Here is a 70,094-nt window from a genome sequence, read left to right on the forward strand (position 1 = left end):
TCATCACCTGGCTCCAGCAGCTGGTACCTGAAGAAAAACCACCAAATACCATGAGACACACAGCAAAATGGGAGTGTTGGCAACACCATAGACGCGTGAAGACTCCCCGAAACAGGAGACCCTCCACCCTTACCCAAGTACAGTCGGGTTTGGGACACTATGCTAAGAATGAGCAGCAGCTGTTTCTCATGGGGGGCAGGGGGAGGCCATGCTCCCTACCAGGTGCTGCCAGGTCTGGAGATGAGCTGAGTCTGTCATCTGGGCTCTGGATGGGTCACTGCAGGGGGCCTGAGGCCATGGAGATCCAGGGCACTTGGTACTTTCCCTGATTCAGTGATTGCTCGGCTTTAAAACCCCTTTCCTTCTGCCACTGCCCCTCATTTCCTGTGTCCCCTCATTCAGGGCATCCTCTAGCACCAACCCACCCCCACCATGGCATCCTAGCACCAGCCAATCTCCCCCAGGGCTGAGCCCTCCTACCCCTTGTCCTTTGCGCCGGGTACCATTTAAGCTGGTCGTGTCTCCTCCGTCCCGCTGGCGCCATCGTTGCCGTGTTTTCCATCTTCCTCCCGCTGGATAATTTCTGCAGCCGCGGCTCAGGGAGTATTAATGATCTATATATCCCAGGTCAGCCATTGTGCTTAAGACTCGGATTGTAACACTCCATTACTATTGGTTATACAAGGGCAAACCCTCCATCTGCGCCACTGTAAATCAGGCCCTTGTTGGGCTATTACTCAGCCCCCAGGCCGCTGCTGACCCCCCCACCCCCGGCTGCTGCTGCTCTCTCCCCCCTACCCGGGTCCCGCCTCACCTGCCCGCCGGGCCTTTGTATTTTTCATTTCTAATTAAATAAAATTACACACACACATACACACACAGCTAAAAAAAAAAAAGAGCGAAGAAAAGAAAAGCAGGGGCTGAGGGAAGGTTGTGCGTGGGGCTAATGAATTCCTCAATGATTTGCTGTTATATTTTAAAGGGACCATAAAAACCAAGGGGTGATAAAAATGGATTTTGTCGTTATCCGCACCAGCGCTGGGAGAGCCGAGCCCAGCGGCAGACGCTCGCCGGCCCTAAACCCGCTGAATCCCCTTTCGGTATTTGTGGGGGTGGGGAGGGGTCCAAGGAACTGCTGGGTTCAAACTTAAGGGATGAATCGGCAGAAGGAGCAAACCAGAGTTGCCCCCTAAGCCCCGAGGAAGGTTCTGGGCAGGATTGGGGCTCCCCGCCAAGGAGGCACCCCTGGGGATGAAGCAGCTTTGGGCTTTTTCCCATGCTGCCCCTCATCGTATCCCTCCTCTATCTGTAGTACTTGTTTGGCCACCATCTCCCTAGTATGAAAGCATCTCACAAGCTTGGGTGTATTCATTCTCCTGAGGCAGCCTCATTGTACAGATGGGAAACTGAGGCCTGGAGAGGCTAAGGCCCAGGTGCAAGGTCTTTGGGCTCCTAAGTTCCATTGAATTCAAGGTCACAGGGGAAATCCGTGGCAGAGCATGGCCTCGGCCTCAGTGCTCCTCAGACCCCAGACAAGCACCCTAGCCAACTTTCCCCTACCCACCTGCAAAGCCCCCTGCGCCCCTTCCTTCAAGCCCTCCTTGCAACTCTGCCTCCGAAAGGCTTGCAGATGCGTGGGCAGTGGGGGGGCTGAAACCACTGCCCGTTGCCCCACCCAGCATGGTCCCATCAGCTCATGCTCCCCAATCCATCAACACCTTGAGTTTCTTGGCTCATTTCGACTGGAAGCTCTTTGGGGCAGGGACTGTCCCTTTTGTTGGGTGCTTGTACAGGGCCTAGCACAGAGGGGTCCTTGGCCAGGATTGGGGCTGCTAGGTGCTACCGTAATACACCTAATGAACAATGTACAGTGCCTAGCACAATTGGGTCCTGGGGCTCTGAGGAGCCACCGTAGTGAAAATAATACTGAATATGAAGACTCAGTAATCATGGGAGCCTGGGGAAAGCAGCATGAGATGGGAAGCAGAGCCTGGGCATTATCGAATGGGCATGATCCCGGCCCAGCTCAAGTGCTGAAGCATGGCCCCTCTCCAAGTGTTGATATTTTCCTGTGCCATGGGATGGGTAGAATTGGGCACGGTGCCTCCTGCAACCTCCGCTCTCTCCAGCTCCCTTGGAGGGTCCCCATCTGCGTCCTGACCCATGGGCAACCCATGGAGCTCCCCCAGCTGCTTGGGGCACCTGCAACAGCAGCTTCCTAGTAATGGCCAGCTCAGCTCAGCTCTCAAAGGGGCCAGTCTTACCTCCAGCTTCACTAGCCCAGTGTATGAGTTCATGCGGAGCCTGGAGGCCACACACTGACTGGGTTGCAAAGGGTCTATATCAGACACTCACCCCTTCTCCCACGGGAGCCATATTCCCTTTGTTGTCCATCCAGTCCTAAGGGGAATTCACACTAGGGGCTGGCAGCCCCTGGAGACCCATCCTGCCATTCACCCATCCAAGAACAACGGCACATTTAATGAAAGCGAATGGTGGGGATTTCAAAGGGGATACGAGGCAACACTTTCTCAGATAAAAGGCAATTGGCCTGTGGAACTCCCTGCCACAGGAAGTCTCTGAGGACAAGGATTCCCAAAGAGGGACATTTCTGTGAATAACAGGACTAGCCAGAGTTAGAAGAGTGAATGCTGACCTGGGCAGAGATATTAAACCTTGGGCTTTGGGGTTAAAGCCTAAGTCGATCAGTGACCAAGATCAGATGTAACGTGTAATGTGTGTGTGGGGCAGATTATCCCACATCTGCTACTGTAGCCTGCTTATATCTTCCTCTGCAGCACCTGGCACTGGCCGCAGTCAGAGGCAGGATGCTCGACTAGATGGAACCTGGGTCTGGCAATTCTGCATGGAGCCGGGATGATGCCGACCAGCCCTGCCCTGGAGACACCTGCTGCTGGGGAGAAGGGCTAGAGCTGTCTCCATGGCCCATTCTGCTCTCAGGGATGGGGGGGCACTTAGTACCAGCTCATTGCAGACACTTACTCAATGACAACAAACCCTAACCGCACCAGCTCAGGCTGCCAGCCTGCCCAGATGTGCACAAGTGGCACTTGGTACCAAGTGGGCCCAGGCACGCCAGGCAGAAGGTCCCAGCTGTCAGCCCTGCAGCCCCAGTGATATTTCAGGCCAGAAGAGGACATTACGAGCAGCTCTCCTGTATAATATGGCCGGTAGGCTTGCCTGCAGACATTGACTCATCCACCACTAGGATGCGGCCACCCCTGGGGTGGGATGCAACGGCTTTTAAACAGCAGCTTAGGGCCTGGAGTGGAGAAGCCTGCTGGGGAAGTGGCTCAGAGGCAGACTGGAATCCCCCATTGGACTCGGGCTCAGGATTAACTTTCCTGCTCCTGGGGGATTTTCTGGGACCCCATCACTAAGTGTCAAGACCTCAGCTTTATGTTTCACCCCGGAGAGGACACCTCCAGGCAGCAGAGCGCCCCCTAGGCCTGTGCTGGCTCTGCCCACCCTCTGAATTACCAGCGTGTCTTCCTGCAGCACCGGTGTAGACCAGGAAGATCTAGCCACCCACTGAGATTTTAAAGTCCATTTTAACCTTGTCCACAAACCCACAAGGAGGCAGCTTGGCCCAGGCCTCTCAGGACTTTTGGGTTCTACTCCTAGCTCTGCCACTAACTGGCTGGATGACCTGGACAAGTCACTTCCCCACTGTGTGCCTCAGTTTCCCCAGCCACCCACCCACATCTGTTTAGATTGCACGCTCTCTGGGTCAGGGACTGTCTCTTGCTCTGTGTCTATGCTGGGTTAGCACAATGGGATCCTGATCTTAGCTGGGACCTCTACATGTTTCCATAATAGTAATAAATCCATGCTAGGCAGGCTGGGATCTATGAGGCTGGGAGTCACGACGCCTGGCCTTCAGACCCGTCTCCTGAGGATCAGTCCTTGCAGCTTCCTCTCATGCATCTGGTCCTGGCCGCTCACTGAGACACAAGCATGGAATCACTGGTTAGAGCTGGCGCCAACAAGAAATGCTTGGGGTCATGCAGCTGCAGACCCCAGACATCCCGAGTCTCTGCCCCAAGTTCACTCCACAAAAGAGTCTGTAGCAGCTGGGCAGAGCGTCCAAATCCAGTTGGCACCATCTGAGTATTGATTCCCTCCCTGTGGTCAGCAGAACTGCGTTCTTACACTGCAGTGTGCAGATTGGCAATCTACTGCAGGCAACAATTCTGCCCAGTTGCCTACAGACTGGCCTCCCCATGGGAGCCAGGGGGGATATGGAAGGAGAGCTCCAGAGGCAAAGCCTGCACCAGCCAAGAGAGGGGGACAGATCTTTGTTTCTAATACTCGCCGTTGCGTTTATCCCGTCCTGCTCGGCTCCACCACGGCACCCAGCAGCATCCACCGTCGCGGCAAGAGGAACGTTGCCAATCCCAGGTGCTTCGGCTGCCTATCCGGTCTCGATCTCTGCCCAGGCATCGGCCTTACCCCGCTGCAGTTCTGCTGGCTTTTACTCCCAAGAGTAAAAATCAGCCTGACTATCCTGGCAGAGCGTGGGAGGGCAGTGATCTCCCTGAGCCCGGCGGAGCGGCGCGAGGTTTTACAGTGCCCAAGAAACCATAAATCAGGCAAAGCTTTGAAGAGACCGGATTTTATTAGAATAGCCAAGACATGTAATATAAATATATATACACACTTTACATGGGCCTTGTGTGTGTGTGTGTATGTGTGTGTGCACGCACTGGTTTTTATTGCTCTGACGTTTGGGGACCTTAGCTGTCTTTTTTTTGGGGGGGGGGGGACATTTAAAAAAAACAAAACCAAAACAGGCCAGGGATGAGATTGGGGAGAAGCAGGGACCAGCTGGACACATCAGAATCACCAACCACAGTTAGTTACAAAATCAAGAGCGTCTATACACCAGTGATCAGAGCAGCAGCCTCATCTCCTGCATTCAAAAGGCACAATCATGAACTCTCATCCCACCCAGCTGACTGACCGAGAATTCGGGGGCCAGCCAAACGCCTGGCTTCTTTCTCCCTCCCCCTCAAGCGGAGGAAGGGGCAAAGGGACAGTCACAACAGTATTAGATTTAAAAAAAATTAAAATAAAAGGAAATGCAACCGTGAATACGAAAAGCAAGTGCATGAGAATAATCCGGGGGGGGACGGCTTATGTACAAGGGGATTCGGGGGGTTGAACTGCCCCCCTCCCCCTGAAATCAAGCAAACCAACTGCAAATCAACACTAATTACTGAGCATGCTACAGCGAGCGGCTATGAGATGCAGAGACCCGGCAGAGGGGCATCCTGAATCATGAGAATTATAACAGTAATAATGGACAAGTCAGTTTAAAAAAACCAAAGTGAAAATAAAACCATTTCAGGGGTAGTGTCAGGGCTCTGCCCTGCCTGCTGCCCCATCCAGGGGTCATGCCAGGGCTGGTGACCCTCCCCGCGTTGTCTCCCCAGTCAGGCTAGTGTCCCCCCCCTGCTGCTCCTAGGGGTCATGTGAGGTCTGTGCATCTCCCCCTCCCCGCACTGTCATGTCAGGGCTGGTGCACCCCCCATGCCCCAGGGACCCTGTCAGCTCTCAAGTTGGCCAGGTGGGTCTTTGGACCTCTCCTCCCCATCCTGTCACACTGCATCAGGTGCCCAGAGGTTATGGGGGGGAGGGAGGGGCAGATTGCAACAGAGAGCCAGGCCCTGGTTCTGCCCCGGGAAATGCTGGCACAGAGGTTGGAGGATGCAATGGCAGTCATTCCTGATTGACACCCACACGGCTGGGATCCCTGGGGCGCCACACAGGGCAGATGAGTTTAGGATCAGGCCCGGGGCTGGGAGCGGCGCAGTTCCAGGCCAAGGGGATGCTGGGGCCAAGAGGCCGCTTAGCAGAAAAGGCAGCTGGGGAAACCCAGCCCCCAACCTGGGCTGGGACAGGACTGATACCCTGGTGTTCACTGCTCACCCCCATGTACACACACCTTTCCCCCCAGGTCATGTGTATCCACACACAGAGAGCTCTGGGCTCAGGCCCCTTTGCACCCCCATACCCTGGGGACTGCCCTGTGCCCTCCATCCAGTGCCCGGCTCAGCCCCACCTGCCCATGACCCTTCCCCATTTCCACCCCCTACCTGAGATCGCCAGGAAGGGAACGGTTTCGGTGATTGGGACTCTGGATCCTGGGGGTTCTCTTGGGCCGTTAACCGGAGTGGGAGGCAGTGGTGGCGGACGGCAGGAGCCAATAGAAGGCCCGTTGTGCCAATTACTTCTGCAGTTGACATTCTAACAAATCAGTGGTTGTTGGCGGCACGCTCCCAGCATTACCGGCTGGCTCTTGGTCCATGCCGGCGTCCTGCAGGGCTGAGCAGCGGCAGGCTCTGCCTGGTGTCCATGGATGGGGAGGCTAGGGTGGGGGCTGGGTCTCCTTGCCTCGCAGTCAGGGAAACTGAGTCCCGTGGGGGAACAGACCCTTATGACAGTGGCAAAATTCCCTAGCCCAGACATGGAATCCAGTAGCCCAGCCAGAGACCCAAAGGTTAGTTGACTGGGCCCAGGGGAGTGGAGCTGGGGGTGGGGCCAGGACCCCGGCACATAGGCAGGGAGCAGCACAGGAAGCTGCCTTTGGGATCGGGAGAGTGGGGAAATCCAGGCCCCTTTTAGCCTGAACTATGGGGAAGCCTAACCCCACTCAGCCCCCTCCCCAGAGCCTGGAGGGACCCAGGAAATCTGCCTACTCTCACCTGAGGAGATGAGAGGAAACCACCTGGCCTCGCCTTCTCTGAACTGCCCCTCCACCCCCTGTACCTTCCAAAATCTGCTGCCCAGCAGTTCCCAATACCATGTGTCTGGAGCCCAAGGGGAAACATTGGGGGGTGGGGGAGGAGACAGTGTGTCCCTACGGCAGCCCCCCAGCTCCAACCTCCCACCCCAGTGAGCCCTCCCCAGCTCTAAGCAATAGTCCCAGGTTCCAGGAGGCAGATGGGAGTTGGGGCACCCCCTCTGGGGATTCCTATTGCCCTGACACAGAGCCCCCTAGCCAAGGGGTGTGTGAGCCTGCCCCCTCTCCAACTGATGAGCGCTCAGCATCTGCACTGGGTGAACCCCATATTTGGAGGGTGGGAGCAACTCGCCCTATTTCACCCTAAGGCAGCAGAGTGGGGGCTGGAGACCTCAGGCCTACAGACTTGCCTGGGAATAGCCACTAGGGGACGCTAGTGCCCAGCCCCCCCATTCACTCCCTGCTCTCAGATGCCATGGAGGGCAGGAGAGGGGGTAAACTGCCCCCCAAGGATTGGGGGAGCTCCTAGAGGGTGTGCTGGGCGGGCAGTGCCTGACAGGATTTCCGGGGAGAGGCAGGGTGGCGTGACCCGAGGCTCAGGGCGAGGTGGGGGTGACAGGGGTGTCACTCGAAGGCGAAGGGGTCGTGGGCGCTGAAGAAGAAGTGGCTGTCGACATGCTCCTCCAGCGCCTCCTTGTCGCACTCCAGGGGGAAGCGCTCCTTGCAGATGGGGCACTCCTTCCACAGGCCGGGGGACGCGGGCAGGTCCAGCGGGGAGGCGCCCATCCTGCAAGGGCCCAGATCTGACGGCTGGCGGCCTGTGATGCCGCTGCACGGGGGCGACAGAGACAGAGAGTCGGCACCGCTAGAGCTCACCCCCCCCATGAGCGGGACCCTGGCACCGTGCCCCCGGCCCTGCACTGAGGGCACGGCTGGGCTGGGGGCCAGCGTTATTATGGGTTCCCCGCCTCCTGCTATTCCAGTTCTCCCCGCTCCTGATTCCCCCGTCTCTCTTTTTGCTCCTTCCCCGTTAGACTCTGCAGAAAACAGAGCAGAGGACCCTGCAAAGGACTGGCCCTCCACCCCCACAGCGCAGCAGCCCCTCTCCCTTCTCAAAGGGGAGCAGTGGCCCCCTCAGCCCAGAATTCCTTTTATTCCTCAGACACCCCCGGCTCATTGCCTCTGCACATGCATCCTGCGCCCACCCTGCCCTTCCCCCGACATCAGCATCCAACCTTGCCCCCCCAACGCGTCATCCCACTGCATCCCCTGCCCTCTCCTGACACCCCCATCCCATCCCCTGCATCCCTTCTGCCCTTCCCGACACCAGCATCCAACCTGCCTCCCCCCAACACGTCATCCCACCACACCCCCTGCCCTCTCCTGACACCCCCATCCCATCCCCTGCATCCCTTCTGCCCTTCCCGACACCAGCATCCAACCTGCCTCCCCCCAACACGTCATCCCACCACACCCCCTGCCCTCTCCTGACACCCCCATCCCATCCCCTGCATCCCTTCTGCCCTTCCCCCGACACCAGCATCCAACCCTGCTTCCCCACAACATGTCATCCCACTGCATCCCCAGCCCTCCACTCATACCCCCATCCCATCCCCCACATCCCTTCTGCCCTTCCCCCGACACCAGCATCCAACCCTGCCCCCCAATACGTCATCCCACCGCACCCCCTGCCTTCTCCTGATACCCCCATCCCATCTCCTGCATCCCTTCTGCCCTTCCCCCGACACCAGCATCCAACCCTGCCTCCTCCCAACATGTCATCCCACCGCAACCACCATGCCCTTCCCTGACGCTGCCATCCCTTCCCTTCTGCATCCTCCTGCCCTCCTCCGACACCCCATCCCATTCTCCCGCTGCACCCACTCTGCCAATCCCCCAATACTGGCTTCCCTCTCCACCCTCCCACCATACCTTGATCCCATTCCCTCTGTATCCACCTGTCCTCCTACAACACGCCGTCCCAGTCCCTCTGCCCTCCCCTGCTGCCACCACCCCATCCCACCCCACCCTTCCCGTGATGTCTCCATCCCATCCCATCCCATCCTTCCGATGTCCCCATCCCATCCCACCTGCAACCACTCTGCCCTCCCCTGCCGCCCCCATCCCACCTCTCTGCACTCAGCACCCTGCACCCTACCTGCCTTTCCTACTCCTGACACCCCCATTGCAGCCCATCTCCCCTGCACGGGGGGCTGGGTGCACAGACCCCACCTTGCCTTGCAGCTGGGTGATTCTATCTATTTCACTTTCAAATAGCCTCCCTCCTCCCCCGCCCGCCTCTGTCTGCAGGAGAAAGGAATCTAATGATGCTGAAAATTGATTCAGAAATGCCCTGACACGGCCATACATCTCCCGGCTCCGCACCTGCCACTTTTATGGCCACTGGCTGTAAAAGTCATCGGCTCCCTGCGCCCACAGGGAAATTTATATATTTTTACTAACTAAGAGGAGGCTTGGAAAGCTGCCTCCATCCCTCACTTCCCCTACTCCCCCGGCCCCCAACCCTGGTCCCCTCCATCCTCCTCCCCAGCCCCCCACTCTGCTCCCCTGCATCCTCCTCCCCATCTCCCCACTCTGCTCCCCTCCATCCTCTTCTCCATCCTCCTCTTTATGGGCAGGGCAAAGGAACAGCCCCTTGCTCTGCTGACTGGCCCCAGTGCAGCCAATCCCCTCCTCACCTGGCCATCTCATAGAAGACACTGCCCAACTCGGGCAGCAGCAGACTGGCCTCTTCCCCTCCGCTCCGCACAGCCGCCATCAGCACGGCCTTCTCGTCCTCCGCCTCCTGCAGCGAAAGTGGGTGTGAGAGCGCCGGGGACCAGAGTCCAGCCTCCACCGCCCAGCACTGGGGTGCCCCCTGCACATAGGCATAGTGATTGTGCCCCCCTCCCCAAGTAACCGGGCTGCCCAGAAGAACAGCCCTGCTATGTGTCATAGGACCTACACTGCTGAGAATGGATGGAGATTCTCCAGTGGCAGTGGGCTGTGCCCTGACAGCCTGGGGGTGTGAGTTTTATTCCTGTTGCTGCAAGATCCCGAGCTGCACCGCTAGGCCGTGGGCTACCCGACGGGTCTCTTCTAGTTTCCTGCCTCCTGGCTGTGTGGAGGAATCATGGAGCCATGCACGTGGCGGGACGGTGGGCATTGGGTCAGCAGCCTGCTCCCCCTTGCAGTAGGTGGTGCTGGGATTGATCCTCGGACCTGCTGGACTGCCTGAGAGATCTCTGAACCGAGCTGTGTCCCGCCCCGAGCGGGGGCAGCATGTTGTGATGTCGCTGCCACCCGGCCTCCCTGCCTGTGATCCCTCATTTCATGGGGCTGCCATGGGCCACGGGGGGAGTTCCTGGAACAGACACCTTGGAAATGGACCGAGTGCAGGGACGTTCTGGTCCCAGCAGCCGGGCAACCTCCCTAACCCCAGCATAGTTCCCCTTCAGGAACCCCAGGGAACCCCAAACGCCTGGTGATCAGCTGACTGTCACATCCAGATCTCACTAGCCCAGAAGCCCCAGCGGGTTGGGAGCTGGAGCTCTGGCTTCGGCCTGCCGGAGGAGCTACTGTGTTGTAACCAGACTCCCCCATCCTGCTGCTCTCGCTGCCTCCCTGGGGATGGAGATGGGGGCTCCCCCAGCACTGACGCCATGAGGCTGGCAGGGAGAAGTCCCCACTCTCCCAGCTGACCCCCACACACACTTTCCCCAGCGGGAGGCGCTGGAGAGACTCCCCGGCATCCCCTTTTCTCCCAGCCGTTAATGTTACTGCATGTTTTATCGTGCCAATTATCAGAGGTTTGTAAAATTTTACAGGGGCGGGTCTAAAAAGCCCCTCCCCCCACTCACGGCTGGAGGGGCGAGGGAGGAAGAAGCTGCCCCGTGAACGAACAGCGACTGCAGTGGGACACGGAGAGATTTCAAACGTGGGCCTGATCCCCAACCTGGCATGGACGCTCCTTCGCCCCTGTCCCGGGGGGGGGCAGGGGGAAGCGGGCAGCCATCCCCGGTCCTGCAGCTCCAGGGACCTTCCAGCTACTTCTGACAGGGATGTGGTAGAGGGGAATGCAGAAGGGTTTAGGGGGCTGGCAGATAACCCCTCCTTCCGGGTGAAGCAGGCTCAGATGCACCCTCAAAGCGGGGTTTTCTGTTCCCCAGGAAGATGGGGGGGCCCAGCACTCTCCTGCAAACCAAAACCCCACCCTATCCGCCTACGGGCTTTAAGGTTCCAGAGATCAGAAGCTTGAAGCCCGTCGGATGAGACAGGGAGCTAGTGTGCACTACCACGCGTGGTGGGTCCCTGGGCACGGCCACAAGAAACGGGATAGACAACAACTGGGCTCAATTCAGGGGCTCAGCATGAGATGCCGCGGGGGCTACTGCTCACAGGAGGGTGAACTGAGTGGGCGGGGGCTGGGGCTGCATCGTTCTGGGGTCCCTGCCTCAATCTAGGGTTGATGTTCTGCGTGGGCCAAGGGGCCACTGTTGGCAAGAAAGAAATGGTCACAAGATGGGGCTGAAAGTCAGGACTCCTGGGTTCGATCCTTAGCTCCGAGAGGGAGTGTGGAATAGCAGGGTAGACGAAGCAGCCAGCAGCCAGGACGCCAGGATTCTATTTCCACCCCGCCCCTGCTCGCTGTGTGACCGAGGGCAAGTCCCTGTGCTTCAGTTTCCCCCTCCACGCTGCACGGTGCCTGGGGGTCCTTGCCCCCCGGGGACTCACTGAGTCGGAGCTGTTGTCCTCGGTGGGCTGCTTGATCTGGGTGGTGATGGGGGCAGGCTGGCTGATCACCACCTTGTGCATGGGCTCCCGCAGGCACGGCGGGGTCTTGGTGCCGGCCCGGTTGTCGCACAGGCTGTAGGGGCTGAGCTGGGTGTGGATCCTCATGTCCTCGGGGGACTCGTCCTCCGAGTCCGAGAGTGGGGAGTCCAGGGAGCCTGGGGGGAGGGGAGGCCACAGGATCACTTGGGCAGCCAGTGCCCCCCGCTGAGCAGGGCAGGGCAAAGGGGGGGAACCCTGCTGGCGGGAGGAGGCTGGGAAGAGCCAGCCCAGGGGTATGTGGAGGTGGGGGGGGGGTTCTTGGGGGAGGAGCCGAGGACAGCTGGCACTGGCAGAGTGTTGGTAACTCCAGGGGGCAGCACTACTCTTCTGGGTGCAGGGGAGCAGCATAGGGCAATGTCGGAGAGGGGGGGCAAGTGGAGAGTGCACACAGCAGTGAGAGAGAGGAGGGGGGGTCCTGGGGCAGAGAGGAGGTAATTGGGGGCAGAGCAGGGGGGGATGAACAGGGGTTACAGTGAAGGGGTAACCATCAGGGGTGCCGGGGAACGGGGTGAGGCAGTGAAGTGGTAGGGAGGTAACGGGGGTGGGAAGATGGGCAGCATGGGGGTGGGGAGGTAACATAGGTGGGGTGGGGAGGTAACAGGTGGGAGAATGGGGGTGGGGGGACGGAGATAACGGGGTGGGGAGGTAACAGAGGTGGGAGGATGGGGTAACAGGGATGCGGGGGATGGTGGTGATGGGGTGGGGGGACTGGGGTAATTGGGGCAGGCACTGTCTGTGGACACCTGCAAGGGGGGAGTTGCATGGAGTGAGGAGGAAGAGTCATTGGAGGGGGATGGGGAGGTAACGGGTGGGGGGACAGAGGCAGGGATCAAAGTAACTTAAAGGACTTACCAGTACACATGGCCTCAACCGGAAGAGGTGGGGCCTTAACCAGAAGGGGCAGGGCTCAACAGGTAGAGGCGGGGCCTCAATAGGAAGGGGCGGGGCCTTACAACATTTAAAGGCCCTGGGGCTCCGGCTGTGGCTGGGAGCCCCAGGGCCTTTAAATCATCCCAGAGCTCCCAGCTGCAGAGGTGGCTGGAAGCCCTGGGGCAAAGGGTCGAATTCAAGGGCCTGAGGCTCTGGCCGCCACGAAACTCCGGGCCCTTTAAATCCTCACCTGAGCCCGGTTGCCAGAGCTCTGTCGGCGCTTTAAAGAGCCCGGGGATCTCTGCAGTGGCAGGAGCACCGGGCCCTTTAAATCACGGCCGCAGAAACCCAGTCCAGTCCGGCACAGCGTACTGGCTCTTACTGGTATGCCGGACCGGACTGGCTTACTTTCACCTCTGGACAGGGGTAATAGGGGCGGCTGGGGAGGTAGCAAGGGTGGGAGGATGGGGTCGGGAGGTAACGGGTGGGATGGGAAGATAACGGGGTGGGAGGACAGGGGGGATGGGGTTGGGGAGGTAACAGGGGTGGGGTGGGAAGGTAACGAGGTGGGAGGACGGGAGGGATGGGGTTGGGGAGGTAATGGTTGTGGTGACAGGGGTGAGGGGACGGGTTGTTACGCACTCAGCACCGTTGCCGCCGCCTCCTCCTCCTCGGCCGCTGTCACCTCGCTCCACTTCTCGTCGGCCACCTTCTCCAGCCGCTCCTCCAGCTTGCGAGCGTACTCCAGCAGCTCCTGGGGAGGGGAAGCCACTGGGGTGAGGATTGGCCCCACCTGTGCCCCGGGCACCAGGCCATGGGGAGATTGGGTGGGGACCTGGGGGGGGGGGCAGGGTCTTTGCCTGCCCCCACCCACTGCCCAGGCTGCAGGGCCCCTGCCTGACCCGAGGGCACCGCACAGCCCCTATGCAAGGAAGGCCCTGATGGGGGCAGGGAATGTGGCTCATGTCGCCCCCTCCTGGCAGTTTCTTGGCCCCTACTGGAGCCTGGGCCAAGAGCTGTTACCTGCCCAGCTCCGGGGTTCAGCCCCCTTTGACCTCTGACCCCAGCTGGCACCAACCTGTTTCTCCTCCTGGAGCTGCTCCTTCTCCTTCTCAGCCACCTTCAGGGCCGCGCGCAGCTCCTTGAGCTCCCGCTTGCTCTCTGATAGCTGCACCTGGGGTGGGGAGGAAGGGGACACGGGACCGTGAGAACTGAGCCCTGCACCAGGCTCGGGAGCAAACCTCCATACCCTAGGCACCTGATCCCCTAGACCCATGAGTGCCACAATCCCTTCTCCTATGGGGCACGGCACCCCCTAACACCCATGTGCAGTTTTCGGGGTAGGGCCTCCCCATCCCAGCTCTGATTCCTTCCCTTTAGGGCACGGACCTCCCCTCCCGCATGGCAGGGCCTCCCCATCACAGCTCTGATCCCACCCCTTATATGGCAGAGAGTGGGGTTCCCCTCTGACCCGGGGCAGTGCTCACCCCCCTACTGGTCTTACCAGGCTGGAGTCCCTCTCGTGGGACAGTTCAGATTTCAGCACCTGCTTCTGGGCTCGCTCCTCCTGCAGGTTCTTCTCCAGCTTCAGCACCTCGGCACTCAACTTCAGGATCTTGTCCTTCTCCGCCTGCAAACGGCATAGGGGGCGCTCATGGGGGCCGACCCTTGCCTGCCGTGGGGAGCCCAGCACATCTCCCTAGCTAGGCTGGGATGGAAGGACTACAAATACCTAGTGCAGTGCTAGGGGGTGCTGCGCTGCAGGGAGCAGGGGAAGAGGCTCAACAGGGGGCGTCCTAACCTCGCAGCTAGGGCTGGCCCCAATGTGGTGCTTGGGGGAGCTGTGCTGCAGGGAACGGGGCAGGGGGCTCAGTAGGGGGCACTCTCCTCTCTGATAAGAGGTTTAGGGGGTTCTGGGCTGCAGGGAGCAGCGGGATTAGTACAGGGTATTCTCCCTCATGCTGTGCTTCAAGTAGCTCAGTAGGGGGCGCTCTCGCCTCAGCCAGTGCCCACCAGGGGGCACTGTGCTCAGACATAAACCAAGTTCTGAGCATTGTGTGGGTCAGGACAGGGGGACTTTTCCCAAGGCCTGGACATGCTCGTCCCTGCTCCCTGTCCACTGGTCACTGAGACAAGCCCAGCTAGGGGATGCGCCTTCATTTCCTATCCTAAACTGTTGAGCATTGCCAGTACCCCACCCTAGAGGCGGCTGCACCCCGGCAGTGGATGCAGCCATTCAAGTGAGAGGCCCAGCGAGGTGGGGGTTGGCACCTCTATGCTCTGCAGCAGGTTGCTCTTCTCCTTCCACCACTGGCCTTTCCCTTCCTTCCATTTCAGGGTCATGTCCGCCAGCTTGATGTTGGTTTCGGCTGACTCCAGCCGGCTCTTGTGCAGGTCCGAGATGGTCCGGTCCCGGATGGAGGAGGTGCTGGCCAACTCCTCCCCAAGCAGCACTACTTTCTGCTGGCTGGCGGCAAGGAGGTCCTGGGTGGAGCGGAGCTGCTCACACAGCGCTTCCAGCTGGGCCTGGGGGGGAAGGTAACGGGGGGGGAGGGAGGGTCAGAAATAATGAATGGGATGGAAGAGGCCAGCTGGGCTCTGCCCCTGCATCCCACGCCCAAACACAGCGACAAGGGAGCAGTTGATGGCATTTAAAAGACTGTTAAAATTCTTTACTATTAGCATGTGGAACTCCCTGCTACAGGATGTTATCAAGGCAAACTGCTCAGTGAGCTCTGTGAGGTGCAGGGTAGCTCTGAGGTCTGTGCGCCAAAGCCAAGCTGGAAATAGCTGGCCTTTCTTTAAGCCAGGGTCAAATCCCATTAGGGCTGATGCAGGCCTTCTGGGCAGCCAGAAGATTTTCCTCCCGGCAGAGATCTTCAAAATCCTGCTCCAGGAGGGTGCCAAAGATCCTGTGGCTCTTTTCATGTGAGTGGGGTTTGGGCTGCTGCTTCTTGGTAAAATACTATCCTGTTATTCTCCATGTCCCAGAAGTGGCTGCCTTTCAGGAGTCAGTGGGAAAAGAACCCAGGAGTCCTGGTTCCCCATCCTCATCCCTAGAATACACACACAGGCACCTGCAGCAGGGAAAGAGAACCCAGGAGTCCTGGCTCCCATCCCCCTGCTCTAGCAGCGACACCGCCCTACTCTCCTCTTTTCCAGGGAAAGGGCTGGTGAACGCACACACCCAAGCAGGGGGAGGGGGGAGCGGAGGCTGCGCCATGGCACCCAGGGCACTCACCGTCCTCTGCTGCGCGGCCGCCAGCTTCTGCTGCAGCTTGCTGATGTCCTCCTGCAGCACCAGGGCCTGCGACACCTTCTCGCTGTGCCGGGTCTTGGCCAGCAGCAGGTCGCAGGCCAGGTTCCGGCTCTCCTGCTCCGAGGCCTGCAGCTTGACCTGGGGGGTGGGGGTGGGGGACATGATCCTCACGTGCCGGGCCAGAGACTCCTGGGGGGTGGGGATGGGACCCACCTCCCTTTCCTCTGGGTGCCCCCTGGGGTGGGGGAATCCTGCTGGTCTCTGTATGTATGGAGTGGGACCCCCACTCCTGTGTGTGTCTGAGGGGGAGGGGAGGGACCCCTGCTCCTCTGCTCACCCCAGCTAGCTCCACCACCAGCAAGTCACCCCTGCAAGCCCCACCCCGGGGCTCCGCAGGGCTCACCTGGTAATGCTCCTTCTCGGCATTCTCCTCCTTGAGCTGGTGGTGGATCTGCTCCTGCTCCCGCACCAGGGACTTCACCGTGTCCTTCATCCTGGGGAGGGGGCGGGGGGGACGACAGACAGGCAAAGTGATCCCCGGCTCGGCTCAGGGCACAGCTACAGTGGTGGGAGGACGGGTAAGGCTCAGCAAGGGGGCCGGGCAGACCCACTGCAGACCGCCAGCTCTTCCGCGACACTGCCGGGCCAGAACCCCAGGGTGAGTCTGTGTCCTGCAGCCTTGCTAACGAGGCCCCTTTAGTCAGCACGGCCTGGGCCTGGCCCTGTCCTAGCACACGGGACACTGCAAACCCACTCCGACTCCAGAGGCTGCACCCCATGGCACATGAGAGTCCATGCTGCCGGGGGCGGGGGGAGACAAAGGACAGAGCATCCAGCACTGAGCCCCCACCCTGCTCCCCAGAGCACAGCACAGCGCCCCCTATGGCATTAGCCCATTCTCACTCAGGACGAGAGCCCCCAGAACCGCTGGCCTCACTCCCTTCCCACAGGATCCTGGGTTCGGCCTCGGTGGCCATCCAACTGAGTGCCGACCAGGTCCAACTCCACTTAGCCGACTGGATGAGATCACAGGCCTGGACCCATCCTGACGAGCCATGGGGGAGGAGGCCACCGTCCTTCCCAAGCCAGAGCCCTGTTATTCACCTGCTGCTGCCTCCCCCACACCCACCAGTCCAGGTGGGTCACAGCACTGACCCTAACTCCCGTCCCGCTCCCCAAGCCTGTTGACCTCCCACCCACTGCTGCTCACCTGTCCAACTCCACCTCCTTCTGCAGCACCTTCTCGCTCAGGGCCTGAACGTCCTCCTCCAGCTCCTGGATGCGGGCCAGCTGTCCCGCCTGCTGCCGGCTCAGCGCGTCCCGCTCCTCCATCATGGCTGCATGGGAGCTCGAGAGATCCTGGGAGAGGCACCGCCAGGCGGGGAGGGGAGGGGTGAGCCAGGATCGTGGACATGGGAAGCCCCGACCCGTCTCCCACCTCGGATCAGCACAGAGTCTGGGTGCTCTGGCAAGGGGCAGGGAAGCCCAGGGGCCCCCCAAATCGGAGAGCCCCTTTGGAATCTGGGGCTAAGACAGTGGGTAGCAGGGAACATAAGGAGGAATATGGGGGTCTCCTCCTAGGTGGGCATCTCCAGGGAGGCAGCCCAGCACAGTGGCCTGAGCAAGGAGCTGGGAGGCCTAATTCACCTGTCCGTGTGCCTCAGTTTGTCCCCAGTGTGACAGGCAACAGCCCAGTCCATGGGGATGGCACTGGATCCTTATCAATCCAGGAAGCAGGGTGGTGGGGAACTCAACCCAGTGGCTGCTGCCCGATAGGGCCCGGTGCCTGCAGAAGGCACCCAACACACCTTGTACTGCTCTGCCAGCTTGGTGTGCTCATCCCGCATGGTGCCCAGAGCCTCCTCCAGCTGCTCGATCCGGGCCTGCAGCTCCTTCACCTCCTCCTCCAGCCGTAGCTTCTCTCGCAGGAGCCTGCTGTGCTCCTGCTGGCTCTCCTCCAGCTGGTTCTGGGGGGGAATGGGACCCACAGGGACCGGCGCCTTTAGTACGGACTGAGGGGGCAGGCACTATACTCACCCAGGTGCCCAGGACATTGCAGGGCGCACAGGCAGGCAAGGGGTTAACTCAGGTGGGCGGAGCAAGAGACAGTTGGTGGGGGCTCTCATCACAATAGGGAGGTGTTCTGAAGGGGCAGAGCTGCTGGAGGGCGGGGCCAGGCCTAAACTCCGCCCCATTTCCCAATGCAGTTGTTACTGCCTGCCCTGCAGGGAGAAAAGCCTGGCAGGAGGGGAGGGGTTTGAGTTGACTGGGACATGGCCAGGTGCCCTCTTGGGCAAAGCAACAGCTGATCCCTCCTGTTGCCCTCCATCTTGTGCATTGGGTGAGCTCACAGCCTAACTGGGGCCAGGGGAAACTGAGGCACAAATCTGTGAAGTGACTTGCCCAAGGCCACTGGCAGAGCTGGGACCAGAAGCCAGGTCTCCAGGCACCCAATCTGGTGCTCTACCCACTAGGCAATACTGACACCTCATTACCTGCAGCAAGGTGGCCTTGGGCACCACCAGCAACATGTCCATGTTGCCCTCGTCATCCTCCTCCAGCGTGACGAGCTCGTCCATGGGCCGGGGCTCGCTGAACTGGAAGGGGCTGCTCTGGCCGCGCACCTCACCATGGCGGTCCACGTAGCGGAACTGGTACTGTTGGGCCCCTGGCTTGGGCAGGTAGCTGGCTGCAGCAGGACAGACAGGGCCCAGCATCAGATGACTCTGCCCCACCACTGCTAGGGCCTTGCCAGCAAGCTGACTGCCTCCAGGTGGAGGCTTGGATGCCCCATATTCTGGGGCTCGATCTGATCCCTGGCTCTCCCGTGACCCATCTTGCCCCCAGCTACCGCCCCGAACTCCTGAGTCCTGGCACCAGCGTGGTTGGTACCATGGCCGAGCGGCTGGCAAGTGCCTTGTCAGTAGATCACGTTGGTCACAGAGGTGCTGCCCCCCAGCCAGTGTGCCGCCCCCTAGCCTTGAGCCTAGTCTGTGTGGCCTGCTCTGGCCTGGCCTCTCTGACAACCAGTGGGTAGCGCCAAAGGCCGACGGTGACCTGGATGCCCGTTCCATCACGGGCTGCTTGGAAACCTGCCATCCCATTCCAGTCCCAGCCTCGCTCCTTCCCCCCAGCTGCCTCCTGCACCCTTTCCTAAGATCCTCTCTGCTTTACCCCCTCCTGTCCCAAGCTGCTGACCCTGGAGTCCCATGGGAAGCCCCTGTCCCAATCCTCAGCCCCACACGAGATGTCAGGGCCAAGCTGTGTGAGCAGTTCCTCCCCACCCACTGCTGCCTCCTCAATGCCCCCTGTGGTAATTGCACCAGGGGGCTCCAGGGAGCATTTGGCTTGCTGCTGCTGTGGCATGAGGTCATGGCCACACCTGGAGGCTGGACCCCACGCGAGATGGGCCCAGGGACCTCATCTGGTGCAGAGTGTGGGGATACTAGACTGGATCGGCCTCTGGGTCTGATCCAGAAATGCAAGGCGATATTGGGCTAGATGGGCCCTCTGGCATGACCACATCTATCAGGGAGGCCGGGATACTTGGCTAGATGGGCCCTTGGTCCGACAAGCCACGGCAAAGCCTCTGTAACCCAAACCCTTACCCAGGGCTGCCATCCCTTCAGACCGTTGCTCCGGCTGCTCACTGACGGACCCCCCCCCTCTGATCTCACCCTCCTGCAACCCCCACGCATGTAATCTACACACCGCACACTCCCCTCCCCGGAGTTCCCCCCTCAGCCCCAGAGCTCCCCTACCTACCATGGAACTGGACACTGGAATGGACGGGCGCCCCTTCCGCACCTCCGTCGGGCACCACGCACCACACGAAGGTGTAGTAATCCCGCACAGACGAGGCCTCCACCTGGACAGACAGACGCAGGCAAGAAGGTGTCTGAGGAACCCCTGGCATTAGCTGAGCGTTTCTCTAGCGCTCATCAAGTGCCAGTGTCACTGTCCTCATTGGAGGTGGGTTGGGACGGGCTATCAGCAACACTAAGCTACCCACTAAGCCCGGGCTCTGACCCAGGTTTGAGCCCAAGCCCTGCTTCCGTCCACACACAGATCTGTCTGACCTGGGTCCTATGACCCTGCTGGGGGTGGGGATGGGTCAGAGCCAAGGCTTGTCATTTTGCAGTGGGGAGGCAGCAGAAAGCAGCAGACCCGAGTCAAAGGTCCACAGCGAGACCCAGATCTGGCAATTGTAAGCCCAGGTTTACCCTGCAGCATGGATGCTCAAGCGTGGGCTCGGAACTGCTGAAGCCTCAAGCCTGGGTCTGCAGCACAACTCAGCCTAAGATGATAATACTTCCTGGCTGTTACACAGCACAGGAGGGCAGTATCATTCCCCTGCCCACCCGTTTTACAGATGGGGAAACTGAGGCACACGGCGGGGAAGTGACTTGCCCAAGGCTGGCCATCAGGAATAGAACCCTGGTTTCATAAGTCCCAGGCCAGCGCACTAGCCATTCAGCCACACTGCCTCATTTTGCTTTTGCACGCAGGGAAAAGCAGGAGGCTTGGTCGACTTGTGGGTGAATTTCAAAGTGGCCTGTAGAAGTGGGCCCCTCCTCTCATGTGCACGCTGTGGGCTCAGCGCAATGGAACAGCAGTGAACGCAATAGGAGGGGAAGCCTCTACCCCAGGTGATGAGGCCAGTCAGACACCCTGCGCCTCTCCATCTCAGCCTAATTCACTGCCTGATCAGAACACTTGCCATGCTGCCCCCCATCCCCCCGGGGCAAAGCTACAGGGGAGATCCCAGCTAACGCATCCAGCTCCCACCCGCCTCTCTCTTCCCAGTACCTTGAATATCCCGATCCAGTCGCGGGCTGACGGCTTCATGCTGGGAGGCAGGGTGTAGTGGCATTCGACCTTGGTGTTGGGCACGTAGGTGTGGGCTACGTTGAGAAAGGCCATGGTAGAGTGGGGCTGTGCCTGCGACTTGCTAGGAGACACCTCCTCCATCCTCTTCATCAGGGTGGAAGGTGAAGAAGGAAGAAGGACAGTGTGATAGTCTGTAACCCAATGTTCACCCTTTCTACAAGACTATGATAAATTCTGTACAAAGTATGCCTTGTGCGGTATCACTCAGAAACTCGTAATTTGCTGACCATTATTGTCCTGGTAAAAAGCGTGTGACAACACTGTATGTAAAGTTATACAATTCTACTGTATGACATTGCAGAGACATGTTCCAAGTTTAAAAAGTCAGCCACAGACCAGTTCCAGAAAGACAACAGGCAAACTGACGCCTCAGCTAGGTGTCAACAAAATCAGATGGACCATCACCTGCTTAAGTGGCCATTCTTTGGCAGGAAAAAGGGTGCAAGTGAGAAAGTTACATTTTGGCAAAGAAAGCGCTGGAGGTTCCCATCTCCTGCTGTCTCCTGAACCTCAGCTGGAGATGATTCTCAAAGAAAATGAGAACTGTCAGAAAGGGGAAGAAACTCCCCACAAGATTTCTCCTTTCGTCTCTACTCATAGCATCGACAACACCTGAAGGACAAAGGAAAGGATCCTAGCAGAAAGGAATTCAGCCAGTGAGGCTGCTAGAACATGTAGGGACAGAGATTTTTGCTTTGAAATCACTTAGTTTGTTAGGTTAGACATTCTGACTTTTATGCCTTATTACTTGTAATCACTTAAAATCTATCCTTCTGTAGTTAATAAATTTATTTTATTGTTTTATCTAGATCAGGGAGCTTGGATTGAAGTATTTGGGAAACTCCATTTGAGATACCAGGGTTTGTGCATACCATTTTCTATTAATAAAATGATAGACTTTATATGAGTTCGTGGTGCCCAGGAGAGAGCTGGGCACTACAAGACGCACATTTCTGGGGGAAAGTCTAGGACTGGGAGTTTGTTGGTGTTGCTCTGCAATGTAATTCACGGGTGGGTGGCTGTACCCTTGCAATGTAGCTGTGAGCGATTTACATGTGTGTGAGCAGACGAGGAGCGGTTGCTCTCACAGCAAAGCTGTGTAAAAGGCACCTCAGATTGGAGAGTTGAGGGGACGGAGCTGCTCAACAGTCCAGATTGTATCCTGGGGAATGTCACAGGTGGGAGGGAGAAAAGTGATGGGGAAGGGGCAGGATGGGAAAATCCCACCCTGGACCAGCCTGGGATGCCCTGAAAGTCCTGCTTCCCTACATGGCATGGGAACTCACCTCACGGGCATGGATGCATTTAGCTTCCCAGCCTGCAGGAGGCAGGGCAGTGCCACTGTCTCTATTTTACAGAGGTTCTTGGGCACACAGCAAGTCCATTTCAGAGCCGGGAATTGAACCCAGGAGTCCAGGCATTCAGGCACCTTTGGGGCTGGACCCCGCAAGACCCCACATATTTCAGACAGAAAGGGATCTTTGTCTAGTCTTTTAACTCTGGTTAGTGTGTCACTAAACTATGTCTCAGGGCACTTGGGTTCTGTTCCCAGCTCTGACACTGATCTGCTGTGTGACCGTGGGCAACTCCCTCCCTCTGTGCCTCAGTTTCTCCTTCCACCCTGCAAAATCTTTGGTGCAAGGATGGTGGCTTGCACCTAGACTAGTAATCTTGGCCGGGGTCTCTAGGACTTAATGCAAATCCATTGACAAAAACACTTCAGCTTGCCCCGTGGTGCCCCGTGCCCATCCAGCAAAATGCAGACCTCTGACACCCAGGAAACCCGGAGTCAAGGTATACATCAACGTAACTTTAACTCTGCCCTTTCTAAGTGATGGCCCAGGGTGCCCACAAGATACGTACTTGCACTCTGCCTTTGTGGCTCGTGCCCATCGCTCAGGGAAGAAGCATGCACCAGCTGCAGCACAGAGTCCAATGTTGTCTCTTAGCCAAGGTGAAACTTGTGTCCAGGTGAACAGGACTGAATGGCTGCTGCCTATGCCCACTCTATGCCTGGATACGGAGCCTCCACTGCAAAACCAACCCCACACCCGCTGTATTTTACAACCTTTCACCATTGCACACAGAACCCCCTCAAACACAACACTGTCACTCAACCATCAGGCCATGCCCACCCCATCCTTGTACCCCACCTCGCTGCTGATGCCCCCCATGGCAAGAAGACTCCCGTGCCCTGCTGCTCACATATGCTTCCCAGCTCAGCACTGGAGTGAGACAAACGGCATCTCTCAGGATGCAAGTGCACCGTTTTCCCATCCTCACCCACGTGGGGTGAGGCATAGGCAGAGGGGCTCAGAATCTCTGAGGGAAAGGGCACCCCCATATCGCCCCCATCACAATCACAGCTCTGCTCAGCTTCTCTGGCTAATCCCTCCACTGTTCCATATAGCTCCACCTAACAACAGCGACCACAGCTGGAGCGCACACAGATAATTCCTACTGGCTACCGCCAGCTCTGGAGGGGCAGAGTTAAGGCCACGTTGGGGCATCCCTTCACACTGCCTTTTCTGGTTGTCCGAGGTTTGAGTTCTGCTGGACGGGCACGAGACCCAACAGGCAACCTCAGCTCTGGGTTAACCAATTTTTTGTCCGTGAATTTCCTTGTTTCCCAACCAGAAAGAGAAACATTTTTGGTAGGAGTCAGTGGTCAGGCAGGTCATTATAGCTGTCCCTTAAGTTTGCAGCCAGCTAGCAAGGAGGCTATGTGATCCTAAGAGCTACTGTCCCCTTTGGCACACAACCACGGGTTGTATTGTGAAATGTCTAGAGGGGGGAGCTGCTAACAGGGCAGTGAGAGAAATCTCATCCCTGGCCCCAAAACTGACCATTTTATTCCGTGGTGGTTTAGTTACAGTACCTTTATGCAGTGCACTCATTCTCCTCCTCACATCAGGTAGCGCCCCCATCCCCATTTCCGGCTTCCCCTCCCTGTCCCGCCCCACGAAGCCATTCAGGACCATTCCTTAGCATGTGAGAAGCCACGAGCATGTAAGAAATTTGTTCTACATGTGTCACAAGCAGCTGCTTATGGGAGGGCCACACATTCTCAGTTACAGCGGCTGCGCTGGACACCAAACTGGGCCCCTGCCAGGCGCCCCTCCAGCTGCTCTCCTTGCAGTGATGAGGCTCCTTGCTCGCCCAGCCTTCAAGCTGGCCCCCTGGCCAGCCCCACACAAGGGTGCTGTCACCTTAACTTTGAATTGTCTGATTTTCAGAGATTTCAATGTGTGGTGTACTCAGGGCCCCTCCAGAACCTGGCTCACATTTGGGTTGAGGGAGAGGGGCTCAGACCCCTTAGTATAGCAGGGCCCCCAAGATCCTGGCACACACACATGGGGGGAGGGCAAGGAAAGGGGCTCGGTCCCCTCATCTCAGAGGGACAGGGTTACTGGATCCTGGCACACACATGGGGGGCAGGGGAGGGGCTCAGATCCCTTAGAACAGCAGGATTCCCAAGAACCCAGCACACACAGGGGTAGAAAGAGGGACTCAGACCCACTCAGAAGAGCAAGCTGACACCCCCTCCCAAGATCCTGGTACACACATGGGGGGAGAAGGTGGGGCTCACATGCTCCCACATCCCTAGCCACCCCATTTACCCTACCACTCCCCCACGTCTCCCCTCCCCATGTCTCACCCCTCCTCGGAGCCCCCAACCCCTCTCCACTCCCTGCTACCCATCCCCATATATCTCATGATTCCCCTTCCCCAGCACTCTCCCAACCCCTGGACTGGCACAGCAAGCATTCAAGTGTCATTCCTTTTCCTTTCAAAAAGAGTTTGTGCCCCTTCTCAGGTCTCTGCTGGCCTCGGATTACAGTTCCCAGCAGTAACAGAAACCCTTCCACAGAGGCAGACAGTTGTGCCTGGCCGGTGATTCGTCCTCAGATATCTGCCAAGGGTAGCTTTCAAAGCTGCAATACCTGGAGGGCAGCTCAGGGTCACAACCTGTCCCCTCGACCCACCAAGTCCCGTGCAATCACTCTGGCTAGAAACCGTCTTTCTGCACGTCACATTTCAAGAGAATCCAACAGAGCATTTGACTTAGAACTGTCAATCTTTAACCACAGGGGTTCTCAACTTTAACCGCAGGAGCAAGCTCTTCTATTGTGTCTTTCACCCATGGATCTCAAAGCATCAGTCTCTTCATTTTACAGATGGGGAAACTGAGGCACAGAGCAGGGAAGGGACTTGCCCAAGGTCACCTAGCTGGCCAGGTCTCTGAGTCCCAGTCCGATGCTCTAGCCGTTAGGCCCCAGAAAATGTGGCCCTACGGAATCAGGTGATGTTTGCCGCTTCACTGGGCGAGCAGATGGATCTACTGCCCTTGGCATGGGTGCTCCGGCACAAGGGGAACTGCACTGGCTTTAAGAAATGCTGCTGCGCAGTGAGAGGACAAACACAACCCCCCACCAGCTGGCCTACCAGCAGTATCTGAGTTTCATCCTGCCTCTCCAGCATCAGATCCCAAAGTGCTTTACAAGCAGCGTATACCAGGATCACTCTGATTCCTGCCCTGGGGCGGAGCCCACAACGGCCATCCCACACGGCTATAGAGAAGTGGAGTCTCCAGTGTTACCCACTCGTATGGTTTTGTCATGATAATGAGTGCTTTCCTTAAAGCTCCAGCTCCTGGAGTGAAGGGGATACATGCTGATTTCAGCCTTTCTTAAAGAAAAAGAAAGTTTTCAGCCCTTGTGGCAGTGGAGAAAGCTTCAAAATGTGACCCCAGTGCACCCTAAATGTTCAAAAAGCAGAAGGCAAATGAAAAGAACCCCAACGCCATTATCTGTACATAATCTCATGATTTTTGGTAAGCCTGACTCATGATGTTTGAACATTTGGGGTTGGCGATACTGAGGCTCGTACCCAGCTGGGGAACACCGGGAGAGGGGATGCACGGATGCAGGCTGAAAGCCCAGGCTCTTGTGAAAGTGGCTGCAGGCATAGGCGCTGACTCCGTGGGTGCTCTGGTGCAAAAATTAGTGGGTGCTCTGCACCCACTGGCAGCCAAGCTCCCCTCACCCCCCCATCTGCCCCTTCTCCTCCTCCTCCACCCCCGAGCGTGCCGTGTCCCCGCTCCCCCGCCTACCTCCCAACGCTTCCCACCTGGCTGCCGCCAAACAGCTATTAGCATGCTCTGGAGGGGGCGGGAGGGAGGAGTGGGAATGTTGCACGCAGGCAGGGAAGAGGCAGGGATTTGGGGAAGAAGTTGGAATAGGGGCGGGGGGGAGTCAGAGTTGGGGTGGGGACTTTGGGGAAGGGGTGGAGTGGGGATGGGCCCGGGGGGGGGGTGTCAAGCACCCAGGGGAAAGAGGGGACGTCAGTGCCTATGGCTGCAGGATGCTTAGCGACAGCAAAAGAGCCAGGCCCTTGATTTTACATCTCAGCTGGAAGCTCCAGCACCTGGCTGGGGCATCGGTTCAGAACAGCTTAGAGTACTTTGGGGTCTTTGTATGCTAGTGCAACAGGCTCTTGGTCCATGATTGGGCCTTCTACGTGCTACTTAGGGTGACCGGATGTCCCGATTTTTGGGTCTTTTTCTATATAGGCGTTTATTACCCCTCACCCCCTGTCCCAATTTTTCACATTTGCTGGCTGGTCACCCTAGTGCTACCATAACACAGAAATAAGAACAGCACGTGTTGCTTTATCACTAGTATCATTTCCCTCAGAAGCCTGGGTTTTCCTGGAGGGTCTCCCCCCCAAGCATCATACAGGCCCAGTACTGCTTAGCTTGCAAAACACAGCAGGGACAGACCACCACGTCAGGGCAGCAAGTTAGGCACAGGGAGAGAGACATGCTGGCCCTGTCTACACAGCAGCTGCAATTAACTCAGCAGCTAGAACAGCAAATTGTCTAGTAAGCTTCATGGCCAGGGTGAGATTGCGTCTACACTACAAGTTAACAATGTGGTAACAGCCAAGAGACTCATATACTGCACTGATGGGGCTGCAGACATCTTCAAAGGGGTTCACTGCAAAGGCAGAGCACAGGGGGGTGACCAGGCACCTCAATTTCCTCTCTGGACAAGCCAAAGTCCTCGCTCAATGATCCCATGTGACAGAGGTGCCCTGTAACGTGGTGCCTTCCCTGCCATCATCAGACTCTCCCGCACACAGGCGCCCACGTGCAGTGATTATATGTGGTGAGTGTCCCAGTACATCTGAATGAGATCCCCAAAGTGCGCCTGCACCAATTATAATCCCCGGTGCAGCCATGCCAGGGTGGAAGATCTGCTGGGAAGCAGTGTGGCCTAGTGGATACAGGACAGGATTAGCACTCTGGGGATCTGGGCTTTAGTGCCAGCTCACACCCTGCTTTGCTGGGTGACCTTGTGTCAGTCACGTCCTCTCTGTGCCTCAGTTTCCACATCTGTAAAATGGGGATAATGAGGCTGACCTCCTTTGTAAAGCACTGTAAGACCCACTGATGATAAGAGCTAGGTATTAATATTAGCTCCTCTATACAGTCCTGCTGTTACTAACTTCCTCTGACATCTGAGCATCTTGAGGTTGGCAGGGTGGCGCTGTGGCTAGAGCGTGGAATTAAGGCAGGACACCTAGCTCCTAGCTCTGCTGTGTGACCTGTGCAAGTTACTTCCCCACGTGGTGCCTCTGTTTCCACTCCCAGCCTTTGCCTATGGAGACTCTTGAGCTCTTTGGGGAAGGGACCATCTCTTTGTGACTACAACAGGGCCCTGATTTGGCTTAGGGCCTCTCAGCTTTGCTCTCCTGGGAATCCTGCACAATCACCGCTAAAAAGTGCTCGTGGCCTGGGCGAGACACCTCCTGATCGGCCCCACAAGCCCAGACAGCGCACGGCTGGCGTGGGACCTCCTGGCCATCACCCAGCCAAGTGCCTGAAGCTACATTCCTTTCCCCTCCCAGGAGTCTGCTGCTCCAGTTGTGCGGAGCCATGTGCCAGCCAAGGAGCAGCCATGTGCAAAACAAATCCCAGCAGCTGCCATCCATCCTCTCCTCTCACCTGGCTGCCAGGGACAGGGGGAGGATTCCTTGAAGCTTGCACAAGGCAAGCAGGGCGCACCAGACTTATGCAAGGCTGGTTCCAGGAAGAGACAAGAGAAAACCACCTCCCAGCTTGGCAAGAGAAGAAAAGACTTACATCCCCAGCGGGTTTCGGGGGAAACTCTTCCCACTTCTCTCCCGGCCGCCCCCGGCCCCTGCTCTTCTCGCTCAGAATAAAAGGCTTTAAAAAATCAAACGGCTCCAAACCAAAGCGACAAAGGAAACTCGTGTTCGGAAACCCAAAGCCACAGGCGTGCTGGGGAAGGAAGCTGCACAGGGGGGGAACTTGTGCAGGGGGGTGAGGGAGTGGTGAAGATTGCCCTGATGGACAGGCCTAGGCGCAAATACAGGCATGGGAGAGATTCCTCGCTCTTTAATGCCACGGGGGTGGCTAATCTCTGGGTTGCTCGGGCCAGGGGCATCCGCAGGGTGGGTGTCAGCTCCAACCAGGCAAACAGCACAGCTGGGCAGGTCGCAGGCCTGACCCAGCAGCCAGGGGAGATGGGAGTAAAGCAGTGGAAACGGGCTTAAGCAGGGGGGGAGGAAAAGGGGCTGACAGCTGGGGCGGGGGTTCCATCTCCTGAGCTGCCCCCTTCCAGAGGAGACGGATGGCCCCACTGCCCTCCCTGCAGCAGGGAGCCCAGCCTCCCAAGGCCTCGAAGCACAGGCCAGGCAAGCCTGAGATCAGGGGGCTGCTGGACTCCAGGGTACCCTGGCTACAGGCACAGCCCTCTCGAGGAGGGGGCACTGCGGGGGGGAGGAGCACGGATCGCCCCCAGGGAGCCCCTGGCACGAGGCTGCACGGTGCAGAAAGGGAATTGCCCCTCTCCAAAAGCCCAGACCCACTCCCTCCCCCAGGCAGCAACAGAGGAAGGAGGCAGGGGGCAGGGGCCCGAGGGGAGGAGAAAAGCAGAGACGCCCCATTAGAGAAAGAAGGTCTCTTACCCTACAGAGCAATCAGCTGTTCCACTAACCTTTTACCAACAACAAAAACACCACTCAGCCCAGCAGGGGGCGGAGGGAAGGGGCGCCCCGGAGGATGCTGGGAGTTGTAGTTCCCTCTGGCTGCCTGGCGCTAGGGTGGAGTAGGAGAGGAGACTGCAGCTCCCAGAGAGCCCTGGGGCGAGGGAGACAAGCGCCTCCTGGCCGGGGAATCTGGGGAGTGTAGTTTTTCCAGGTGGGAAGTCCAGGCAGAGTATGGGGCAAGGGGACTTCAACTCCCAGGGTGCACCGGGCTCCCAGGGGCCATGGAGGCATCGAGTATTATTCAGAGGGGAGTAAGGTTTGAAGTTGTTCAGGGTAGAGCCATAGTGGGCTTGGAACTCGAGCGGCCTCTGTCCAGCTGGTATGGACCTGGCTGCTCTTTTGCAGGGTATTGCCCGACACGCCGTCCCTGCTCTAGTGTGATGCAAGAGCAAACAAAAACTGCGCACACACAGAGTGCAAAACAAACTCAGCACAGACAGTGCACCCACAAACGAAATGCACACACCTTGCAAATTGAAGTGAAATGCACACCCGTTGCAACAGCCAACACCAAACAAAAAGTTGCACGCACCAGGCAGCACAGTCAATATGCAAAATGCAACACTGAACAACAGTTGTGCAGACAACACGACACCAAATGAAATGTACGCACACATTGCAACACCAAACAAAAGCTGCACACATCATGCAACAAAAACTGAACCCACAAAATGCAATGCAATACAAACTGAACACAATGCAACATCAAACGAGCGGTAGACGCAAATTGAACAGACGCTGCAACACTAAAGAAAAGTTGGACCCGCAATGCAACAGCAAGCAAAAGCTACCGTACACAATGTGCACACGTGAACATCACAATGCAGCACAACAGTTGTCTAGCAGTTTAGTAACTGTATTTCACCAATGAATCGCAGAGCTAATATGGGTATTTTCTCTACCAGATTCAACAAACAAGCTAGACAGCCCCAGAGAAACCACAGTCCCCAGTATTGCTAACCTCAAGAGATCAAAAATCATGAGTGAGGCCCAACAATAATGAGATTTTAAAAAAAACCCACTGTGTTTTTCTGGTCTCTTTTTTGATTGTTGAACTCCCTGTGGCCATCCCCCGCATGTGTGTGGACATGTGTGTGACAATTAGTGTCACTCCCTCTCTCCATTTTATCAGGTCAGGAGATGTTGGCCCCTGCTGCAGATGCTCTCACTCCACATCTGCCCCTCCCCTGCCCAGCAATTAATTCTGCCCCAACCTCCAGATCAATCCTGTCCCTCACCCCCACATCTACTCAGCCTCCATCCAGCCCCCCGTCTGTTCCTTCTAGGGGTCTTTACCCCCACTCTCCCTAGCTGGGGCCATGGTGGCAGCAGGGTCTCCTTTTCCAGGCTGGGTGTTGCAAGGGAATCATAGAAGATTAGGGTTGGAAGAGATCTCAGGAGGTCATCTAGTCCAACCCCCTGCTCAAAGCAGGACCAACCCCAACTAAATCTGCCACCACTGAGAACAGCCGAGCTCCATCCTCTTTGGAACCCCCCTTCAGGTAGTTGAAGGCTGCTATCAAAGTGGAAGAACAGGAGAGCCATCTTGTTGCTCAGAGGGGAGGAGACAATGGATCTGCCCTGAGCTGCTGGGCTCTTTAGTTGCTCCCCCTCCCACCTCCCCCCAGTTTCTTCCCTTCTGGGAGGATGACTTTGGGCTGCTGATGTAAGAGAGAGAGAGAGAGAGAGAGAGAGAGCGCTCTTCCTACAGCAACTCTGATTGGTTGCTCTGCCCCAGGAGGCAGGTAAGCGGGTCAGGTAGCCAATCAGAGGGGGTCAAGTGTGACTCCGGAGTAGATCTGGATTCACACCAGTTCAAATAAGGAGTGGCGTCCATGCCTAGCTTTATGGAGTTAAACAAAGCTGTGATGGAGATCATAGCAGAGGGAGTGTGAAATGAAAACAGCGCAGGCAAGGGAGCCAAGAAGTGTTTTCCGATTCCTAATGAGGTGGAGAGGCTGAGACGTAGAGGGAGGTTGTTTCGGGTTGCAGAGAAGACAGTGCTGAGATTGTACAAGTGGCAACAAGCAGAGAGATAGGGGAGGGGTAGAGACAAACATGGCCTGTGACCACATCTGGACCTTCGTGCACAGAGGGTTGTGCAAATAAGAAGAGGAATCTGCCATTGTTATTGTCTGAGCCAACTGAGGTCTAGCATGCAGGTTGACAACATTTCTCTGTCGGAATTTTTGAATGCTGCATTGGAGCCGTTCCACAATTTCAGGGAATGTTCTAGGTATCGGTGGGTAGAACCCTAGTGAGATTGGTAAAAATCAGGAAAACTGGAAGGGGGGGAATGGGAGACACCCGGTTGATTGGCCATGGCATGGGTGGGAGAAAGTGCGGGGGCACATAGAGCCCCTGTCATGCGGTGGAGGGAAAAAGGGGAAGGGGGGAGCCGCAAAGTCCCTAGAGAAGGCAAATAAAAATCCCAAAGTTGTCATTTTTAAGTTTCATGATTTTTAAGCCAATCTCATGATTTTGAGGGGCCACAAGTGCTTGGAGTTGGCAATACTGCAAATGGCATACCCAATGAACCAGCAAACAGCACAGCAACCTCAGACTACACACACAGCAGCTTCAGACTGTACACAATGCAACACAAACTGAGCGCACACGATGCAACAATAACAAACACGCAATTGCAACACCACCCTGCGTACACAATGCAATGCCAAACAGCACACACAATGTAACACCAAACACACAGTACAACTCCAAAGAATCACAATATCAGGGTTGGAAGGGACCTCAGGAGGTATCTAGTCCAACCCCCTGCTCAAAGGAAGACCTAATCCCCAACTAAATCATCCCAGCCAGGGCTTTGTCAAGCCTGACCTTAAAAACCTCTAAGGAAAGAGATTCCACCACTTCCCTAGATAACCCATTCCAGTGCTTCACCACCCTCCTCGTGAAAAAGTTTTTCCTAATATCCAACCTAAACCTCCCCCACTGCAACTTGAGACCATTACTCACTGAGAACAGTCTAGATCCATCCTCTTTGGAACCCCCTTTCGGGTAGTTGAAAGCAGCTATCAAATCGCCCCTCATTCTTCTCTTCTGCTGACTAAACTATCCCAGTTCCCTCAGCCTCTCCTAAGTCATGTGTTCCAGACCCGTAAACACTGTTGGACTCTTTCCAATTTTTCCACATCCTTCTTGTAGCGTGGGGCCCAAAACTGGACCCAGATGAGGCCTCACCAATGCCGAATAGAGGGGAATGATCACGTCCCTCGATCTGCTGGCAATGCTCCTGCTTATACCGTTAGCCTTCTTGGCAACAAGGGCACACTGTTGACTCATATCCAGCTTCTCGTCCACCATAACCCCTAGGTCTTCTTCTGCGAAACTGCTGCCTAGCCACTCGGTCCCTAGTCTGCAGCTGTGCACAACGCAGCACCAAACTCAGCGCACAATACACCAAACTGAGCACACAATACAACATCGAACAAACACAGAATGCAACACCAAACGGAGTACACAACGCAACACCCAACTGACCGTACACCACCAAACAAACACAGAATGCAACACCGTACTGCGTACACAGTGCGATACCAAAGAAAAGCTGTATGCACAGTGTAACACAAACCAAGCACACAATGCGACACCACAACGCATACACAGTGCAACACCAAATCAGACACACATGGCAGTACATGGTGCTTTACGGACATGCAGGAAAGATGTATTCCCGGGCCCAAATGGCTCACAAGGTCCCTGGACCATGAAGGGGACCCAGAGGGGCTGGAGCTATGACTGGGGCTGATGTGGTTTTGTGTCTGCACAATTCTGCCCGAGCTGAAGGCTGGCGAGTGTAGTAGGGTGGGTGAGAATGGCAAAAGAGGATCCCGCTTCAGGAGATGCCTCGTTCTGTGTGTCACCAGGAATCTCTGCAGAGCAAGCCGGGGGCCAGGCTGCTACCAGACCAATACTGGTCTCTTTGCCGATGCAGCAAAGATCCCTTTCCTGCAGTTCTGCCCGCCTGCTGCATCCCTTGTTGCTAATGAAGCAGAGAGTGAGGATCCAGGCAGGGCAGAGAGGCTGGCATAGGCACGGAGGGAAGAACTGATGGTGGCTGAGGGTTTCAGCCCAGAGGAAGTCAGCGCTGAGACGACATGAGGGAACACTCCCAATACAGGAATACTGTACTAATGACGCGCTTTGCGGCCATAAATCTCACAGTCCTTTCAAAGGAGGTTAGTATTGTTAGCCCCAGGTGGGGAAACTGAGGCACGGAGCAGTGGAGTGACTTGCCCAAGGCTACCCAGTGGTAGAAATGTCAACAGAGCCTAAAGCTCCTGAGGCCCAGCTTAACGCACCATCCACTAGGCCACCCTGTTGCTTCACTGGCACCCCTGTTGCAATGATCTTTTGCCCCAAGTTTTAAATGGCCTTGAAATGAGGCTGGGTGCTGAGCTCACCTCAGGGACCGTGCAGGGGCGTCACTCCTGACAGAGGGGCTGTAAGAGAGCCCTTTGATTGACCTTGAGGGAAGAATAGCAGCTTGGGCTGTTGCCCAACTTGAGTTCCTGTCCTGGGTGTGCTTCTGAGTCACCGTGGGAACTTGGATAAGTCACTTCCCAGCTCTGTGCCTCAGTTTCCCCATCTGTAAAACAGGCACGATGCTACTCACCAGCTACCTTGCAGGTCAGGCTTAATTAGGAAATCCCTGCATGGTGCTCCCACCATGGGAAGTGCTATTATTATGATCTATGCCAGGTGTCAGGGCATCAGAATCCAGACCCCAAAATGGGGGCTGAAAGCAGCATTGCCAGGCCTAAGCAGTGTTCAAAACCTGTGAGTCGGCCTTCAGGAAAACCCCGAGATTGGCTTTAACCACATGAGATTTTTTTAAAAAGCCATTTGGGCCTCTTTTTATTCACCTTTTGAACCTCATGCCACGTCTTTGAGCTTTTCTCTGCCACCATCAGGCTTAGAACTGACCTTTCTTTTTTAAGCAAATGCTGAGATTCTCAGGAATTCCCCTGACTCCAGGCTGCTGGGGCTTGGAAAGAAGCAATGTGCATCGCAGAACTCATGATGAAAGCATTAGAGCTGGTGATGCTGTAAAAGCCTGACCCCCTGGTTTGCTAGGCAAATGAGCTCATTTGCATCATCCCCACAACGTTGGGTTTATGGTCTCCACCCCAACGCCCCACCCCCTTGTGAATCAGAGCCGTCATCCTTCCTCCAGGGACTGCCTGCTATCTTTAGCATCCTTCCTGAACACATCTGGCTGGGCTGGGCAGTCCCTGTTTGCTTGGCTGGGATTTTCTCCTCTCTTAATAAAAGGCAGGCCAAGAGGAAGCCAGTTTGATTGGATCTGATTATTTGTTATTTCTGCAGTGCTGTAAACGTGCCTGCCACTTTAAATGCAAATGAAAAACAGCTCCGGGTCTGATCTTTTAACCCCATCAAAGGCCCGATCTATCTGCAAGTTTGGTAATGGTTTAACGGTGGTGATGAGGGAGGTTCGAGCTTCAATGTCGTTGAATCGCTGCAACCCATAGCAGCTGTACTGTAGAACTGTTGTCTTATTGCATTATAGATTATCCCCCGGGAGCGAAGGGATTTCAGAGGCAGTATGGCCTAGTGGCTAGACCGGGGTAGGCAACCTATGGCACATGTGCCGAAGGCAGCACACGAGCTGATTTTCAGTGGCACTCACACTGTGGATCCTGGCCACCGGTCCGGGGAGCTCTGCTTTTGAATTTAATTTTAAATGTTGCTTCTTAAACATTTTAAAAACCTTATTTACTTTATATGCAACAGTAGTTTAGTTATATGTTATAGACTTAGAGAAAGAGACCGTCTAAAAATGTTAAAGTATATGACTGGCACGCGAAACCTTAAATCAGAGTGAATAAATGAAGACTCGGCACAGCACTTCTGAAAGGTTGCCGACCCCTGGGCTAGACTATGGGACTGATACGTAGAAAATCTGGATTCTATTCCCTGCTTCACTGGCTGACCTTAAGCGAATCTCTTTTGCTCTCTGTGCCTGGTTACCCATCAGTGAAAGAGAGATAATGATACTTATCCCCTTTGTAAAATGCTTTGAGATCTGGGGATGAAAAACACTCCAAAAGAACTGGTGATTATTAATATATATAAACAGTTTCAAACCAATAGAGCCATATAAAAACCGCGTGTAGAAGTTAGACTAGTCTACAGGGCTAATGTTATGAACAGCAGATGCAGGACTGGGGCCTGAACCAAGATATAACCCAAGGAGGGTTGCCAATCTGGCAGCAAGAATAACTCCAAGGATGTTATTTCACTCTAAGCAAACCCTAGGCAAAGAAACTTCAGAACCAGGAACATACTGGAGGCAAATTTCAGGATAGCAATTCTTCACTGAACTGGTGAGTACTTTGCAGTTACATGAAAGGCAGCCAGGGCCACTGAGCAGGACCGTGGACACCTAGTTCTGTTCCAGACTCTGCTACTGTCTTTGGGCAAGTCAGTCCCCCGACCCCTCCCGTGCCTCAGTTTCCCCTTCTGATCTATTCTGAGTGAGCTCTTCAGGGCCGGAACTAGCTCCTGCTCTATGTCTGTGCAGCACCCGGCACGATGGGGCCCTGATCTTGGCCGAGGCCAGTAATAAAAATGATAGCGAGGCTTAATGCAACGTACAAAGATGAATCAGTGCCATGTTATAGATGGGGGAAGTGAGACACTGCGAAGGGAAGGGCTTTTCCCAAGGTCAATAGATCTCAGATCTCTTGTCTCACAAATTTATTCTTCAGAGGTTTCAAGAGCCAGCCTTCTTGGGAACCTGGCTGCCACCTGCTTGTCCTCAGCTGTCTCGGGCATTGCTATCTACCGAACCTCCCTCCTAACATGGGTCGGGTCAGGTTAAATGAAGGCGAATGCTCCTGATTTACCTAGCTCACAGCACCACCAGCACCTTTCGCAGTCCCTTCATGGGCTAGATCTGTAGCTGGTGACTCCATCGGTGTCAGAGAGGCTCGGGACCCACGATCGGGCACAGATTTCCAAAAATGTTCAGCTCCCAAGGTGCGTCCGAAGTGCTGAGCCCTGGGCATCTTTGTAAAACGTTTGGTTCAAGATCAGAGCCAGAAATCTATGCTGCGCAAACCTAAGTAACTAGTGCTCTGTCATTGCATTTCTATAGAGCCCCTCGCAATCTCTCTGGCTAATGAACTATTGGCTGTTAATTATAGGTTACTGTAGCAATAACTCCCACTTGTCCATAATGGTGTCGCTCTCCCCTCGTGGGACAAGCACCAAACAGATCAATCATTAACCCTCTTTGCCAGGGATTTCTCAGGGATCCCGGCAGGGGACCCCTGCCAGCCCATTTGTCTCCATCCTCATCTTCCTGCTGCCTAGACTAGGGGGCAGCAGCTGCCAGTGCAGGGCTTGCTGTCCTGGATCAGCATTGGGAGTGACTGACAGAGCCACATGAGGCTACGGAAGGCAGAAAGGGATGGGGTGGGAAAGAGTTGTTGGAGGGAGGCAGTGGGCCTAGGGGCTGAAGAGATAAACGTTAAGAACGTAGCAGGTTGGATAGAGGAGTGTGCATAGGGATGGATGGATGGATAGATAGATGTTCATGGGGATGGATGGGTAGATGGGTGTGTATGGGGTTGGACAGATAAATAGGTGTGCATGAGGATGGGTGGATAGATGTGCATGGGGATGCATGGATAGATAGATAAATAGGTGTGCATGTGGATGGATGGATAGATGGGTGTGCATGGGGATTGACAGACAGATGGAGGTGGATGGATAGATAGGCATGCATGGAGCTGGATGGATAGGTAGATAAATGTGCATGGGGGTCGATGGGTGTGCATGGGTGTGCATGATGGTAGATAGGTGTGCATGGGGCTGGACAGACAGATGGGGCTGGATGTGCATGGGGCTGGACAGACAGGTGTGGATGGATGGATAGATGCGTGTGCATGGGGATGGACAGATAGGTGTGGATAGATGGATAGGTAAGCGTGGTCGTGCTGAATGAGTGGCTGTGCTGCATTTTGGGGCATTTCTGCAGCAATTGCTGAGCAGCTGATGTTGGAAAATGAGTCTCCTTCACGATTTTGAATCCGTAGTTTGGAGCCTCCCATACCCAACCTGTGAGTTCCTTTGTGCCCCTGCCCCTTTGCATCCACCAGGGGGTCACAGACCTCAGAGAGAAGAGGCCTCTCCCGCAGGGTGAGGGCAGCTCCCCTCTGACTCTGGGGCCACCACACTCAGCGACATCCTGATGTGGCCCTTGAAAGATGGGCTGGTGGGATCTAGGATGCTCTGATTCCTCCCTCCCTCCCTCCTGCCCTGCCTCTGGGCAACCTCGGGCTGGCAACATACTGCTGCTATGGCAACAGGTGTGTGTGATGGCTCCCTGATGCACGATCCCCTCTCCTCCCCACCATCCCTGGTGAAGCTCTCCCTACGTCACAACATTTACAAAAAGTCAACGAAAAAAATTAATCTCTGGTCGAACTAAATGTTTTGTTTTGATTTGGGACTTTTAAAAACCTTTGATGGTTGTTTTCAGTCATGAAATCAATGCAGCCTTTGAAACAAAAATTGAGACATTTTGGATTTTCGGGGAATTTTTTAATAGTTTTTTTTCCCTAGAGAAACAATTCGGTGAAACTGGCGTGAAATGGCAAAAACTTTCAGTTGCCTCAAATCTTTATTTTTTGGCAAAAAAGAATTTCGAGTGGAAAATTTCAGCTAGCTCCAGGCAGGAGGGTCTAGTGGTGAGGGCCCTCTGACGGGGCAGAGCTGGGTTTGAGTACCACAGATTTGCTTTGGGCAAGTCACTTCGTCTCTCTGCGCGTCAGTTCCCCAACTGTGCAGGGGGGTAATTCCTCTGCCTCGCAGGGGGGTTGTGAGCCCTCTTAGATGGACTGAACGAGGCATTTTGTGCCGAGACGTGGACAAACTGGAGCTAGTCCAGAGGAGAGCAACACCCGCGATTGGTGGATCAGAAAACCTGACCTATACGTTGAAAGCATTGGACGTGTTCAGTCAAGAGAAAGCTGCAGGGGGACATGAGAGCAGCCTGCACATATGGAATATGTTGTTATAAAGAGGAGAGTGATCAACCATTCTTTGTGTTCACCGAGGGTCAGGCAAGAAGGAATTGGCTTAGTTAGATTTAATCAGGACATTGGGGGGAACTTTCTGACTCTAAGATAGCGAAGGTCTGGAGCAGGTGCCCTGGAGTGGCTCTGGAGTCCCCATCACTGGAGGTTTTTAGGGACAGGTTGGACAAACACCAGACAAAGCGATGACCTTTGAAGTCCCTACTTCTCTATGATTCTGTGACAGGCTCTGAGGACCTTTCAGCACTTTCTGTGGGAACTGGGTCCACCCCCTGAGATTTCACTGCTGGGGAGGTTTCCCTGCTGGTCTCCTCTCTGTCCTGGGGGTTTTCGACCTTCCAAGCGCCTGACTCTGAGCAGGGATAACTGGTCTGATAAGCAGGAGCAGAGGACAGTGCTGGGAGGCAGGGGGATGCCAGGTCATGAGCCGCCAAGGCTTGGCAGCTCATCTCGCTGTGCCTGGAAGAGGGCTGGTAAAGGGAGGGAGGGGGCATGTGCTCATGAGGGTGGGCTCTTGTGAGCCTGCTTGTTTGTTCCCTAGGGCATGTTAGTGTGTGGGTGGGAGTGTGACCCTACGATAACAAACCGTGTGCACAGCCCAGCTACCCTACAATAACAAACCCATCTGCAAAACACATACCCCTTCAACAACTCACCAGCCTCCGCAGCTCAGAGTTTGCAAGTAACCCTACAATAAATAACCCAGCAGGCTTGGACCCTGCTGCGGAGTGAGGCTGCAGTAAGCCACCAGAGCTCCTGAGTTTTAACTACACCCACCGGGGCAGGCCAAGGGCTCCAAACGCACCCAATGATAACGAAGCAGCGTCTGCAGGGGACGCGGGAAGGAAAATGGCCTGTGATGACAGCATTGGCTTTAAAGCTACCTGGGGTGCTCGATAGTAAAGAACAATGTGAGGCTTGTTTGAATCATGATATAAAATACCTTGAGAGCGTCCTTTCAAGATCCAGCATTGTCTAGCGTCAGCAGGATTCTTATTAGCCTGGGGGGGCGTGTGTGCGTGAGAGCAGGGAACGGGGGAGAGGGAGGACATCGTTAGCTCGGCATAAAAGTCTCTGGGCCCCTGGCAGGCCAGGCGTGGCGGCTTGTGCTGCAGTTTGGAGGGTGGTTGTTGGCTGCGATGCCGCATCCGCCACGGGGTGCTAAAAATCACAGACCACCGCTTGAGAGGGACCTAATTAAGCCCGACGCGTCTGCCTTTCATTAGCACATCAGATGCTGGGCCCTGGCATTAAAATGAACAGAAGGAGCTGTTGTATCAGCAATCTTTGCCCAACACTCGCTGCACTGTGTGCCAGCCTGGCTCGCCGCGCCAGCCCTGTTCCGCTCTCAGCCCCCTCTCGCCGATCGGGGTGCACCCTGCATTGGGGGTAGCAATCCTTCGCAGCCCTCCGCTGGAGGGGAGAGAGAACAGGGAGCCAGGCCTTTCTGGCCCCTTCAGTTCCAGCTGTGGACACCAATGGGGAACATCTGGTTTTGATGCTCTTTCTTTCCTTATGATTATTTATTAGGTGTATTAGGGTAGCGCCTAGAAGCCCCATTCGTGGACCAGGACCTCATGGTGCTAGGTGCTGTACATTATTTATTAGGTGTATTGTGTTAGAGCCAACTCGCCCTGGTTATGAAGCAGGACTCCATGGTGCTATGTGCTGTATGCTATTTATTAGGTATATTACGGTAGTTCCCAGGTGCCCTGGTCACGGATCTGAACCCCATGGTGCTAGGTGCTGTATGTTGTTTATTAAGTGTATTACGGTAGCTCCTAGGAGCGCTGGTCATGGACCTGGACCCCATCGTGGTAGGTGCAGTCGTGCCCCATAGAACTTTATCTTGGAAATATCTGGAGTGTCAAGCCCTGTCTCCCCTGAGTTAGATGGAGGTCTCCTTGGATGGCTCTGGGATGTGGATTGGGATTCCCCCCAGTCTTTAGCAGAGGGGGGTGCGGTGCTGTAGCATGGTAACAAGCCATGGAAGAGGGGCCCTTCCTCTCCACGGGGGCTCCTCCACAGCACCCCTACCACAGATGCCTCCTTGGGCCCACCTGCTCCCTGCCTGCTGCACCCGCTTCTCTTCCCTGGGCCTTGCCGTGGATGGCCCACAGAGCTCCTGGCGAGGCCCTGTGCCAGGCAGGTCTCTGCTTTCCCATAGGCCTCCTTTATCTGCAGGTGGCCCCGGGACTTGGGAAGGGGGCAGAGAAGCATTTCAAATCTTTTCAAATCCAGCCCAGGGCAGCAGTGATTCCCAGCCAGGCGGGAGAAATCCCAGACCTGTTCTTTCTGGGAGAGGCATCCACCCTGTGGCCCCAGGACTGGCACTATCCAGCCCCCTGGGCAGGGAGCCCCAGGACTGAGCAGGGCACAGAGACTGGGGTTCCCCCGGGGTGGGGGGTGGTAGCACAGAGCAGAGATGCATTGGCAAAATGGTGGTGGGGTGTGATGATCTAAACCAGCTCAACAGGGTGGGGCATCTTATACCCACTTCCTACCCCCTGCGTGGGTACAGGGCAGAGCTCAGAGCAGCTGGTGGGGGCAGGAGTTTGGGGCTGGGACCCCCATGGCTCTCAGTTTCCCTTCCACCCAGGAAGCCCTTCTCCTGGCTAGGCCCGAGAGCTCAGCGCAGGGGACAAGAAGCCAGAATTTACAAGCCAGGATCTGTCTGGTAATGAAGCAAATTCAATTTAATGCTGCCTCGCTGGTCAATATGTTAAATACAAGCGGGCTGGGCGCTGACAGCTCAATGGAAAAATCAATGGGGTGCCACTGTGCGCCGGATCGCTTCATCGGCCTCCCCAGAGAGCCACGGGGCTAGGAGCAGGGGAACCCCCAGCAGCAGTGGGGGACTCTGGGCTCCTGGGCTGGGATTAACTTTCTGTGCTCCCCCCTCGTCTCACTGCTTCCTCTCCCCACCTCCTCAGTTCACTCCCCTGGCCTCCCTCCCCGCTCTGCTCCAGCTCACCACCACCCCTTTCCCCTCTGCCCCCACACTGTCCTGCCTATTCCACCCTTCCCCATGCCCCTCCTGCCGCCCCTCCCCTGCTCCATCCCCTCCCCCCTGCTCCCCAGGGATTGTTCCCCCTCTGTCCCTCATAAAGCTGGTTGGGGGGCTCCTGCCTTCCCCAGGGCTCTGCATTGGTCTCCTGGGGGCAGGAGGGCAACCCTTCCCCCCACAAACCCAGAGCATCCTGCACTGGGGCTCAGGTTTCCTGACAGTGTCTGTTACCGGGCCAGGCCCACCAGAACCACGCTGCTGCCCAGGGACTACGCTGGATCCTGGCTCTGTGTGCAAGTGTCCATCCCACCGTAAGGATGACGACCAGCTGCCCGGACCCCAGGTCTGGTCTCGGACAGAGATGGGGACCATCTTCCTGCATTTTTCAGTGCTGTGACCCCCTGCCCCCTTGGCCCCCTCCTGGTCACATCCCCATGAGCCGAAGTCCTCCCCGACCACGTCCTCATGAGGCCCCAGCCTCCTACCCCAGACACATCCCAACGAGCCCCCGGCCACATCCCCGTGAGCCCCTATGCCCCTGACCACCTCCTTATGAGCTCCTGCCCCCCCCAGCCATGTCCCTGTGAGTCCACGTCTGCCTGGCCACGTCCTCGTGAGCTCTGGCCACGTCCCTGATGTGTCAGCTTATGCCAAGTTGCCCAGGCCTCACTTGGGTACTGACAAATACCCAGCTGGAACCAGTCTGGGTGTTAGTGTTGTTAAAATAGATATCAGGGTGAGACCCGTGTCAGGTGCTTCGTGGTTTGACTTCACTGAATGCTTGTAAGCTCCTGCCTCAGCTCACTGGCAGCTCAGAGGAGGAGCTTCCCTCGACAAGGAGAAACTGTAGCTTTGTGCCTCTTGGAGGCTCGAGGGCAGGATTGCTCGGGATAAGCAAGAGATCCCCAGTGCTGGGGCTGGATTAGTCCTTAAGGACACATAGAACTTGCTGATTATAGCTGCGTCTATCCCCTTGTGAAGCGTCAGACTGTAACTCATTTGTGTGGGTACGTTCACCGGCTTTAACCTTGTAACTAACTCTCTTGCTTCCGTTTCCTATAGAATAAATCTTTCGCTAGTTCAGTATAGGACTGACTCCAAGCCTTGTCTTTGGGGCGAGAGCCAAGTTACAATGGACCCGGGTAAGTGACTGGTCCTTTGGGACTGGGAATAACCTGAGTATTGCTGTGATCTTTGGAGGAAGGGACCTGCTATCACAAAGGCCGGATTGCCTGGGTGGCGAGACAGATCTGAGCACCCCAGGGGGCTGTCGGTGAATTCAGGCTAAGGTTGGTCTAGTGCCCGAGGAGTTCACACTGGGTAAGTGGCTGATGAAATGTAAGTATCGCTGGTGAAATGTAAGTATCACACTCACATCCTATATGGGGTTTGTGCCCTGGTTTCGCACACTGTGCCCTAAGGTTGGCACTCGGCTTCTTGAGCCGCTGCAGGACGGCTTGACGCCCATGACACCAGGCCAGGTCCCTGTGCACCCCAGCCACCCCCCCTGCAAGTCCTGCCACCTCCTGGGAAGTCGCCGCCCTGCCCGGACTCCGTGGTGCTGCCGTTCCATGCACGTCCATCTGTCTGGAGGCAGCTGCGAATTCAAAGGCTTTCATTAGGCAGCGCGATTTGCTGGCCCGTTCCCGGCTGGTGCTGGCGCCGGGTCCACCCGCGGCAGCTGGGCCGAGCAGACGGCTCCGCATCCTGGCTTGGCTGGGCCAAGCATGCCTGGGTTTATTTCCCAGCCCCGAGGCCCTGCCAGATGGGGAAGGTGCCACGGGCTCGGATTGGCTTGCGCAGCCCCTGCCAGGAGCTGCCAGGCCCTCAGACCACGGCAGGTGCTGGGGTCACGGCTCTCAGCTTCTTTTTATTAGGGGGTCCGTTCTGTTTGCTCCAAGCCCCAGCTCCATCTGGCTGCGCTGGGCCTGGCTCTGCTGCTTTTCCTTGCCACATGCTTTCTCTGCCATCCCTGCTCCTGCCTCTCAACAGCCTTCACTGCGCCTTTTGCCCGCAGTATGCACTGAGAGCTGGCGGGTGCCGATCGCTCAGGAAACAGGGCCCAGGGACATGCAGGGAGTCAGTGCCAGAGCCATGAACTGAGCCTAGGCCCCCCTACATCCTTAGGCAAGAGGCCATTGAGAGGGGCCATCGCTGAGACCCATGCACCATCCTCTCAGCACCCTACGCGGGCACAGAGCAGGTGGAATCCCCCTGGCACGGGGCCCCAGCGCCCAGCTGGCTCCTTCCAACCAATGCTGCCCCTGGTGCAGAGCTGAGGGGCTGGAGGAGGGAGGGGGTGTGGGCAGGGCTGTGGCAGTTCTATGTCCTTGCAGAGTGTCCCAGGGACTGCATCTCTGTGTCGCGTGTGCTGGGCACCACCTGTGTCCCAGTTACAGGGCTCCAAAAGGTACTAGTGCCGGAGAAAACCTGTCCCTGTGCACATGACTTCTGCTGCCTTCAGGGACGAGCTCCCCCCACACACCCCAGGGCCCACATTCCCCCCAACACCGCAGTAGAGTCTCGGCTGGCCAGCTGACAACAGAGACAGCGGGGATAGGACTCATCTCCTCCAGGGCCAAACATCCACTCTCCAAGATCCACAAGAGCTGTTGGAGAATCCTCATTGAGGCTAGGGATATAGGGTCTATGTCACCCAGCTGAATAGTTCTGATTCCATCCACTGGAGGGCAGTGGTACACACCCACTCTAGCCCACATATTATACCCATAGCTCAGCAGCCTGCAAGAGCTTTTTCTTGTTTCTCCGGGAGGTTGAGGGGAGGAAAGGCTCCAGAGATATACCTTCCCAGGTCAGAAGTAGCTCAGCAGGGCTGCATGGTTCCAATCCAGATCAAGGCGTCATCGTGCTGGGTGCTGCACAAACACAGCCCCTGCCCCATAGTGCTCATAGTCTGATCAAACAAGGGTGGGAGAGGAAACTGGGTCACAGGGGGACTCACTCAAGGTCCCGTAACATAGCTCCTGGTTACTGATGCTTGCTGCTTAGCTATAAGGCCAGCTCCCAGGCCAGTGCCCCTAGCGCAAGTAGCGTGAATGGGGGTGAGTTTCACCCACGCTTCCCCTGCCATTGTCACCGCAGCCTCCCTTGGGGACACATTGATGGCTAGCTGCCTTGCGCTGCGATGCCAGGGGACGGTGGTGGTGTCCCTGGCGCTGCCCTGGCAGCCAGCGATTAGGCGAGACACTGGCTGGATAATTGTTGTGTGTGCACGCTGGCTGCTGCAGCTGGGGTCTGGAGTGTTATTGTAAAGTCCCCATGGCGGAAAATGACTCTGCCTGCTGCCTGACCGAGTGTACTAATTAATTAGAGCTCGTCACCGGTGCCGGCAAGGGGGGCACCTGGGTGGAGCCAGCCCAGCCCAACTCCAAGTCCTGGCAGGGTGCTGGGCTGCAGAGAACACCAGCCCTGGGTAGAGGGGCTGGAGGGACAGCCCTGGAGGTTGGCGCCGTCTGCTGAGCCACATGGCAAGCGCTCTTCGAGGCCACCAGGTCTCGCCCGCCACGGCCCATTCAGTGCTTGGCCTGGCTGCTGGGCCAGCCCGCCAGGGGCAGTTAGCAGGACAGTGCGACGGGGTGGGGGGCGAGAACGGAAGAGCTGGTGTTAATGGCTGTGATAGACAGACAGATATGTCTGGGGCTGGACAGAGAGCGAGCAGGCCCCCCCCCCCCCGCACCCACTGCACAGCCCCCACCACTCAGTTCAACCTCCACAGCTCTGCATGGGATTTCCAGCTCCTTGGGGCTGCTGGATTGGGGCGGGGAGGCTCTGTTGTTGGCAGGGTTTTACGAGGGCTGGAAGACATATTTCAGGCCCTGGGCTTCCTCCACCCTTGGCCCATCCGCTCATCGATGGCTTGCTGGGAGGCCTGGCTCTTAGCAAAGATCGACTGCCTGATGGGACTGCCGAGAATGGGTTCAGGCCCAACTGAAAAATTTTTTTGGGCACCCCAGCAAGGGCGGACTGGCTAAATAGGGCCACTGAAGCAGGGGAAGCCGGGCCCCGGGCCCTCTTCCGGACTGCCGGGCCCTGGTAATTTGTACTGGTTTTCCTCCCCCCTTCGTTGGCCCTGCTGCCTGGTCTCCCCAAAGGGTCTCGATTCAAGTCCAACCAGGGCCGCTAGCCATGGAAAGTTGTTGGCAGCTCCTGGCTCCTCGGTGGTTGCCGTGATGCGGGTTGAGTGGGCCTTGCAGTGCTGCCGACTCTCACACTGTTTGCTGCGTTTCTATAAAGCTCAGGCTCCTGGAGTCACGAGATTATGAGATGAACTCAGTGTTCACTGAAAAAAATTTAAAAAATGGTTTCTACTGCTTGTGTCAACAGAGAAAGGCCTGAAAGAACCCCAAATTGCCTTGATTGGAAGCTCTCTGGGGCCAGGACCATCCTTCTGTTCTGTGTTTGTACATGCAATGGGGTCCTGACCTGTGACTGACACTCCGAGGTGCTACCATAATACGCCTAATGCGTAATAATAAAATTCATTATTTTTACAAACCTCATGGTTTTTAAGCCAGTCTCCTGAATCTATGGGTGCTAGACTCTTGATTTGCTAATGCTTGGTGTTGGCAGGACTTGACTAGGTGCTGTCCATGTGTCCAGAACCAGAGCACGGTGCCTACTGAAATTCTGGGAGTGGGGTGGGCAGATGTCCGGCTTCTCAGGAGAGGGGCAGGCCACAGAACCCAGAAAACAGTGACTCTGTGGGACAAAACGTGCCAGGACTGAGCAGGGCCAGGGATAATTAACCATTGGAACCTGTGGTGGAGGGTCCCTCGCTTGCAGTGTTTAAGTCACTATTGGATGTTTTTCCTAAGAGATCCAGTGCAAACAGGAATCAGTTCGAGGACACCCTGTGCCCTGTGTTACACCGGAGGGCAGACGGGATGGGCACAGTGCTCCCTTCTGGCGTTGGAATCAATGCACCCTGGCAGCGCCCGTTGCTGCCTGAGCAAGTCCCAGGTGCTGGTGCCCGCCGCCCAGAGGAGCTCTGCCCACACACGTGAGATAACCACGCTCAGGTCCCACAGATACAGAGCAGCCTCCTCCGGGTTTGATGGATGGCCAGCACGAGGCGGAGGCTGGTGAGACGATCTCGTGCGGCCACGAATGGGGTGCACGGGGAGGGAGAGATGCAGGGGAGAACTAGAGTAGAAGGCTCTGCAATTTGCATCATATGTAGCCACGTACTGGGGTCTTCCTCTCATCACATGATGGGCAGGTGTCTTGGGCATGCAAGTGCCACGCCAGCCATGTCCCTGGGCTGCTAGGGGAGTGAAGATGTTGGGAGGGTTTGTTCTTTTTAAAGGGACAGAGGGAGGACTAGCTCAGTGGTTTGAGCATTGGCCTGCTAAACCCAGGGATGTGAGTTCAGTCCTTGAGGGGGCAAAAAAATCTGTCCGGGGATTGGTCCTGCTTTGAGCAGGGGGTTGGACTAGATGACCTCCTGAGGTCCCTTCCAAGCCTGATGTTCTATAATTCTAAGGTGTTGTACAGTAGCACTTGGAGACCCCAGCCAAGATCCTTATGTGCCAGGGCCTGCCCAGACAGAGCCCACAAAGCTCACAGCCTGAACAAAGGGAGCAACTTGCCCAAGATCAAAGCCAGGAAGGCAAACCAACAATCCTGAGTACTAGCCCAGCATCCTACCTGCTAGGCCACACTGTGACACCAGCGTAGCCCCTGAGCAGGAATCCCATGGGCAGGGCCAGCTGCCCCCAGAGCAGATCTGAGACTGCAAGAGCCACAGGCACAGTTGCCTTCCATGCCCTCCACATCTGTGCCCGTGGCCCTTGCAGCCCTTGGCATCTCTGCCAAGACTTCCAGTCAGGGCCTGATGAGTGCCCCTGAAATCCTCACGTCTTCCAACACAAGAGTTTCTGAATGGCTTTAGCTGGCACAGCCAGCACAACGGCAGAGCGGGACAGATCCGTGCTGCTCTGGGGTGGTGTTATTGCACAATACCCAGGCTGGGGATGCGCTGAGCTCCTACCGATCTGGGAGCCTGGGACATCGGCCTCTTCTGGATGGTGCTGGACTCTACAGCGAAGTCTGATCCACTGGCCTTTGGCTGGGCAGACAGTGGCTCCCACACTGGAGACGGAAGCAGTAGGGAGGGGAACAAGGGTTGGCCAAGTCGATAGAATCAGATTCGATGAGGCTTTGTTGACAGGCTGAACTAGGCCAGTGTGAGACAAAGCCAGGCCCCTGGTGGGAGAATGGCAGGGGGAGTCCCCCCAGAGTGGGATCACATCCTACTTGAGGTGTGTTTCCTGATCTGGTGTCAGGCTGCTCCACAGGCCCCATCTTTCCTCATCGCCCCTCCCTGATCCCCAACAGCTTGCGGGATCTCTCGCATCAGGCAGCGTCAGCGTCTTTCAGTCTCAGCCTCTCTTCTCTCCCCCCAGCCACTCCACTCTGGTCCACCTGGTGCCTCATACCTCCCCATTTCTGCCTCTCCATTGTGGCCGCAGCTGGTGCAGATGGCAGCTTTGGGAGCTATGACCACATCCATTTCTGACTCAGCCGCAAGCCTCAGCACGATTTTTCCTCAGCCTGCTGAAAAAGCAAAATGACCAGCCCTTTCTCAGGCCTGCGCCACGCCCAGTGCAGGCCCTGAGAGGGGGAGTAATTTCTCACTGGAGAACGGGGATCTGTGAGCCTCTGAAGGCTCCCCAGGTGTTTGGCATGGGGGAGGGGTGCAAAATTACCAGAAGCCCATAGCGTAAGGCAAGTATTTCTCAAATGTGGCCATTGTGGCTGCATGCGGCCACCTTTTCTTGTGGCCACAGCCATCTGGGCTGTGTTGGGCGGGGGCGGGGGTGTGTGCTCAAAGCAGTAGCCCCTCTCCCAGGGCCCACAGCAGCTGTTGGACTCTAGCCCCCTCCGGAGACACAAACGCTGGAGGTGCAGGCAGCTGGTGAACTCTCCACTTTCCCGGGGGTAGGGGAGGCAGGCTTCGGCCACAGGGCTTCAGGCTCAGTCCCTATGGGGGCAGGCTCTGTTTCCAGGCTCTGCTAGGCTCCACGGCCTCCCTGTCCACTTCCCCTCTCAGGGCTTAATATGTGTCAGGGCGTGAGTAAGTCTGCTGTGAAAAGTGATCTTAGCAAACATACAAATATCACTTTGCGCAGCAGAAGACGTACCAGCTTGCAAGTCTTAGGGGAAAAAAAAGGAAAAATAAAGGGCAGTCTAAAATGCAAAAGAAACAACAAAAAGACAAAAGAACATACAAAGGGCCTTATCTGAAGTCCAAAGAATAGAAACAACTGTACATTATTTTTCTTACTGAGTCTGAATACCCCCCCTGCACAAATGGATGACAATGATTTGGGTGTGTCCATGTGCATAGTTATTTGTTTTTCCTAAAGTTCATTAAGTATTTTTGGAAAAATTGTCAGTGGGGCCACCAGCAATAGTTGGTGGCTGCACTTTGAGGCCACCAAAATTTTTGTTGTGAGAACCCCTGGCCTAGGGCTTAGCAGCCCCCACCCCCTCTGCTTCTGCACAGGCCCACCTAGTGCCTTTCGTTACTGAGTATGGGGCATGCCCGGGGCTAGCTGCATCAGCTGGAGTTTGGCTTTGGGTTTTGTCTTCCTTTACACCCCCAGTGCACCACGTTTAACCTCTTCCCGACGCATCAAGGCTCTTGTGAGGCCGCCGGCCTGAGGACGTCCCCCTCCGTGTTCCTGGACAAGGCTTTGCAGCATCCGGAACCAGAAACAGGAGGGGCGGATTGACCCAAATAGCCCCCCAGGACTCTCCCACAAACTGATCCCTATTTCCCCACCTTGCACCTAAGACATCCCTCTGGAGACTTGGAAAATGAGCCAGGTCTGATGTGTCCTGCTGGAAGGTAGGGTGGGGGCGCCAGGACTCCAGGGTTCTCAGCGCTGCCTTCCTGGTTGGACCCGTGCTTAGCACAAAGCCTTACGTGCGGCTGGGCCAGCCGGTGTCTAGCTGGGGCATGATGGGCACCAATAACGGGGGCTCCACTCCCAGCGAGGCACAGACTGAAATAAAGCGGAGGCCGGACTGCCAGGTGGTCAGCCCCCAGCACCTCCCGTGGTGACAGTGATAATCAGATTGTCCAATCCGCCCACGGGCTGATCCCTTCAGAGAATCCAGCCTCTGATTTGGGGGGCTAAATGGGGAGCTAAGCTCTTGGAAATCTGGCCCCGACGCCTGTCCTGGATGGGCCAGAAGTGCCTAAGAACTGGTAAAAGGTGACTGGTTCTGGCTGCCTCCTGCGACGTGGGGGCTGGAGAGAAGCAATGGCTGCTTTGCTCTCTGCCGTGCCTTGGAAACCTTTCTCATTGTCTAACGAGATTGAAACTCTGCAATGCTCAACCCCCACCCGCAGCCCCCCCCGGAAATCCAGCCCTGGGCACCCCCACAGATCTGCTAGTGCCCCTCAATCCTGACCCGCAGCCCCCTGCTAGGCCGGTCCTGGGCTCGCTACATCCGCCGATCCCCCCTCAATCCTGACCTTCAGTATTTCCAACCCTAGGCGTCCCGTGAGCAGCCACGGCCACAGCAAACACAAGCGGCTCTCGCTTGGCACTTCACTTTTCCTGCTCGCCCCCCAGTTTTGGAGTCCTGGAGGGGGGTTCAAAGGCAGCTACATGAGACACCTCCCATCTCTGTTGCTGGAACCAAAAATCCTGTCCGTCTTCCACTTACTAAACAACCCATGCAAGCAGCAGACAGTGCTGTGCCCCCCCTCAACCTGCATCGCAGGAGTTAAGCTGAGACCCAGCAGACTCATTCCATGAGTGACCTTCCCGAGGATCTGAACCCAGTTTTCCTGAGATAGCTAGTGGCTCGCGTTCCCCTCCTCCCGCCACCACGAAAGTGCCGCTGATTTGTAATGGGCACAACATTTTGGAGAAAGCTTTATGCTTGGCAATTATTTTTTACGATTACACCTTTAACGTGACTTATCCTTAAGGACAAATTGCAAAGGGAAGGAGAACCACCCCCACCCCCAGCCTCATAACTGAGTCCCACAGCCCCCAAATTCCAATAGCCCTGGTTGACCACTGGGACAAACGGACAATACCCCCTGGATGGATTTGATCCAGGCCGGGGAGAATTGGCCTGACAGCAGGAGAGAGAGAAGCGAAATGGGCAGGAATTGTTCCGAAAAGAAAGAAAAGGTGACACAATTAGGAATAATAAAATTCTTCATAAAGCCGAGATACACATGTTCTAACACCCAGTAATTGCTAAATTGCTGAGCCATCTGCTGGCTTGTTTTACGTAAATTACCAGTCATATATAAGCCTCTGTGTATAGCATCTTTGAGTCGGAGAAGACCCGATGACTTTTAATGGGGCCTGGGGAACCATTGGACTCTTTTAATTACTTAAAAAAAAATCCCTTTGGCTTTTGGCGGGAGTGGGAGTGATGCAAGATTCCCCCTCACACCTGCCCATTTTAAAGTGGTTGGTATGGGTTGTTTCACTGTGAAGGGGGGTGGGGTGGGGCCGGTATCACAATAACCTTTCTGCAGCCTCTCGGGGGAGCTCAAGGTGTTTTGTGGACAGGAGCGGAGGGAGATGCACAGCCAGGCTTTCAATAAGGGCGGGTGTTTGATGGCCTTGTTTTGTGGCTGGGGAAACTGAGGCACTGCATGTTGATTCACTCAACGCTCACAGAGAACCAGTGATGGAAGCCAGCCACCTTCCATCCCGTTAGATGCCCTCCCTGCCCTCCCAGAGCTGGGGATGGGCCCCAGGAGTCCTGACTCTCACCCCTTTGCTCAAATCCTCACACTTCCTTTCCCAAATGGAAAAATGCCTGCTAGGGTCACAAGCCCTCTCCCCCTTACCCTGGCAGCTGCAAAGGGTGCCCAGAGGACGTCTCACGTACTCTCTGCCCCACAGGGCTGGGCTTCAGATTTCAAAGTCATCGGTGATGCCGGAGATTGGTCTGGTCCCTTCGACCTCGAAACATTCCCTGGAGCCTTCAGGGGTCTGTCTGAAGAAGAACCAGGATCTGACTGCCCACTTCCCCGTGAATGCCCCAGAGTGATCTCCCTTGCTCCCCTGGCTTCTGCCCCCTGCGCTGGGATGGGGGTCAGCCTGCCGGCACCGTTTCCCATCAGGGACCCCCTTGGCTACTTTAGTATTGGGTGCTGAGCCACATTGTCATGGTGACAGGATCTCATTGCTATGATACTGGACTTGGGGCAGCACCAGACTGATGCTCTGGAGACCCTGGTGGCTCCCAGACTCAGGGGCCAGTGGTCAGGGCAGGCAGCCCCACTTGCCCCCACTGGCTAACTCTATCCTGCCACACTGGCCTGGCTGCCATTTGGTTACCTCGGAGCCCCTACTGGTCAGGGCCCAGTGGCGATGTCTGTCCAGAAGTCAGTGGGAACACCCAGAAGGTGTCCCTCTTGGTCCCGCCAAACCCCATGGCATCCTGGCTGGGCCAGAAGTTTGGGGGATCTGCCCCCTCTCAGCAGATTCCGGGTGCTGATCTGACTCCAGCTGCTGAACCCTTGAAAGCTTCTGCCATGGCTGGTCAGGTCCCCCTCCCCTGCCGGGATTCACAGGTGCCCACGATCTCCAGGATCGGCCCCTGTTGGGGATCCCAACCATTGCTTCCCTAAGCCCCCTCCCCAACATGCTTCCACCTCCCCTCGGAAGCTGCTAGCTCCCAGTTGGAAGTGGTCTTTACCATGGGGGAGGGCGGAAAGGGGGGGAGGGTCAGTGCCAAAAGGGGGGTGAAGGGGCAAGGGAAGGGAGAATGGGGGATGGGAGAGAAATCCGGCAGAGGGGAAAGGGGGAACGAGACAGAGCCGGCAGGGTGGTGAATGAGACACTGTACGATTCCAAACTGCTGGCCCTCCCCCAAGCCCAGAGACGGGGGCCCAGCCCCAATGTGCCCCCCCGCCCCCTCTCCCCATGGCCATTTTCCTGGCTCCCGCTAAAAGAGGCGGCGATGGGGGACTCTCCGGAGCAGCCATTTAGTATGCATAGAATAGCAGAGAACCAGGCACATCTGCTTAGCACAGCAAGTCCTGTCATATAACTGTCTCCCTTACTATCTGTCCATAAAGAATGTCCCGGAATTGGTGTAATTCAGAGAAATTAATGATAGCTTTATGTGGGATTGGACCCTAGAGGAGCCTTAACACTTCATAGTCCATCTGATCAGTTATACACAGCTCCATAGCAACAATTTGGACCCCGGCCAGCTGCATTAAAGGTTATTACTAAAAACATGACCTGAAAAGCTAGCGCTGCATTATGGGCCGCAAAAAGACAGAGCTGGCAGGCGCGGGGGAAGGGGAGGAGGGGAGCTGGAAACAAACTCGCGAAGCAAAGTTTCAGCAAAGAGCGCCTTCCCCCCTCCCTTCCCAGTTTCCGGGGGTGAAATTGACAAGGGGTCCGCCTCAGGGAGGTGGGGGGCTGTATTTGGCAATCGGATCACTCCCCCACCCCGTTCCCAGCCTCGGGAGGGTTTCTGCATGGGTGTGGTTAGATCTCGGTCCTTGCCCGTCCACCCTTTCGGTCCCCAGGCTGGGATCCAAAGGGATGGGGGTGGCTGTGGGTTGGAGTCTCTTGGTGGGAGGGGGGCAGGTTGGCAGGGCAAGGGCAGGCAGATGTTTGGAAGTCAAGACCAGGTCTGTCCAGGAGGGCAATGCCATGTGAGGTGGGCACGGTGCCCACAGGCCATATGGACAGATCAGGGTTCTTTGATCTCCCATCCTGCGGCTCCGGGGCAGGATGGCACTTGCGGGAAGACATCTCTGCCCCCTTGATCTAGAGGGGAATGACAGCAGCGCTCACCAGTTGAATTTGGGGTAGGGAAGGGGAAAGGGGAGGTGCTTTCTAAGCTCCACCCACAAAACAAGCCCCACCCATATTAGTCAACACTGCCCCCTGGTGGCGCAGCAGGGGAGTGGTTTTGGTTCCTAGGCAAAGTGATGCTAGGAGAGCGGCAGTGGTAGACAGCAGGGATGGCCCAGCCTAGCAGCACCAGGGGAAGGTTAGTTCGAGGAGACGCTGGGTGATGAACATGTCTGTGCCAGCAAAGCCTGGCGGCTCCCTGCTCCACGCAGAGCCCTGCTGGATCGAGGGCCGCACAGAGAGGAGCCTTCTAGCGGCAGGAGACAGGACTGTGGCTGCTGCGTTGTCTCCCCTCTTTCAGCTGGGAGGTGTGCACAAGTGTGGCCCGGGGCGCCCCAGACAACACCATTCGTGGGTGCAACTGGGGGGGCTAGGGGTCGGTGACGGTGCCCACATCCTGCAGTGCCCCTCATGGCAGAGGATGGCTGGGGCTGGGCTGTGATGGGCATAACTGAGGCTGCTGGACAGTGACAGACCCTGGGGTTCTCCCCAGCTATGGCCATGTGGTGCCTGGTGCCGCCGCATGGGGCGCCCTAGATCCTGGTCTGTGCAGCTGTGGACTGAATGGCCGACTGCGCCATGTGCCCTGGGGTGGGGTGGGGGGGACGGACTGGGAGCCACGTGACCCTCAGGGATTGGCAGCCTTTGCATTTAACCATCCCTTCCACCTCTGTGTGTAATGAGTCGGGGGTCTCAGCCCAGCACCTAGGGCCCACATCTCAAAAGGCACAACATGGGCATCTGCCAAGGACGGGCTGAGGCATGTAGCCTGAGCCCCCCTCATGTCCCCTCGGGTGGGGGGTGTCCCTCTGGCATCGCAGGGGAGCATGCTCTGGCACTGCCAGCACTGGCCCAGTTCTGTGGATGGAGAGAAGACGCCAGCCTCCAGCACCACCCACCCGGCGACTCCCCATAGCGCAGATGGCAGCTCAGGGCCCCTCCCTCAAACAGCCCAGAGCCTGAAGCCCCCAAGGATGGGGCAGTTTGGATTCAGATCCAGGCTTTGGGGTTGGGGCACATTTCCAGGGAGGTGCCCTGTCTCGTGTGGCTGTGTCAGAGTCCTGGTCCGGATCGGAGAGGGCAAATCTCCCACTACCCTGGTTGTAAAGCAGACACCCCCTTTCCCCTGACTCCATGGCTGTGGGTCACTGAGTCAGCTACGCAGCACACGGGGCCCAGTGCTCTCCCAAGACCCCCCCCTTTCCAGCCGTTGCCCCTATCCCCCTAGGCACTGGGGCGGGAATCAGATCCTCCCCCCCGGCCCTGATCCGTACAGGTCAAGCTGCTGGCTCCTCAAGCTGCTCTTCAGGAAGAGAGATGCCTGCCCCCCGCCCCCAATTAGCTGTCAATTAAGCAGAGGAGCCAGGCATCTCTGCTACACATGTGCATCTGGGCTCTGGCATGTTGCTTCTGGGGAGGAGGGGTCATCCCCCTGCACAGCATGGACCATGCGGACAGCTCAGATTTAGCCCCCTGCAAGAGACTATTAGACTGGGGGGACCCAGTCCTCAATCCAGACAAGATATGGGGCTGAACAGGGACCTTGGCCCCCACCCCCAATGCCTCTTCCCCTCCCATCCCCCACCCCCAGCAGGCCGAGCCCAGGGAGAGGGCAGTCTTGTGTCTTGCGGATGGTGACTGGTAAACAAAACCAAAGGAGCCCTAATCCCAGAGCTGCCTGCCCCTCCTCCCTCAGCAGCACACTGGCACCGCATCCCCAGGGTTGTTCCATCAGGCACCAGCTTCTGGAGTCCCGGCGTGACAGGTGAACCTCGGCTGTCATTGAAATCACCAAAGGGCAGAAAATGGGAGTAATGGGACCCCGAAAGGGTCAGAAACCAGGGGGCCAAGAAAACCCGACCATATTTTCAAATCTCACGATTCTAGAACGATCTCACGATTGCCAGGCTGATCTTTTCATGCCAGTGGCATCATGTTTACACTCAGCTCACCACGTTAAAGCCAGTCTCCCAATTCTTATGCCAGTCTCCTGATCTTTTACCCCAGTCTCACAATTTTGAACCCGGGAGGCTGGCCAGGCTGCTGGCTTATGCAGGACGTACTTGACTCTTGCACCTACGGTCCTGCCCTTTTGCCAGGAGAGGTCGGTAGTTTCCAGCCTGGCACCACAGCTGCCCGAAACCCACCTCTTGGAAAGGTGACCTGCAAGAGAAGCAGCAGGGTCGGACTGTTAGAAGCATCTGGGGAGAAGTGGGTAAGCTGTAATCAGGCCCTGGTTGTCTGTCACATGGGAAACTCCTGGACTCACCCGCCCCCCCAGCAGGACAGTCTATGGTAAAGGGACAAGGAGTCCGGTGGCACCTTAAAGACTAACAGATTTATTTGGGCATAAACTTTCGGGGCAAAGTGGGCCACTGGCTGGATCATGGCCAGAGCAAGCAAAGTCTGCTTCATTCAGAGGCAAAGGGAACTTTGACTGATGGTTTGAACATTGGGGTGGGTGTTTTTAGCACCTGTGTAGACTCCTGGGTTCTATTCTTGGCACTGACAGGAGTGTACTTAGACCAGGGGACTGGGATCAGGATTCCTGGGTTCTATTCCTGGCGCTGACAGGGTTTGTGCCGTGAATCAGGCCTGCTGGGTTCTCCTCCCAGCCCTGCTGCAAATGTACTCTAGGATCTCACTTCCTCTCTCTGGGAATGGGACATTTGGAGGCTCCCCTCTCTGGGGAAGGGACATTTGGAGGCTCCAGTCCTATCAGTGATGGCAGGGGGCAGCAGTGGGTGTGATGCCTTATCTCCTGGCACCCTCCACTCCGCTGGCCAGAGGGTGACAGCCCCTAGCCTGCGCAGCCATTTCTGAGTTGATTTAAGGGAGCCTGGCCTGGAGCAGACAGCGTGTTACAATGCCGTGTAAAAACACGGCAACACTCATCTTGTGAAGCGATGATACAGGCAATCGAGGCCAATTAAGGACAGCGCTTCTTATCAGCTGGGCCATATATCATTGCTCCAACCTGGCTTATCAGCGAGCCATGGCCTCCCCCTACTCCCGCCTGCCACGCGCTCTCCATAAGTGATGTCAGCTGCACCCAGCATGGAGGGACCCAGGGTCTGCTGTGGGGTTTGAACAACTTTTAAGGCACAAGAGCTCCTGGCATTCTGAAGCCGAGACCTGAAATGCAGCCATCTCTGGGGTACTGCGGGGACTCAGGGATGGAGAATGAGGAGAGCTCTGAGATCTCTGACACCACATGCACCAAGCTGTCTGGGATCAGGAAAACAGAGCTGGGATTCAAACCCATAATGCCAAGGAGGGGAGGGAGCCCTCACCTGAGAGTCAGATTACTAAGCCATCCCTGGGCAGGCTGCAGTCCTGCTGGCACTCTCCTGGGCTCTGGGTCCTCAGAGTATCAGCTGATGGGCTTGGAACCATGTTCTCTACATTCTCAGGGTGGGTGAGATCTGAGTCAGAACCAGAACCCTGATCTGCTGGGCTGGCTCATTTGAGCAAACCCTTGGCCCCAGCCTAAAATTGGCCCAATCAGACAGAAGCTCTCTCCACACCCGGCTCTGCCTTCTCCTGGGTCTAGGGGAAGGGCTCCTCTAGAGCTGCCCCTTTTCTGAGGGATCAGTGCTCGCCCCGTCCATTGGGGATCTCAGAGCACCTTACAGCGGGGATCGAATGGTTTCCCACTGGCCTCCAGGCTGGGCTGGTGCCATTCACTGCACCGATAGTTTGCGGGTAAAGGCTCCCTTCTCCTGCTAGTTCCACGGCTACCCCCTAGATCCACCTGCTGGTTCTGCCCCCAAATCCATGAGCCGGTCCCAACCCTGGCACCCTTGTGCTCCATCACTGCCAGATCCACATGGCCCATGCCCTCTTCCTCCCCCATCCTTGGCTCTCTCTGCCTGCCTCCCCGGGTCCTGCCTGGGCATTAGGGGCAGCAGCAATAACTGTTCCCCTGACCCCAGATCCAGCCCGCAGGCCCGGGGATTGGTGCCTGCTGCTCTTTGCCATGATACCTGAAGCTGAACAACTGAGTCCCCAAGGCCTGGGAAGGCAACCTACTGCCACCTGGTGGCCCATCGTTGGGAGTGCAGAGCCTCAGGCCAGAAGTCACTTTAAATGCGGCTAGACCATTGGCATAGCCTCCTGCCACCAGGCACCTCCCTGGGGTTATTAGACAAGATGCTGCCTGTATTTCTCCAGCACCCAAAGCCCTTGCTAGAGCTAATTAGGCAGAGATGAGGGTCTCTCCTAGCGAAATCGGCTACTGCAGGGGCTTTTCAACCATCAGGCAAAGGCAGGGCAGGATCCCAGGGCCTGGGAGTTGCAGGTTCCAAGTGGAAATGAGATGCAGATGGGAGGGCTGCACTCATGGAGGAGGGAGGTGCTGAATTCTCCATCACTTGGACCAGATGCTCTGACTGAATGAAAATTGCTTTGAAAACCAGTTCACTGAACCCCGGTTTTGACACTGACGCGAGGCCTGAGTGGATGCTCCCTGCTGGCCTTCAGATCCATGAATCTAAACCCCGTGGCCCTCCTATTGGGTTAAAGCTGGTGGAGTTGGCTTAGCCACCACCTGGAAATTTACAAATGGGAGCTAAGCTGATATGAACCAGGCCGACACCCAGGTCAGAGTGTCCCCAGGTATGGCACTAGTTGGATGAAAATGGATTCAAACCACAACCATAGGCGTTGACTCTGTGGGTGCTCCGGGGCTGAAGCAGCCATGGGGAAAAGTTAGTGGGTGCTCTGCACCCACTGGCAGCCAAGCTCCCCTCACCCCCAGGGCACCACGTCCCCGCTCCTCCACCTACCTTCCAGTGTTTCCCGGCCAGCTGTCACCAAACAGCGATTTGGCGGCATGCTGGGAGGGAGGGGGAGGAGTGGGAACGTGGTGCGCTCAGGAGAGGAGGCGGGGAAGAGGCAGGGCTGGGGCGGGGATTTGGGGAAGGAGTTGGAATAGGGGCAGGGAAGGGGCGGAGCTGGGGCAAGGCAGGGCAGGGCTGGGAGGGGGGGGTCTTGTGGAAGGGATGGAGTGGGGGTGGGACCGGGGGCAGAAGGGAGTCAAGCCCCCCATGGGCGGGAGCAGAAGTCAGTGCCAATGACCACAACCGTTGTTTAAACCCACTTTGTGTGTGGGCCAGGTCTTGGGGTCTTTCACTCGAGGCTGAGTATCTTTTGGTAAGACCTGGGCTCTGTTGGGGTGACCTGGTGATGCAGGCATCAGGCTGGGCACAATCCTGCCTTCCACAGGGTTACTTGGGGGGTGGGGAGGGGAGTTGCTCTTTGTCCTGGGGAGGAGTGAGAATCCCTACTCTGAGCCCACATGGAAGGGGGCAGGGTGGAAACTCCACCCTTTTGGGAACTGTGGGACTCTGGGGTTTTGCGATCCCTTCTTCAGCGGCCTGCTCAGTTCAGACACGCCCTGGTGAGAAGTCCCCCTGCAGCACCAAGTCAGGGGTTGACAGAAGAACAGAAACTAGAGAAGGAGAAATCCTGCTAACTCTCTCCCAGCCCAGCTCAGGACTGATCCTTGCAAGGCAAAGATCTAGGGTTCTGCCCAGGATGGTTCTGTGGTCCCAAATGACAGGGCTTGTGGCTGTTCCTCTGGGATGATTCCCTCTGGCTACACACAGATGCTGCACTTGTTTAACTAAAGGGAGAGATGATACTTAGGATGGCCCAGTGGTTAGGGTGCTAGCAAGGGACCTGGGTTTAGATCCCTGCTCTGCTACTGATTCCCTGCTGTGAGTGTGCTTCTGAGTGAGCAAATAGCCTAGGTTCTCTGTGCCTCAGTTCCCCATCTGTGCAATGGGCTGATAGCCCAGCCCTGCCTCACAGGGGATTGTGAGGATAAATACACTAAAGATTAGGAGGCTCAAACCACTGAGCTATCTCTCCCCCCTTGGTGCATGGTGCATGGCCAGCCCCGAACCAAGAAAGGGGGCTGTGATGGTGTTCAGCTTAATCAGCCCCTCGCTGCTCACTCCTTCCTACACTTCGCTCCCCTCTACCCCTGTTCTTCCTTAGATCTCAAAGCACTTTACGAAGGGCTGAGGCAGGAACATTGTCCTTGTGTCTCAGAGGGGGCGACTGAGTTGGTTAACAGCCCCATTTTCAAAGGGGTTGGGATTTGGCGTCTCCTCTTGGGCACCTCGCAGACGGAGGCACTCATCTGTGAAAATTTTGGCCTGAGTGACTTGCCCAAGGTCATACAGCAAATCGGTGTCAGAACAGGAAATAGGACCCAGGAGTCCTGACTTCCCTGGCCAGCTTCCTATGCACCTGATCCAGGGAATCACAGTGGTGCTGGCATCTTAAACCAGGACCACAACACACATTTGTTGTTGTTGTTGTTGTTGTTGTTGTTTTTAAAACAGCTTTTCCAAAGGCGGAGACTGATCTGAACAATGATGATTAAAAAGAAAAATCTCCATGGAAACAACTGACAAATAAACAGAATTTGTGAGCCAGACACTGCAGCTTCTGGGGAGAGCATCCCAGCCTGGCTATGAAATTGACTAGGAAGAAAATTGAAATTGATGAGTCCTATTTCCTGGTCAAAGAAAACAGCATGGGCCGGGAAAAGCTTTTAAAGATTCTTTCCATATGAATCATCCTAAAGTGTCCAAGGAACACAGCTCACTGCCTCTCTCTCTTTATCCATCTGTGTTTATAAAGTACTTATTTCTCTAATCATTTCTTTAAGCATTGCTTAGATTCTGGCCAGGTAAGGTTATTACTCCCCCGCCTCCGCCCATGACTGTTAAGCTGACAGCAGCTCTGTAACAGCCCCCTATAAACAGCTCTACTCTCGGTTACAATGGTGCCAAATTGGAGTCCTCTGACTTCAGTGGAGTGACTCCAGATTGACACTGATTGTAGGGTTTTCTACTGCCGTCCCCGTTAGGGGGCTTAAAAAAGGCCCTTATGCTGGCAAACAGTAATGTTAATTCTTTCTTTTATACCTCTATAACTAGCTAAGTAATTGAAATACACCTACATTCTTAAAGTATGGGCCTTTGCAAACAGACCTAAATATCTATAGCCTAACAGTCCCTCCCTGTCTCACCTGAGCGCCAGTGGAAAAGAGCAGAATCTGGCTCAGAATGAATGAGAATCTCGTGACTTTTAAGCTCAAATTCATAGCGAATGCCAAATCTGTCTAGTTTTAGAGGCTTGAAAGTTTGCTTGGCTGTGATTTTCCACAATGACTGGTGATTGTGAGGCTGAGGCTGAGATCCCTTAAAGGGATCTGATTTTCAGAGAGTGCTGGTCCCCTTAGAAAAGAAGGTTGGGGCAGTCGCCTGGGACAGGAGAGATTTGGTTTCCAGTCCTTGCTCCACCTCAGGCTTTCTGTGTGACCCTGGGCAAGTTATTTCATCTCTCTGTCCCCCCTGTATATCTTGTCTGCTCTTTGGGGCAGAGACTGTCTCTCACTGTGCCTGTGCAGTGTCCAGTGGGCGCCTGATCTCGGCTGCAGTCTCTGGCTGTGACTGTATAATAAATATGATAATAATACTCTAGTCTTCAGCTCTCTCAATACCTCCATACCCACCGTTAATGCAGTGTCTGGGCACCACACAGGACTGTGCTGTTCTATTAGCCTGCGGAATTGATGCACTGAGAGACATAGGGTGCATCTACACTGGAGCTGGAAGTTCCAAATCAGGGCCATATACCCTCGCTAGGTCTGAAAGTAGGGTGTGTAGCTGCCGTGGAAGTACAGATTAACCCCCAGAGTATGTACTGAGGGTTTTAGATGGGATCAGGGCTGGGGAAAGGAAGGAAAATTTTAAGGGGGCCCCAAAATCACGAGTGATGTGGAGAAAGTGAATAAGGGAAAGTTATTTACTTGTTCCCATAATATAAGAACTAGGGGCCACCAAATGAAATTAATGGGCAGCAGGTTTAAAACAAATAAAAGGACATGCTTCTTCACGCAGCGCACAGTCAACCTGTGGGACTCCTTGCCAGAGGAGGTTGTGAAGGCTAGGACTATAACAGGGTTTAAAAGAGAACTGGATAAATTCATGGAGGTTAAATCCATTAATGGCTATTGGGCAGGATGGGTAAGGAATGGTGTCCCTAGCCTCTGTTTGTCAGAGGGTGGAGACGGACGGCAGGAGAGAGATCACTTGATCATTACCTGTTAGGTTCACTCTCTCTGGGGCACCTGGCATTGGTCACTGTTGGTAGACAGGATATGGGGCTGGATGAACCCTTGGTCTGACCCAGTATGGCCGTTCTTATGTTAAAAGTGTTATTGTAGTGAAAGGGGAGGAGGGTGGGGCTTCAGGGAACATGATATACAGGGCCCCCAAATTTCCCTCTACTGGCCTGGCTAGGATCATAGTGGTGTGTGTGTGAAAAATCCGCATCCCTGAGCAGCATAGTTAAGTTCATCTAAGTCCCTGTGTAGACAGAGCTAGGTTGATGGAAGAGGTCAGGGAGGTGGAGTTCACCTAAGTCTCTGTATAGACAGAGCTAGGCTGATGGAAGAGATCAGGGAGGTGGACAATGGGAGAACCCCTCCCGTCACAGGTAGTGTCTACACGGTAGTGTTTTAAGTGGAGCCAAGCCCTCAGTGCCTGGATGCGTTGACTTATGCTTGCGGGGCTCATGCTACAAACAGCTGTGTAGATGTTCCCATTCAGGCTCCTTGCTGGGTTTCAGGGCCCGAGCAGGAACGTTCACATGGTTCCACATGGCTGCGGCAAGAGCCCCGCAGGTCTCTGGGACTCACTGCTGTGGGGTTTGTTTGCCAGGTAAGCGCTCCCAATGTCTGGGTGACCTTGGGCTAAGTACATTTTTCAAAGCTGGGAGCTGAACCTGAGTTTAGGTGCTGGAACTAGGGGGGCTGCTGCACCCCCTGGCTTGAAGTGGTTTCTATCACATCCAGGGTTTACAGTTTGGTTCAATGGCTCTCAGTCCCCCCCCACTGTAAAAATTGTTTCAGCCCCCCCTGAACCTGAGTCTATGGTTAACCCCCCAACCCCCTCAGTCTATGGCTAATCTCCTACCCCCCCAAGCTACGGTTAACCCCCTAGCCCCCGCAGTCTATGACTAACCCCCTCCCCCTATCTATGGCTAACCTCCTACCCCCCCCAATCTATGGCTAACCTCCAACCCCACCCGAGTCTACAGTTAACCCCCTAGCCCCCCAGTCTATGGCTAACCCCCTAACCCCCCAATCTACAGCTAACTCTCTAACCTCCCCACCATCCTTCCTCTGCTGCAGTCAGCAGCTCCTTCCAGCCTTTCCTTTCCATCTGGGGGAGGCGGAAAAGTCCAGGCACTGAAAAGCAGCCCAGAGACAACCTTCCCTGTTCTCCGTCCCCGTCTCTCCTGCTCTCTCCCCGTGGCTGGGTCTTTCTTTTTCTCATTCTCTCGCTCGTCCTCTTTTTTTATATTGTAATTTAAAACACTGCCCCATTTGCTGCCACTGACCTTAACGGCTTAAATTAAAAAGCAATGTTCTGTGTATGTCTTGAAATCATGGCATTCAACACTCTATGGAGCTTGACACCGGGGGAAAAAAAAAAAGGTACAATTACTATCCCCTGCACTCCCTCTCCCTCACTCACTCGTTCCTACCTATTATTTCTCCCTCTCTCTGGTGTGCAACATTTATGTTTTTAATAACACCGGAACGTCTTTGACCTTGTGGATTAATACTGGGATCTGCAAAGAAACTATAGTTGAGAGTTTCTCGGAGCTGGGACGGGAGGCGAATTTCTCTCTGCCAAAGAGCTCACGTGGGGTTGATTTGAGGGGTGAGTGTGTGGTGGGGGGATAAAAGGAGTAAAGACGTGTGCTCCCCATCTCTAATTATTGCCCTAGTCATGGGCCAGGACTCTGTTATGTTAGGTGCTATATGTTATTTATGAGGTGTTGATACCTCTTGGTACTGACACCTCCTCATCAATTATTGGGAGTGGACCACATCCACCCTGGCTGAATTGGCCTTGTCAGCCCTGGTTCTCCACTTGTAAGGTAACACTCATCCTTTCATGTGCCAGTATATCTATGCCTGTGTCTGTAACTTTCACTCCATGTATCTAAAGAAGTGGGTTTTTTCTACCCACGAAAGCTTAGGCCCAAATAAATCAGTTAGTCTTTAAGGTGCCAATAGCACCTAGGAGCTGCAGTCACCGGCTGGGATCCCACTCTGCTCGGTGCTGTGCAAACACAGACTCAAAAGACAACCTGCATGTCGAGAGGCTGTGACCAAGATCAGTGCCAGAGAACCTCCCAGAGCAAGGCTCCGAAGAGCGGGAGGGGAGACAGCAGCTCAAACGGGAGCTAGGTTTTCTCAGGGGCTCGGCACTGACACGAATGAGCGTTTTGTCAAGCGAATTTGGTCCATTCGGCTAGACCCTGGTGATTGACTCAAGGGCCCCTACTGGCTTAGTGAGTGAGCCAGGATCTGCACTCAGGTCTCCCAGCCCACGCTGCCACCTTTTGCCTCGGGGTTTCAGCCCAAGGACCTTTTGTCACCCTGTGTGGGAACATGCAGGTTGTCTCGTTTCATGAGCGGAGCTGTGCAGCCTGCCGAGGCAAAGGAGTCCAGGGCCCGGACATGGGGCTTTAAAAACCCACTCCTGGAGACTCATGGGCTATTTAAGAGGCAGGGAGAGCTGTGCAGCGTTTTGGCCCAGTGGCTTTGTAGCTGGGATGCTGAGTGCCTCTCGCTGAGTGATGGTGGTAGAAAGGGGATGCTGCATTCTAACCCAAATCCTGTAGCAGCCCTGCATTGTACCTGGAGCCTCGGTGGGACCGGAATAATGCTTTAGCCTATCAGAGAGCAGCTTGTCTTTCCCCCTCCCTTTGGAACAACTGTGTTCTCTTGGACTAAACTGGTTTCCAGCTGGCTAGTTCCCTGATTGGTGATGCCCCAGGGATGGCATCTATGGGCAGCAGAGGGCACCTGCCCGCAATTTGCTGTGCTGCAGGAGTAGGGTGAGGGGCGCAGTAGGGGGCACTCTCCCCTCGCCATCAGTGTGGCCTCAATGCCCCAGCGCAGGGCTAGGGGGCGCTGTGCTGCAGGGAGTGTTGTGGGGCTCTCAATAGGGGGTGCTCTCCCCTCACAATCAGTGCTGGCCCCAATGCCCCAGCGCAGGGCTAGGGGGCGCTGTGCTGCAGGGAGTGTTGTGGAGAGTTCAGCCAGGGGATGGTTTCGCTGGGAGCTCAAGCACAGTGTCTTGGGACCGCCCTGCCACTGGAAGTGGCCTCTCTTGAGACACTGCAAGGTCTTCCGACAGCTGGACATTAACACAGGTACTCTGGCTAAAGGCCTACACAGTTGTCTGATGCATTACGGTAGCACCTAGGAGCTCCTGTTACAATCTGGGACTCCAGTGTGCTAGGTGCTGTAGATTATTTATTAGGTGTCTTACGGTAACGTCTAGGAATCCCAGTCATGGACCAGGAGCCCATTGTGCCAGGCACAGAACAAAAGCATAGTCCTTGCCCCAAATAGCTTATGATATACCCTTCCCTACCTCCCAGAGGTGTGTGTGTTTAAGGGCCTGGGAGCTGCTCAGCCATTGGGGTAAGGCCAGTGCACACCGATAGCACTGCAGGGATTAAATGACACGTGAGCTATTAGCGATGGCAGACGGTCTGCGCCAAATCTCCAACCCACCGCTTTGGTTCAACCCGGTGGCCAGAGCAGAGGGCGCCCCACTGGAGTAGGACGTTTTGGGGAGAGGGGATGTGGGGCCAGGGCTCTGCCTTTCCCATTCATTGCTGCTGTGGGCACTTTGCAGTCCTCCCATGTCGCCTCCCCCGCCCGCTCTTGCTATGTTTAAACCCCCGCCCCCCCATCTGCATTGATCAGAAAGAGCAGCGAGGAAATGAAGCAGGTAACTGAGCCATGGAGAATTGGCTTGGTTTTTATAGCTGCCTTCTTCTCCGAGACTATCAAACTGACTCCCCTCGCCCCATATCCACTCCCAGCTCCTCCTCCCCACCATCCAGGCCAGCAGGAGAGTTGGCCCTTAACTGCCCATGGTGCTAGCAGGGCTGCTCAGAGGGAGCGGCAAGTGGGGCAATTTGCCCCAGGCTCCAGGCCCTGCAGGGGTTCCCACGAGAATATAGTGTGGGATGTCCATTGGGCAGAGAGCTCCCAGCTCAGGACAGGTGGGAAGCTCCTGCAGGCAGAGGCTATGGGACACGTGCCCTGGGTCTCAAAGAGGCTGGATGCGAGTTTCCCTCTCTGACACCACACCTGGCCTTGTAATGCAGTGACCCTCCACTAGGGGGCAGTGGGAACTGACTCTCCGGTGGCCTATTCTGATTTGCTCTGGTGGGGTGGGTTTGGCAGGGACTTTCTGGGCCCCCTTCCCTTTTTATCATCTCTCCCTGTTTCCCTCCACCTCCCTTTCCATCCATGGCTCTCTCCTTCCCTTTCTTCTCGCTCAGTCTCTGGCTGTTCACTCTCCCTTTTTGCCCTGGAAGATGCCAGGTCCAGTATGGGATCGGCATCCCCCCAGCAGGGGAGGGGCTGCGCGGCACGAACAATGGGGCCCCTCAGGGAGGATGCTGCATCCCACCCCCCCTGCTTTGTCCTTTGAATCACACAATTGTCCGGCTCCTAAGTCTACAGTTGGTGTCCGGCGCAGCCTGAGCTCAATCTCTGCAGCCTGCTGGGGAGGGAACGGGGTCCATGCCCAGTGCTCCTGCCCTGGCGAGAGCTGATGGAAACACTCCCCTGACTGCCCTCACCTCCCAGGGAAAGGAGCCGTCTGTCCGGCCATCCACCGATCAGATGGGGCAGCCTGCGGCCTCGAGAGAGCAGGCTCCCCGGTCCAGTCAAGTCCTTGGCCTCTGCGCGACTGCAGTGGGCGGATTCCGAGATGGGGACATTTATCCTCTGAGGGCAGGGTCTCGCCTCCCCCCATCTAATGAGGTCGAGTGGCTCAGACCCAGGTTAGGAATCAAGAGACCTCAGTCCTAGTCCCAGCTTTGCCACTCCCCTTAGAGAAGGCCTTGTGCCTCAGTTTCCCCTCTAGCTAGACTGTGAGCTGCTCAGGGCCGGGAGTCTGTGTGGCACAAATCACCGTGTGGCCTTGACAGTAATAATGCACTAAAGCTGCTCAATAGGCAGTGGGGGAGGTTGCCTGGGTTCTCAGACCAGCTCGCATGGGGATCGAGCGAAGTATGAGCCCCATGGGTCTATGAGGAGTGGCTGGATGGGGCTCAGCGATGGGCAGAAGCCTGCTCTAAACGAGAGCTGGGTCTTCTTGGATTGCTGGCAACTCATGCCCACTGCCAAGCATTCTTCTGCCTCAGGCCTGGACTGATGCCTGGCACTTCTCCCCCCAGCCCTGGCCCCCTCCCCCCAGTGCTGGTTTGCCCAGGATCATCCCTGTTTCAAGGGAGCTGTCCCAGGAGATCTGCTCTGGGGGCTCAGGATCCTGCCATGTCCCTGTTTTTTGTCCCCCCAGAGATGGCAGTCCCACAGCCCTCCCAGCTGCTCTGTTCCTGCCAGACCATCTGGCCCTGAAACCGTGGTGATGGACACCAAGAGGTAGACAGACCAAGGGTCCATCGAGGTCCCCCATTCTCAGTGCCAAGACAAAGGGGACGGAGGAGGCCCAGAGTTTGCCTCTCCGAACATCTTCCCCCTCAGTCCACCACCCGGGGCGCTGTAGAGTGAGACATCCCCCCAGCTCAGCCCTATGTGGGGACCCCTTGTGGTAAGCTGGAGGTGGCACAGACTGGAGGAAGCCAGAGGGAACCCCAGGGTCTGCCTGTGACTGTCTGCCTTAATGACCCCCACCCCCTTTCTGTTCATCACAGCCCTGGGGTATCTCTTCTCCACCACAAGGGGGTGCTAGAGGGCCTGGGGCTGCACCACCTCCCCCCAGTGGTTCTGGGTGGAGCCTGCGGAAGCAATAACAGGGGAGGAGCCGGGTGCACCTGTGGCTGAGCCTGTGTAATACCAGAAACCATGCTGCCCCCTGCTGGACCCACACAGGCTCTGCAGGAGGCCCAGAAATCCCCAGGCTACAGTAATTCCTGCAGGATGCCCAGCGTTCCCAAACTACCGTAATTCCTGCAGGAGGGCAGCCATCTCCAGGCTAGTACCATAATTCCTGCAAGAAGCGCAGCTGCCCCTGTGCTACAGTAATTCCTGCAGGAGGTCCCGCAATCCTCAGGCTACTACCGTAATTCTTGCAGGGGGCCCTGCTGTCCCTGCTCTACCGTAATTGCTCACTGCCTGCGGCTGGCTGTAATTCATGGTTCAAGTGAAGGCCCTTGGCTGGCTGCATCGTGTGTGAGCGCCTGCCAATTCTACAGGCGACATCATCAAAGGCAGCGCAGGAGGGGGCCAGAGTTAATTTTTTGTCTATTTATGACAGGCTTAATTCAGTGTGTTTTCCTGGCGCACTTCATCACCAGAGCCGCAGTGACACGTACAGCGTTGGGGACAGGGAGCTGAGGCTGCCCGGCACTGCCTCCCTCCGGAGTGAGCTGCAGTGTTGGGAGCTGAGGGCAGGAGCAACATCGTTTTCAACGGACATCCCGCCTGATGTGCTGCAAGAGCCCTGGGCTCCCCGCACAGCTCTGCTAGTGCCCCTCAATCCCGACCCGCAGCCCCTGCTATCCCAGCCCTGGGCTCCCCCCACAGCTCTGCAGGTGCCCCTCAAGCCCCACTCATCGTCCTCCACTATTCCAGCCCTGGGATTCCCCTGATCACCAGTTCTGCTGATGCCCCTCAATCCTAGAACATAAGAGTGGCCATACTGGGTCAGACCAATGGCCCACATGGCCCAGCATCTGACTCTGACAGCAGCCAGTGCCAGATGCTTCAGAGGGAATGAACAGAATAGGGCAATTTTGAGCGATTATGATCTGCAGCTTCCTGCTATCTCAGCCCAGGGCTCCCCACCGCACCCCAGCTCTGCTGGTGCCTCCTCTCAATCCTAATCTGCAGACCCCCGCCTCCTACTTCCACTGTCCAGTCCCAGGTGGCTGGGCCTCCCGAGGGAAGAATGGCTAAATCTTACCTCTCCACCCACTTCAGGTTTAAGGAGAGAAGCTCCCTGAGCAGCGAGGCCACCTGTCCGATTTCAGAATGTGATGATGCCAGGTTGTGTGTGTATGTGGGGGAGTCTGGGAGATGAGGGGACGAACGGCCCAGGGAGTGAAAGAGCATCTCAGCCTGGTGCAAGGGGAGGAGGGCAGAGCTGGCTGTGCCCGGGGAGACCCCAGCTCTCACTGACCCTCCCTGCTGCAGGGTCCCAGCCTGTGGGCTCCCCCTCCCTAAAGACCCCTTCCAAGGGGAGGGACCGGGGGCAGGATGCCAGAGCTGCTGTGGCTGTCACCCCTATGGCTAGAGTGTTAGAGGCTGATGCTGTTGGGGCTGGGTTCTCTACCTATGGCTGTATGCATGAGGCCAAGCCCTTGGAATGGAGAGCTGCGGGTGAGGGAGACCTTCCCACTCCTTATCTGTAGGGAGTGCAGTTCAGAGCATGCTGATAGGATGCCCCCAGGTGGCTCACCTTGGAACTACAGCCTTAAGTGGGACCACCAGCTCAGGAGAACTGAGCAGAGGGGTCAGTGTAGCTACACCCAAACCTTTAGCCTGCTCGCAACAAAAATCTGCCTTTCACTTTTCTCTGTCCCGGGCCAGCTGAGGATCTCCAAGCACTGGAGATGGTTTCAGCCCCTGACAGCCGAGGCTGCACAAACACATGGTAAGAGACAGGCCTGGCCCAGAAGAGCTTATATTACACAGGGGAAACTGAGGCACAGAGCTGGGACTGGACTTTATTCTTGTGATAGTTACACCTGGCCCACCTGGACCCTGGAGTGGCAGAGGTAGTAATGGATAGAACAAGGGACAGCATCTGCCCTGTAGAATGTATAGGCTGAATAGACAGAGGGTGGGAGGGGAAACTGAGGCACAAGGCGGGGAAGTGACTTGCCCAAGTTCAACCAGCTGGTAGGTGGCAGAGCCAGGAATAGAGCCCAGCTCTCCGCCCTCCCAGACTTGTGTATTCATCACAAGAGCATTATTGGCCTTGTTCTGCAGCGAGATGCTTGGGACGTTTTGCTCAGGGGCACGCAGTGAAAACTCTTGTGTCCTGACGCCCAGTCCCTTGCTGTCAGCAGTGGCTAATGCTCCTTCCCCTCCACTCAAGCCATTCTGCCTTGCCCGTCCCTGAGGGCTACACTGTCCGGCCTGATCTTCACCCAGGGGGCTTTTTCCAGAGCCGTTCCATTCATCTTGCTTGTTATTCTGGGGCTTAGTTTGGTTTCGTGCTTGGCCACATTCACCTCCTGTGCTGCTCTCCTCTTCCTCTTGTGTTCATGACTTGGGCAATGTGGTTTCTGCCTTTCTCACCCCCCGCCCCTGCCCCCTGCCCTGGGGATTGGGGCTTAGTTTCACAGGCCGCTCGCTTGGCCTTGGTCAATTTCACCTCATCACTCCTAGACGTCCCACCGCCCGGCCTGCAGCAGGTGAAAGACAGGGAGGGGGCGAAGGAGCTACTTGAGTGCGAAGAGAGGAGTCTGTCTCACCGCCAGTTGCAAGGCGGAAAAGCCAGGGGCACCTCCAGACCTGGCACGTTGTTTGGCTCTGCGTATGCATGTCGAGGCCCATGCGCGTGTGGGTCAGCCTGGGTGCGGGGATGTACGAGGTTGAGGGTGAACATGTCTGGGTGTGATGCTGGGTGCGTTTTGGGCATAGAGCTGCCTATGGGCTGGGCGTGTCTGAGCACACGTGTGCTTGCGTGTGCTTTCATGCCGGGGTGTGTATGTGTTTGTGGGCCTGCGTATTTACATGGGCCTGCAGGCGTGGGCATGTGGGCCTGTGTGTGCACATGTTTGGGGGCCTGCACACGTACAGGCGTGTCCTTGCGGGACTGTGCAGTGGGCTAACGTAGCCTGGTGGGCTACTATGCATGTTTGAACCGCCATGTATGTAATATGTGTGCATGTGTCCATGCGTGTCTTCATGTGACGAGGATACAAAGGCTGCCTACGTGGCATTAATGGGGAACGACAGGTGCCCCCGACACTAAGGCTTGTACATGAACGCACAGCACTGTCTGTAAGTGGGACAGCCTGAACCTGCTGTTTCCTCTTACCTATTTCCTGGAAAGCCCCTTCCCTATGACATCTCCTGCCCTTTCCGAGGGACTCAGACACTTCCCAGGCTGTTCCCACCTCTAGTTCCTGGAGAGCTTTGGATCCAGTTTCAGGATGGGGGAACCCACTGGCATCGGGTGATCAGACAGCAAGTGTGAAAAATCAGGACAGGGGAGGGACGTGTGTGTGTGGGGTAATAGGAGCTTATATAAGACAAAGCCCCACGTATCTGGACTGTCCCTATAAAATCGGGACATCTGGTCACTCTACACTGGGATGCTGGGATCTCTTCTTGAGATGGAGAAGGGCTCTGAAATGTCTGGAACCTGGGTTGTTTTAGCAAGCCTCCCTT

At 56.1% G+C, this 70,094-nt stretch overlaps 1 protein-coding gene across 4 annotated transcripts; it reads right to left on the bottom strand.

The window, feature by feature from the left end:
• Window positions 1-4,620: 4,620 nt before the first annotated feature.
• Window positions 4,621-28,693, bottom strand: CALCOCO1 (calcium binding and coiled-coil domain 1). 4 transcript variants are annotated; one of them, XM_032786716.2, is made up of 15 exons: window positions 28,614-28,693; window positions 20,538-20,702; window positions 19,494-19,596; window positions 18,224-18,417; window positions 17,537-17,695; window positions 16,939-17,087; window positions 16,132-16,222; window positions 15,711-15,866; window positions 14,741-14,995; window positions 13,974-14,099; window positions 13,548-13,643; window positions 13,112-13,223; window positions 11,501-11,715; window positions 9,466-9,572; window positions 4,621-7,595 (listed from the first exon to the last, which is right to left on the bottom strand). In XM_032786716.2, exons 2-15 carry the CDS (start codon window positions 20,697-20,699, stop codon window positions 7,391-7,393), a joined length of 2,130 nt encoding a protein of 709 aa, XP_032642607.1. In that variant the 5' UTR covers window positions 20,700-20,702; window positions 28,614-28,693; the 3' UTR covers window positions 4,621-7,390. The 4 variants fall into 4 exon arrangements, with proteins under 4 accessions (XP_032642607.1, XP_032642608.1, XP_032642606.1 ...); XM_032786717.2 differs by having other exon boundaries at window positions 28,643-28,672; XM_032786715.2 differs by lacking the exon at window positions 28,614-28,693 and having other exon boundaries at window positions 7,309-7,595; window positions 20,538-20,708.
• Window positions 28,694-70,094: the final 41,401 nt, after the last annotated feature.

The sequence above is a fragment of the Chelonoidis abingdonii genome, chromosome 26 (genome assembly GCF_003597395.2).
Source record: "Chelonoidis abingdonii isolate Lonesome George chromosome 26, CheloAbing_2.0, whole genome shotgun sequence".
Lineage (NCBI taxonomy): Eukaryota > Metazoa > Chordata > Testudines > Testudinidae > Chelonoidis > Chelonoidis abingdonii.

Excerpts from the sequence above, each read along its gene's own strand:
- CALCOCO1 (XM_032786715.2), bottom strand. The coding sequence starts at position 20,708 with ATGAAGAGGATGGAGGAGGTGTCTCCTAGCAAGTCGCAGGCACAGCCC. Across the intron at positions 11,716-13,111 it reads GGCGGCGGCAACGGTGCTGA|GCTCCCTGGACTCCCCACTC; the intron begins GTGCGTAACAAC and ends CCCTCCCCCCAG. Across the intron at positions 9,573-11,500 it reads AGGACAACAGCTCCGACTCA|GAGGCGGAGGACGAGAAGGC; the intron begins GTGAGTCCCCGG and ends CTTTCGCTGCAG.